A 72,089-nucleotide genomic window follows, 5' to 3' on the forward strand; every position below is an offset into this window, starting at 1 on the left:
TTTTGTAGTATGAATGGGAGATCTTATTCTCAATGTTTTGAGCTCAGCCATCTGTTTCTTTCTGGTTAATCACTGTGTCGTATTCAGAGAACCTTGGCTTATTCAGATCACATTAGGTCTCTCACCCTTCGGGATTGAGCTGATACCCACTATGTCAATGAGACTCTGAAACTCTTTTGTCATTTATTTATTTATTCATTCGTATAAAATTATTTTTCATGTTTGACTTGGTATAACATCAACTTTTATTTTTTCAGCATGACTACTGACCTCCTAGAAAATAAAGCGCAGTTTTCACCAACAACTCTGTCACGCCACTTCCTCTACACGTCAGTGTTCATATTTGCATGGGCTGCTCAACTCATCCCACTGGGTTTCCTGCTACCCCGGTATCCACACGTGTGTGTGCCTGAACTCCATTCTATCTACTGAGCATTTGCCTGTCCTCAAGTCATTTCATGATATAGTGCTAATAAATAGTAATTTCATAAAATGTAGTAAGTAAAAACTAAAACCCAGAAAATGTAAGTTTGTTATCCTATAATTATCAGTAATAACTAGGCCATATTTAAGAGTAAATATTAAAATGAGCAATTTTCTTAGCAACTTAGGAAGAATGGAAACTTTCAGTGACACTGATGGGAATAAATGATGTCTGAGGAAACAGGACATACCATGTCCATGGGAATAAGAGTCAGCATTCAACTTTACACTCAATCAATCACATTTGATCAGGTTAAAAAAATAAAACCTTGAACAAATTAATCTACATGATAGACCACCTCAAACAATAGTCCCAGGGATTTTTGAAAATGGGAATAAAGAGAAGGAATATGTCTTGCAAAAATTAAAACGTGTTTAGAAAGTATATCAAATGCCAAAGTTTTGGTATATTCATAGAAATATTAGAAAGAGGTCTAAAATTGCTGAGGACAAGAACCCTTTGAAATGTTCCTGAAAATTGTTATGAAGGAGGAATTGATTTTTTAGTAACTAGCATTGATAACGGAAACTCATCAGAATGAGGAGGAGTGTGAGGGAAGAGCTCAAATCCTGCTTGGGTGTTTAACATATTCCATCTTTCTGACAGAAATTTGTCCAGATAAGTGGATAAGAAAGAAAGATTTAGAATAAGGTAGCTGCTCGTGGAAATAAGTCAAACTAAAAAAAAAAAATATTTGACACAAAAACCCCAGCCTTGTGCCCTAGTAAATAGTATATAGGCAGGCCAGACTCACAGCAACCTGGTAAGGAAATAAAACCAACAAGGGAGATCTGGAGAGAACCTCCCTCCTGCTTGCTTGTCGCCAGCCCTCACCACTGTTACTCACAGTGCTTGCAGAAACCTCTCAGGTGTCCTAAGAGCAATTCACTTCCCTTCGCTGCTGCGTTGTTTACATTTGAGAAGTAGGAAGCAGTCTTCTCAACCTTCACCGAAAGATTATTCAAATAAATGAAAGTCCTTGTGAGGGGTCAAAGGCGGTAGATGGTGAAGAATATAAGGGACCTTGTGGCGATCAAGGTCTGAAATTGGACGTGGAGCTACAGGGTTGCAGGACCCGTGAGGCAGAATGGCGAGGGTGTATTTAGTGCTCACATTGCCAGGTGAAAGCAGACTGCTTCTCTCCTACTGAGTCAGCTTCCTCGGGAACCCATGAAACAAAAAGTGATAAAAGGTTATTTTTCCACTGATCAAGGAGGTAAATGTCTCAAATCAAGTTCCTGGCAACATTGTGAAGCCCCTGAAATCTCTAGAAAAAATTCCTCTTTGTTCTGTCCTAGCATATAGCAATTCCCAGTGATCTATGGTTGTCCTGGGTCCTCTTTACCCCATCTCTGCCCAGTCTTTACATGTATTTCTTCCTACTCGGAATTCTTCTGCATCCTGGCCTCTTCTTAAAAGGGAACCAGTCATCATTGGATTATGGTGTCCGTATGCTCTTACTACCCCATGCGAAGTCATGCAGCTGCAAAGGTCTTGTCTCTCAGGATGGCACATTCTGTTTCCAGGCAGCCATGGCTCAGTGCGTTCAGCTATGTTCTATGTGTTGAAAGGAAGTTGCCTTTTTTCACTGCTGGGTGTAGTGTTCTATCTGGGTCAAGTAAGCACAGAGGTTGTCATTCTTTGTTCAATTATAACATTTAATTGCCAGTTTTGTCTGTTTTATCAGTTATCAGAAGAACTGTGGTGAATTTTAAATTATAATTTATAGGTAAACACTTCCTTTTAAATGGAATGGTTCTGCTTCATTTTATTTTCTGTCTCTTTTATGTATGGTGTGTGTGTGTGTGTGTGTGTGTGTTTGCATGAATGTGTACATATGTATACACACTATCACTTCCCACATTCTTGCTGTGAGCCATGATCTCTCACTTTCCCTGGAGTCCATTCATTTGTCTAGGCTGGCTGTATCTCTCGGTATCCCCCTGTCTTTATCCCTCAGCCCTGAGGTCACAGATGTGCATGGCCAAACCCAAGTGCTGAGGTAAGGATCTGAACTCCTGGCCTCAGGCTAGTACAGTGCATGGTTTTTCCACTGAGCATCTCCCACCCCAACTTTACATACTTTAAAACCTTGTTTACTTTAAAATTAAAATGTAATTGTTATCTCTTGGATTAAATATATTCATATGAAATAACTATAAATTATCCTTTCAAATAATTTTTACTTAGATATTTATATTGTTCCTCCCTCTTTTCAAGTATGTTCGCAATATAGCCCACTTCAGCTTTCTTTATTATCTGTATTTTGTAACACATCCTCTTTTTAAAACATTGATTATGGATTATATCTTGGTTTTACAAACTTTGGTTTCAATAGGAACATTTTATTTCCTTTGGTGCTGACCTGAGGGGAATTCTAATGGTCAAAGATGAATGTTTCATCATGAAGAAGGATCTTAAGTTTAATAGACTGACAGATATGTTAATAGGTATGTTTGAATAGATCTTTGGAAGACGCTGATCTCCTGATTATTATACATAAATAGAGAGTGCTTATCTTGCCTTCCCTCTGTGATGAACCACTAAACAGTGGGTAATTCTTCATCCCAGCCAAGCAGGAAGTAACCATCTTCATAGTTCTGCAGCTATAAAGGCAAGAAAACATACACATCTAATTATTATGTAAAACCCAGTGCATGGGGGAAAATAGGCTGTGCTCACCAATGGCTGATAGATTCACAAAAGATAATCTGTCACCGTAGGACTCCTGAAGGAAGGAGCCAGGCCTCCCACAGTGAGACTGTTCAATGGCTACCATGGTAGTGGTGATAACAGCCAGAACCTAAGAAAGCATCCAGAACCAGCAGGTGATTAACAAGAGACAGACAGGACAGAGGAATGTAGGCACAGCGCCATGAAATAAAGTCATCAAGCCCAGATTATAAGAGATTATAATATCTAGTTAACTAAAGAATTTAACCTCAGAAATATTCCAATCAAAGAGAACGATCTAAGTGAGTCTGTGCTTAGAGGATACTGATTCCAGAGACATGTGAAGAGACATGTTTGGATCCCACATGCAGCTGCTGGATATTTGAACACTGACAGATACTTGATGATATGAGAAACTTCTATTTTTTTGAATTTTTAAAATTATTTTATTGATTATTTACATACCAATTCCAGTTCCCACTCCCCCCTCCTCCCACTGCCTCCATCTTCCCACTGTTTCACCTCTATCCACTCTGCAGAGAGGGTAAGGCTTCCCATGAGGAATCAACAAAGTCTAGCACATTACTTTGAGGCAAGACCAAGGCTCTTCCCACTATATTTAGGCTGAGCAAGGTTATTTATTTATTTATTTATTTATTTATTTATTTATTTATTTTGTACACAGTGTTCTGCCTGCATCTATCCCTGCAGGCCAGAAGAAGGCACCAGATCTCATTACAGATGGTTGTGAGCCACCATGTGGTTGCTGGGAATTGAACTCAGGACCTTTGGGAGAGCAGGCAGTGCTCTTAACCACTGGTCCATCCTCTAGCTCCCTTTACTTTAATTTTAACAGTGGTTCAGTTATTACATTATTTAATGCTCAAACCAAGGAGAGACTTCTATTTTTGCAGGTGTAAGAGCACTATAGAGACCCTATGAAAAATCCCGGTGCTTTAGAGATGCCAGATGAAATATGCACAGTAGAGTGTGTAAAGTCTATTGGTCAGTTCTGGGCTATAACAGTAACTCAAAGAAACAACTTCTATAAGGACGTATTTGTTTTGGCTTATGGTATCAGTCCATGAACTCAGCTCTGTTGGTGTTGGTCCATAATGAGTCAAACAACATGGAGGCACGCAAAAAGGAGGAACAGACTTCTAACTTTTTGATAATCAGGAAAGGGTGTGGGGACCAAGTACATAACCAAGAGAAATGTCCCAGTGATCCACTTCTCTAAATAAGACTTGACTTCATATGGATTCTAGTTCTTCTAAACAGGCCACCGTCTTGGGAAAATTGACACGTAAGTTCACGAAGGAAAGTTCTGCAGTCAAACCTTAACATTCTACCCCTCCCCCCATGGTTTATGTCCAATGCATGATGGGAAGTACATTTGGCCATCTCTAGAGACCCCAAATTTTTAACATTTCAAACATCATTCAAAAGCAAAGACCAAAGACTCCTCTGAGAATAAAAGTAAAATCTTAGCTATGGTTCCCATATAAGAATAATTTATTAGCTCCGATCGTGGCATAAATGAGAATGACCCCCATTGGCTCATATATTAGAATATTTACTCACCAGTTAGTAGACCTGTTTGGGAAAGATTAGGAGGAAGATTAGGAGGTGTGGCCTTAGAGGAGGTCTGTAAATGGGAGTGGGTTTTGTGGTTTCCAAAACCCAGGCCAGACTGCTTTCTCTCTCTCTCTTCCTGCTGCTTTTGGAACAGGACATTCAGCTACTTCTCCACCTCCATGCTTGCTTGTGTGCTGCTGTACTCCTGCCATGATGATATGGAGTAACTCTCTAAAACTGTAAGCAAGCTCTTAACTAAATGATTTCTTTTATAAGTCTTGCCTTATAGAGGGCCCTTAAGGTCCAGCCTCAATGCCCGCTCAGGGTTCAGAGAGGCTGCTTCAGCAAGCAGGGGACTTAGAATATCTGAGCGCAAACGAATACTCCACATGTGCTTTCCAAATCAGTTTCTTTATTCTACGGCCATAGTTCTAACTCTCCTGTCCTAATTCTAATTTCTTCTCGCTTTTTCTCCTAGCTTCTTCTTCTAATCTCAAAACTCTCTTTTTCCTAGGAGTCTTGAAACAATAAAGAAAACACAAGATCTGTCTCTCTTTAGTCAAAAGCACATTCTTAGAGCAAGCAATAAAGCCATTTACCATTCCAACACAAGAATCCAAGGTTACAGGACCAGAGGGTGGGGTGTACAGTGCCCAGTGAGATAAGCTTTGAGACAGGGTCTTTTGTTAACAGACTGGCAAGCAAAAAGTTGGCATGCTTTTTTTTAATAAAGTAATGGAGTAGGAAGGCCTTCTGTCTATGTGTTACTTTCATTGGTCAAATAAAGAAACTGCCTTGGCCTTTTGATAGGACAGTAATTTAGATAGGCAGAGTAGACCGAACAGAATACTGAGAGAAAGAAAGCAGAGTCAGGCAGACGTCATGGGTTCTCCTCTCCGAGACGTACGCTGGTTAGACTCATGCTGGTAAGCCACAGTCAAGTGGTGATACAGATTATTAGAAATGGGTTAGATCAATATGTGAGAGTTAGCCAATAAGGGCTGGAGATAATGGGACAGGCAGCAATTTAATTAATACAGATCTCTGTGTGATTATTTCAGGCATAAGCTAGCCAGGCGGTGGGAAGTAGCCCACCGCTCCTCAATACAACAAAGTAATCTTAGTTGGAAATCTGTGGCTTTGACCTTGTGCATAACTATAAGGTTCCAAACCTCAGAGTAGCTATTCTTAAAGAAGAAATGAAGTTCTTAGGGAAGAAATGCAGTGACCCATGAGAGAAATTACAGATAGGAGATGCTGCTTTCCACAGCCAGTAACTCCATGGCCTTTCCAGGTGGGGCTCCCTATCAGAGAACCACTCATCTGGTAGGTTGGCCTGTTCAACACTAGTTATCACCTGCTGTTACCTCTCATGGCCCTGACATTGCCTTGGTCATGGTGTCTCTCCACAGCAATAGAACCATAACGAAGACAATGCCAAAATGACAATAACATAAAGTAAACATTTCCACAAGAGATAATTGGGTCATAGAAAGGAAGGGAGGACAAAATGTAAGACTCAAATCCATCGGATGCCCCTAGCACAATGTTCATCCTCTAGGGCATGTGGTATCAAGATGTGAGTTTCACTAACCTTGAGAAATCGTACCCCTGTGACCTTGCATGTTGGAGTCTACACAGGTTTTTCCCATGTGTCTAAAGCCTTAACTAGCAGACATCCCATGTACCTCAGTGCCCTGGGGTCACTATTGCAACCTATGATTTTCATGTGTCACTGAAAAGGACTGCCCACAGGTATAGCAAGCAGACTAATTAATATACCACCTTTAAATTAAGCATCTCCCAAATTCACTGGGCATGACAAAATGTAGACACACTCTTGTTAGACTTTAATATTCCTGCCTCCAGTTCAGGGTCACATAGAGGTCACGGTGCATCTGAGGCCTCGTGGACTAGGCCTTTATTCTCCGAGTTATTTCTTCTTAGTCCCCAATTAAGTAGTCACCCATGCCTACTTAATTTTTCTCAGAGAATTCTACTTCTGCTATCCAGCTCCTTGAAATTTTTTCCAAATTATTCCCTTAAACCAATTTCAAAGACTTAAGAACTACATGGGAAGATGGTCCCACTTTTTGTGGGTTCTGGAGATTCAAACCCATATCTTTACCCTTGTACAGTGAGCGTTTTAACCACTGGGCCAACTCCACAGAAAGGACACTCAAACTTTCTCTTGCATGAGCACAAAGCATGCCCTGTTTCTTGAGAGAACCAGGAAAAGTCTATCAGGAAGGCTGGCATGATAAAGCCTGGGATGCTATTTATAGGACTTTAATGACAAGTTTTAGCAGAGGCCTAGCTGTGTCCTCACACACTCTTGAAAGGATGAGAAAGAACATATTGACCCTGAGAATTCATCAGGAGAGGTAGTAACTTTGTCATTCCACCAGCAGAAAACGGCTGTTGCCTCAAACCCAGGGAAGATCCTTAGAGCCAAATTAGAGTGTTGAGCTCTGCGATGTGAGGATGTAATGGAACCCTGAAACATTCAGACCCGTGTGTGGGAACACATCTAAGTGCTGAGTGGAAAAGGAGGTTCTTAGGCCTTTCTCTTTCCTGTCTCTCAGTTGGACCACTACTTACTGACTGGTATCCCTTCAGACAGAAAGAATCAGAAAACAGGACAAAAGGGGATGGAAGTCTTATAACCCAGCTTCTAACGACACCAAGGGATTGTAATTCAAAAAAAAAAAAGAAAAGAAAACAAGCTATCTTTTTTCATTTTATATACCAATCTAAGTTCCTATTCCCTCCACTCTTCCCATTCCTTCCAATCCACCCCTCAGAGAGGGTAAGAAATATTGTTTTGGGGAAGGTTCAAGGCCCTCCCTACTATATCTAGGCTGAATAAGGTATTCTTCCAAAGAGAATGGGTTCCCAAAATGCCAGTATAAGTAGTAGAGAAAAATTCTGGGCCCCGAAGGCTGCCCCAGCCATACAACTGTCACCCACGTTCAGGGTGTCCAATTTGGTCCTATGCTGGTTCCTTTCCTGTCCTGTTAGAGTTGATGAGCTCCCTTTAGCTCAGGTTAACTGTTTCAGTAGGTGTCCGCATCATGGCCTTGACCTCTTTGCTCATATTCTCACTCTTCCCACTCTTTAACGGGGCTTTGGGAGCTCAATCCAGTACTCCACTGAAGGTATTTATAACCTGTAAGAGTTCCCTGGTAGAGTTTTGGGAGTCATTTATGTATACTATTCTCTATATTGTTTTGTTTCTATTTTATTGATCTCATCCCTCAATTTGATTATTTCCTGCCATCTACTTCTCCTGGGTAAGTCTGCTTCTTTTTGTTCTAGAGTTTTCAGGTGTGCTGTTAAGTTGCTAGTGTGCGATTCCCACTTTCTTTATGTAGGCATTTAGTTGTATGAACTTTCCTCTTAGCACTGCTTTCATAGTGTCCCATAGGTTTGGGTACGTTGTACCTTAATTTTCATTTTCTAGGAAGTTTTAAATTTCTTTCTTTATTTCTTCCTTGACCCAGGGGTGACTCAATAGAACACTGTTCAATTTCCATGAGTTTGTAGGCTTTCTGCAATTAGTGTTTTCGTTAAATTCTAATTTTTTACCATGGTGATCCAATAAGACACAGGGATCATTACATTTTTTTTTTGTATCTGTTGAGGTTTGTTTTGTTACCGAGTATGTGATTCGGAGAGAAGGTTCCATGGGGTGCTGAGAAGAAGGTATTATTCTTTTGTGTTTGTGTGGAATATTCTTTAGATATCTGTTAACTCCATTTGAGTCAACATCTGTTAGTTCTCTTATTTCACTGTTAAGTTTCGGTCTGGTTGACCTGTCCATTGTGAAGAGTGGGATGTTGAAGTCTTCTACTATTAGTGTATGGGGATTGCTGTGAGATTTAAGCTTTAGTAATGTTTCTTTTACGTATGTGGGTGCTCTTGTATTTTGGACATAGATGTTCAGGATTGAGACTTCATCTTGATGGCTTGTTTCTGTTATGAGTATAAAGTGTCCTTCTCCATCTCTTCTGATTGATTTTAGTTTGAAATCTATTTTATTAGATATTAGGATAGCTACACCCACTTGTTTCTTAGGTACATTTGATTGGAAAATCTTTTTCCAGTTCTTTACTCTGAGGTACTATCTGTCTTTGAAGTTGAGGTGTGGTTCTTGTATACAGCAGAAGGATGGATCCTGCTTTCATATCCATTCTCTTAGCCTGTGCCTTTTTATAGGTGAACTGATTCCATTGATATTGAAAGACATTAATGACCATTGATTGTTAATTCTTGGTTTTTTTGGGTGGAAGTGTTTGTGTGTTTCCCTTCTTCGGGGTTTGCTGGTGGGAGGTTATCTGTTGCCTGTTTTTTTGTGGGTGCAGTTAGCTTCCTTGGGTTGGAGTTTTCCTTCTAGTACTTTCTGTAGGGCTGGATTTATGTATAGATATTGTTTAAATTTGATTTTATTGTGGAATATCTTGTTTTCTTCACTGGTGGTGATTGAAAGCTTTCCTGGATATAGTAGTCTTGGCTTGCATCTGTGGTCTCTTAGTGTCTCTTAGTGCAGTACATCTATCAGGACCTTATGGCTTTCATGGTTTCCATTGAAAAGTTGTGTGTAATTCTGATAGGTCTGTCTGTATATGTTATTTGACTTTTTTTCTTTGCAGCTCTTAATATTCTTCCTTTATTTTGTATGTTTTGCATTTTGATTATTATATGGTGAGGTCCAGTCTATTTGGTGTTCTGTAATCATCTAGTACCTTCAAAGGGATATCTTTCTTTAGGTTAGGAAAGTTTTCTTCTATGATTTTGTTGAATATATTTTCTGTGCCTTTGAGTTGGACTTTTTCTTCTATCTCTGTTATTCTTAGGTTTGGTCTTTTCATGGTATCCCAGATTTCCTGGATGCTTTGTGTTAAGAGTTTGCTAGATTTAGTGTTTTCTTTGATTGACGAATCTCTTTCCGCTATAGTATCTTCGATACCTGAGATTTTTCTCTTCCATCTCTTGTATTCTGTTGGTTATACTTGCCTCTGTAGTTCTCATTCATTTACCCAGATTTCCCATATCCACAATTCCCTCAGTTTGTGTTTTCTTTATTGTCTCTATTTCAGTCTTCAGGTCTTGAACTGCTTGCTTCACCTGTTTCATTGTTTGTTCTTGGGTCTCTTTGAGAAATTTATTAATTTCTTCCAATTTTTTGTTTGTCTTTTTTCTATTTCTTTAAGGGAATATTTCATTTACCCTTTAAAGGTCTCTATCTTCCTCATAAAGTTATGCTTAAAATCATTTTCTTCTGCTTCTTCTGAGATAAGATGATCAAGTCTTGCTGTCATTCTGAGTTCTAGTGTTACCGTGTTGCTTTTTGGGTTATTGAATGAATTCTTGCATTGGCACCTACCCATCTCTTCCTCCAATCGGTGCTGGCAATGTCTTTGCCCCATAGTCCAATACTTGCAGTGACTGTTTGTGTCTTTGGGAACTGCTCTTGGCTTTCTCTGTACTGTTGCTGTCTGTGTCTCAGGGAGCCACTGGAGTCTCTCTTTGTCCACTCTCTTGGTCTGCTCTCGTGGTTCGCTCTCTTGGTCTGCTCTGTGAAGTCACAACCTGTGCTTCAAGAGTTCCTCTCTTGGTCCTCTCTGTGTAGTTGCAGCCAGTGTTTCAGAGGTCCTCTGAGGTTGCGTGTGATTGGTGGGTTTGGGGGCTGAGTGTGACTTGTAGCTTACAAGGTTCCATCAATGGGATGGGGGTGTTGGAGCAGCCTACCTGCAGGAAGCTTGCCTGCTGTCTGTCTAGAGAAGCTGAGACAGGTGGGGGAGGGGCCTGGGGTTTTGCCCCAGTATGGAGGGCCTACAAGGGAAGAGTGTCCCACTAGGTGGGTGGTCACTCACCTCTTGGTCCTTTCTGTGTATTTGTAGCCTGTGTTTCTGAGTTTCTCTGAGTTTTCAGGACAAGGGATTTGAATTTTCAGAGCTAGAGGCTTAAGGAGAGCCAGTGTTCATTTAGGATGGGGTGAACTGACCAGCTGCCTTATGTAAGGACCCCAATATCATATTCTCACATCATCACGGCAAGTTGAAGGGAGTGACAATGGAATGGGCTGTGGCTAGGAGGCCACACTGCTCTAATGAGTTACACTGATACAGCCACTCCTGAGTTGTCTCTGCTGTGATTCTGATGGCACCTCCAGGGGCCCCTGAGAACTGCAGGCTTTCTGCCAATCCATGGATGATGACAAGGCAGAGATTGGACACAGCAGTATTCCACCTCCGGAGCCCAGGGAGTTAGATTCCCAGCGTCAGAGGGCCAGCACCCTCTTAATTGGCCATGGGAGGACAGAAGTCCCATGGCTAAATGCAGAGCCTCCTTTCCTGCAGAGTGACCTCCCCACGCTGTTTCCTGCTTGCAGTGTCAGCGAGTAGGCAAGGTGAGCAAGCCCAGGCTTCCTTCTCTACAAACTCAGAACTTGTCACAGCCAGAACCTGCATTTCCTGAACCCTCACAGCCACCCAAGTGCCCACCTCTCATTGTAGTCACTTTTCTCTATCTTGCAGGAATCACAGATGATGTGATTAAGGGACATAATCAACTGATGTCCATGCCACACAGCCATCACAGGCCAGACTCGGCAGCGTGGGGGGCACCAGAAGCATGCGTGTTGGCCGTGTGACCTTGGAGTAGACCTGACTCACTCATGAAAGGTAAGTTCATTGTCTCACCTGTGAGGAGTAGGAAACTATGTAGGTAGAGATCAGAAGGAAAGAGTAAACCGTGTTCCCTTGGGGCCTGCCTCAGTAAGCTGACATAGCCTATCCTGATCACCCCTGGCTTTGGTGCAGTTTAGAGTGTGCAGGATATTTTGAGGTGGAGAGGCTATAGTTTTTCAACCTTATTAAACACTCGCTCCAATTCTGCAGGCAGGTAGGCTGAAGCTCTTCATCCAAGCAGACCACAGGAGGCAAAGATGCTGTCGGCTCTGGAGGAGTGGGACTGGCGTGTGCAATGGTTGCTGCTGGCTCTGGAGGAGTGAGGTTGACGTGTGCAATGGTTGCTCCTTCACAATCACTGCCACCCAGTTCTCTCCCAGCAGAGAACTGTCTCCAACCCATGCTTTCCTCCCACCCCACCGCTGTCATTAGACAAGCAAGCTGGAGAGATCAAGTTTATTTGGGGGGTAACAGGAAGCAAAGGACCAGCTTTCCTTTCAGTATCACACTCGTTACCATGGAAATGAGTGTGTGTGTGTGTGTGTGTGTGTGTGTGTGTGTGTGTGTGTGTGTGGTGATTCCTGGTGACTGTCAAGAGTGTGAGCACAAAACAATCCTCTGCACACCTTTGAGCTCACAGTAGGAAATTTAGCTTTATAGTGCATGGTGGGTTCAGAAGGGGCCCCCCAGCTACCATATCACTCCTGTGTGAAGGTGAACCATAGAGGAGAGGGCAGAACATGGAAAATGAACCTACTCAGATGGGAGAACTTTCCTAACTCCCAGAATGATAGAGAATGGACATCACGCCAATCTACCCAAGTTCCTCAGCATAGCCACTTCCTGTCTCGGTCCTGTGTGTATTGGTACTTTAGTGACCACAGTCAGCCTCACTCAGGACACTCCTAGCCTTCCAGTGCTGTGAGCACGATAAGAAGAAGTGGCCAGGAATGGCTTGAGAGCGTTGAGAAAATCCTATTCTATTGGGCTTTCAAATGGGAAAGAATGTTATCTTTTAAATTCCCCAAACTCGAGCACGTACAGAGCAGAGCTGGCAGTGAGAGGAGTTTTGAGGGAACGAGGATGTCACAAATGAAGCAAGGACCCATCCTGCTGTTTTTGGTATGATAGAACTTGGCCGTCTCCTCTCCAGGTTCTATCCAACACCAAGACATTGACCGAAATTCCCTGGCATACACAGATGGCCACTGAGTTCCATGTTCAAAATAAAAAGACTTGATCTTGCATGGGACAGACAATGTCTCAGCCTCAACCTGGGAAGGGCTGTCCCCTGTTCTCTCTTGAACCTGTAGATGAAAAGTTCACACATCACAACTTCTGGAAGGGCAGGAGGGCCTTGTAATATTCTTGAATCAATGAATATGATGAGGGGTGGGAGATATGAGGCGGCGGTACTGACGGCACAGGCATCCATTTGAGAAAGTAGGATCCTTTCAAGCATCCTTGCTTGAAAGCCCCAAGGCTGAAGTAGAACAGGAGACAGAGCTGGCAGCAAGATCGGGGTTGATGGCATGAGCATGTCCTAAACATGCATAGGCCCCAGTGTTGGCGTTTGTCAGGGCACAGGTCTGGGCTGCTCTCTCCCCACGATCTCCAACAAGTACAGGAACTCCTCCCATCCTCAAGGGAGCAGAGTCTGTACATTGGTTGAGGCTGTTCACCTGACTTGGAGTCAGAGATGCTGAGTCAAAATCATCAATCCTGCGGGGGACAGGGACACAACCTGGAGAGAGCTCTTCCCCTACTCTGAGTCCAGCTTCAAGATGACAAGGTTACCTACCCCAGCTTCTAGGATGTCATCAGGTTCTCTTATTCATTCTATGATCAGTGAGTAAGATGGAATGGCAGGACTGGATTTGGGGGTGTCTTTAAAAGTGGTACCACTCAGGAGTGTCCCTGGAGGTGGACAACAAGCAACTCAAAGTTTAGTGTGGGGACACTGAATGCTTGTCTGTACCTGAGTTTCACTCAGCTCAGAAATCATCCTTGTATTCCTACAGCCCATCTCAGGCCTCTGCACAGACAGGGCTCCCACAACACATCCTCAGGAAGTGACTTAAGTCAGAGGCAGTGTCCCCTTTCAGGCCACACTGGTCTATCTGGAAGGAGATCCAGGCCTTTTGGTTTGTGGACAGCATGTCACTGATGAGTCTCGGTGCTCCATGGGACATATGACTATAGGGGTGAGGACTGTTTCCTTTCTGCCTCCACCATCCACTCTTCAGCTGTCCCCACTCATGGCCACAGCAGTCCACAGAAATGGAAGTCTCTCGGCAGTGTCCTTGCAGGGGTTCATGCTGGTGGGATTTGGGGGAGGTGCAGAGACCCAGGCTCTGCTCTTTGCTGTCTTCCTGGCCCTGTACGTGGTAACCGTCCTGGGCAACCTCACCATGATCGTGGTCATCACCCTGGATGCCCGCCTGCACTCCCCCATGTACTTCTTCCTCAAGAACCTGTCCTTTGTCGACCTCTGCTATTCCTCTGCCATCGGCCCCAAAGCCATGGCCAACTTCTACTCTTCCAAAGTCATAGGTGTTGCTGGGTGTGCTGCACAGCTGTTTTTCTTCTCCTTTCTGGGAACGACCGAGGCGCTCCTCCTGGCTGTGATGGCCTATGACCGCTTTGTGGCCATCTGTAGTCCTCTACACTACCCAGTGACCATGTCCCCCATGGTCTGTGCTTGCCTTGTGCTGGCTGCCTACCTTGGAGGCTGCCTCAACTCCATCGTGGAGACCAGTCTCACGTTTCAACTTCCCTTCTGCAGCTCCAATCGCATCGACCATTTCTTCTGTGATGTGCCCCCTCTGCTCCAGCTTGCCTGTGCCAACACCACTGTGAACGAGCTGGTGATGTTTTCTATCTGTGGGTTCATTCTCATGGGGGCAACACTGGTCATCCTGACTTCCTATGGCTACATCGCCATGACCATCCTGGGCATGCACTCGGGATCCAGGCACAAGGTCTTCTCCACCTGTGGCTCCCACCTGACAGCCGTATCCCTGTTTTACGGAACTGGCATTGCTATATATGGCCAGCCAGGTGGCGTGGCATCTAAAGAGCAAGGCAAGGTGGTCTCCATCTTCTATACTCTGGTCATCCCCATGCTCAACCCCCTCATCTACAGCCTGCGCAACAAGGATGTAAAGGATGCCCTGCAGAGACTGGGACAGAGACGTGCAGCCGTGTGAGGGAAGGTGACCAGTAAAGGACAGTGTCTAAGAACGAAGGGTCTGGGTGTGTGGAATGTGCATCTCATCACTAGAGCTGTTCATGTGTGTTTTAAGTCTTGCCTTCTTGCTTGTTTCTGGGTAGTTTCCTGTATACGTTCCTTCTTCCTGCATTCTTGTTTACCTTCTTCCATTACCTTGTATCTCAGGAACAGCCAAGTCTCATGGGGTAGACACTACTGCATTAGGACAATTATCCGTGAGGACGAGGTTGCTTCTCAGAGTAGAAATAATCACCCCCTGGGAACCAGCTTTCCCTCCAAACAGCAAGGGGTTTCTCAGGCCACCCTGTAGACCTAGAACAGAGAGCCCCCATGATGAGCACGACCAACCTCCCTGCCCTGCTTGTCCTCTTCTCAATCCCTGTCCCATTCAACTTAAAATTCATGCCAGTACCCCACAAATGGACTCGGGTCACTAGACCTTGCTATCCATTCTCCACCGTGTAGTTTTGTTAATCAAATGACCTCTCCTTTACTCTAGGCATCACTTGGCTCTGTGAGTGGCATATTGGGAAGGTGACCAAGCCTAGTCCATTGGAGCTGCTTGGAGCTGGGGTTTCTGCCTTAAAATGCCTGTTACGTTATGAACTAAAGAAAATTTTAGAGAATTTTATGTGAACTCTCATTTTATATAATAATTTGATATGTCAAAATCCTTTTGGGGAAGACCTTTTATGTTGTAAACACCAGATAACAAATATCCACAGAAAATATCTAGGAGTGCCTGCATTTATGGCAACCTCTGAGTTGGAACCTTGGTCACGACACCCACATAGCAAAGCAGATTTGCCCATATCTGTAGGAACATTGAGTCCAAGCTCAATGATAAAACAGAATGCATTGGAATCACTTACTTATTTGGTTCAGTTTATTTTAAAGCCTCTTGCTGTTGCTGTTATGCAATCCAAGTAAACCTTACTGATACAGTCCCAAGCCAAACCGAGACTAATTCTTGCATTTCTGTACTGTAATTAGAATGGGTTTGAGGTAGCAGTGTTGAATAACTGACTTTATTTTTTTAGAATACACAGAAAAAAAAGAGAGAAAATACCCAGATAAGGATATTTTCTATTTGAGAAGGAAAATCAAATTTCTGTGTCAGTATTACACAGAAATATATATATATATATATATATATATATATATATATATAACAAAAATAGCTATTTATGCTGGACGGTGGTGGTGCATGAGTTTAATCACAGCAATCGTGAGGCAGAGGCAGGTAGATCTTTGTCAGTTCGAGGCCAGTCTGGCTTACAAGAGCTGTTCCAGAACAGGCTTCAAAGCTACAGAGAAGCCCTGTCTCAAAAAAAAACCTTAAAAAAAAGAATAGTAAATCATAGACACATGCCAACACCAAAACTAAAATTAAGTGGCATTTAAGGATTACATGAGACTCTGCCCAAACTTCCCCTAACTACTCTACCCCTGGCACCAATAGGTAGAGCATCACTAGGTACCATCACATGGTCTAAACTTTCCCAGCCCACCCAGCTCCAAGTCTTGACAAGAGGAGAGTTTTCAGGCCCCCACTACTGGGCCCAAACGTCCCTGTCCTACACAGTATCTAGTATGAATGGGTGAGGCATCCCATGGACTTTCCCCTAACTTGTGCAATTTCCCCTAACTACCCTGCTGACCAAGAAGCAGTCCCCAGGTCCACAGTTCCACTCAATGAGCCAATTCCAGATGCTTAACTTCCAGTAAAAAAACCAGAATCAGCACCAAGATCTAAGAGAACATGTCTCCTCCAAAATGGAGTGATCCTATAATATATAATGGACCCCAGTGAGAATGGCCTCAAAGGCTTTCCAGGCAGAGAGTTCAAAAGAACAGTGATAATGACATTTGAACAACTCAGAGACAACATGGACACACTCCAAGGAAAGAAAACCAAAGTTGAGTGAAGTCAGGAAGGCAATACAAGATGTGCAAACAGAACTCAACGAAAAAGTAGAATTACCGAAGAAAAGCCAAATTGTAATGATGGTAGAAATGTTGATGGTAGTGGTGTTTTGTTTGGGGATTTTGTTTTTTTCTAAGAGAAAGAAATAACATGAGATTGGGCATGTAGGGAAGGAAGTGAGGTTCTAGAAGGAGTCAGGGGAGGAAAAATAATATGATCAAAATATATTGTATGAAATTCTCAAAAATAAATAAAACATAAAAGTATGTGTTTAAGACAACTTAAAAATAAAAATTTAATCAGATGAATATTTCAATAGCCATGGCCATGAGAACTAGTTGACTGAAATGGGTAATACATAAAGGAAACTCACCCATCGTCCCAGGAGCATTTGAGTACCACCCTGGAGTAAGATATATTGTTTTATCTGAAAAGGAAACATGATCAGGAGGACAAAACTGAGGCAAGTGGTGGCTGTGACCCTAAGCTGTTCCTCAAGGAGTCCTGGGGGAGACTGTCCAATACAGGGAACACTGTCCCAGGTAGAGGTTTCCTTCATGTTGGGCTCAGATGTTTCCATTGCTATCGTAGGAGTTGTGGTGGAACCTGGTTAGCCTAGGAACCCTCATAGAGCTGGATCCAAGGATATACCATTTCATTAGGGCAAGAGTTCTCAGAAACATAAATGCAATCATGTGAGACACAGAAACACAGGTACAACCTCACCGAGAGGAATAGATGTGTTCACTAAACACAGCTCACCTTGTCTACCAGACACGTTGTATGAGGATGATGGAGAACAACTTGCTTTGAGGGATGAGAAACCCAGGACTCCATGTGCCATGCAGAGACATACTCCATGCTTCTGAAGGGAAACAGGAAACAGGACCACTGTTGCGACTGCTACATAACTTAGGATGCTACTCATAGGACACAAATGGCAGACACAGCAGAAACACAGATGATCCATCCCTGATATATTCCAGGCCAGGACGGAATGGATCGTGTTGGTCTGGCTGTCACTAGAGGAACAAAGAGGCAGTACCCTTGTCACCCACAAAGACAAGCTTGACAGAGGCCTCAAACCCAGAAGTGACCCATGAGGAGTGTGGCTATCAGCAACGACATTCTCAGAAAGACTCCAGCTTCTCAGGAGATAAGGCCAACAGTTCATAAATAAGACGTCATTAGAGTAAAGCAAACAAATGAAGCAAAAGTCTCTACACCAAGGACACAGTGAATCAAAAATATTCTTTAATTATTAATATAGGAGGATTAGTATCTAGAATATGACAAACACTAAACGTCAAAACAGAACCTAAGCTACATGGTTCCACATGCATCTACATACAGGCAGCACTAACTGAACTCAGAGAATTAGAGAGAGAGTGCACATGAGCACATACAAAGGAGCAAGGGAAAGTGGTGGTGGGGATGGGGGACCAGATAGAGTGTAGATTTGAGCAAAACACATTATGGTTGTGAATAAAATTCTCAGTCAATAAAAAGAAGAAAATAAGTTTCAACAAAAATCAAATGACCCAATCAATAAATGAAGCAAAGAGCCATATCTCAAAAATGAAACACAAATAGCCAATAAACATACAGGAGTTGCTTAACTTCACTAGCCATCAGAGAAATGCAAATTAAGGCTACAGGGAAGAGATTAGACATGGTTCCGTGGTTAAAGTGCTTGTAACTCTTGCAGAGAAATCAGCACCCACATGGCAGCTCACAAATATCTGTAACTCCAGTTCCAGGAGATTCAGCACCCTCTTCCAGCCTCCGAGGCTCTGCACACATGGGATGCACATATGTACATGCAGGCAAATACACATAAAATAGAAAATAAATCTTAAAAGAAAAACATTAAGACTCAATCTTACCTCAGAGTATGACAATTTTGTTAAAGAAATGAAATTGTCTTACTGAGAGTCATTAAAAAAATTTAAAAAAAACAATGGATGCTAGTGAGGATGTAGGCCTAAGGAGACCCCCCTATACTGGTGGGAATATAAACTAGTCCAGTCACTATGGAAGTCAGCTTGGAGGTTTCTCAAACAACGAACAACAGTTCTTCCACATGACCCCACAGCAGCCTTCCTGGGTATTCACCTGAAGGACCCTAGGCCACATATCCCAGAGACACTTGCACATCACTGTTTACTGCAGCGCCCATCATCAAAGCCGAGCCATGCAACCCACCTGGGTGTCCCGCAGCAGAGGAACGGATAAGGAAAATGTAGTGTGCATGCACAGTGGGGGGTTTGCCAACCATAAGAAGAATCGAGCTATTTCATCTCTCAGAGAATGGACATAATCATATTAAGTAACTTAATACAAGAACCATGTTTCCTCTGTGGATCCTAGATTTTATATAGGCACATTCAACCATGTGTGCACACGCCACGAAAATGGAAGTCAAACTGTCTGGGGAAAGGCGAAGCAGCCACGAGGGTGCAGACTAAGTGAAGCATGGGTATAAGGGTGTGAGCGGTAAGCTGCTCAACATATGTACGTAGCTTGAAAATTAAATTACTAAAAAAGATGTGAGTGCTGAAGTCTTATCAGGGTGGATGTCAAGTGTAGGGCTAGTGATACTGTGATCCAGCTGTAGGAAGATGCCAACCAAAGCCACAAGTGTGCAGTCAACTGGGGGACACATGGCCAGCAGCTAGGGGAAACAATGGGGTCACTGCAGTCTGGAAGATGCACTTTCCCTTGGGGCAGATAGCTGTGACTAACTACTGGCCTGGATTTTGAGTTCTTTTAAGCAGGGATTGTATGTGCTTCAAGGGGTTGAGTTCTTTAAGCAAATGGGAGCAGCAGGGGAAGGATTGGTTGAGGGACCAAACTGTGTTTCTTTTGATGACTGTTCTAATGAGGGCATTGGCCCTTCTGAGCTGACTCTGCCTTATTCCTGATGGTTCTTCAGGTCTCTGAGGACCAAAGCTTCCTGTCAATCAACCAGGAGAGGATGTAATGAGGAAGAGATTGGCCAGAGCCAATGCTGCACCTCTGGATCCTGGGGGTGGGGGTGGAGTTCCAGCCACCACAGAGGACAGTGTCTTCCTAATTGGACACTGGAGACCAAGAATCCCAGCCCTGCCAGATGCAAAGAACCCTCCCAAGCAAAGTGAATCCTGCACACACTGCCCATCTGAGAGGGACCTGGGGGGATCCAAGGCAAAAGAGGCAGGGGCTTCTGTCTTCACTGGAAGCAGAGTCTGAGACAGCAAGAGCATGCATACCAGGTCCTCACAGGGACCCAGGGACCCACTTATGTCCACACTCAGCTCACTCCACTGTCAACAAAGTCATAAATAACTTTAAGAACAGACACAGTGACTGATGCCCATCTTCAGTGAAGACCAGGCTTGCCAGCCCGAGGACCCTGGGAGATAGGTGCTGGCTGTACAACCTTGCTGTGGACTGTATTCTCGCCTAGAAATGGTAAGTGTGTGACCTGTAAAGATTGCAAGTGTAGGAGATCTTGTAGCTACAAGGCAGGGGAGCCAGCATTCAGCAGGAAGAGATAGTTTGCCACCACAACAGACTCTCCTGTCCTGACAGCTGTGGTGTAGCCCAGTTCAGAGCTAGTAGCACTGGAGCCGCCACCATAGGCTTAGTTTCTTAAACAAAATCTCTGCCTCTGTAATCAGGTGGAAGAAAGCTCTGTGCCCAGCCGGTTCACAAGAGGCTGTGATGGTGCTGGCTCAGGAGGGGCAGGGTTGAGGGGAGCACAGGCTGTCCCTTCACATCACCGTCAACCAGTTGTTTTTTTCCACTGATTCTGTGGGGACCCTGCACCCTTGGCAAACAGAGATCAGACTTGTTTTTGCTCCAGAAGGAAGCAGATGTCCAGATGTGGTATAGGCATTTCCATCACATTTACCACAGAGAAAACCCGTGTGGTCAGTACCAAGATACTTGGTGGGTGTGTCGAAGAGTAAGCACAATGCCCCATGTACACATTTGAGCTTGCACTGGGAAAGTTGACTGATGGTAGGCTCAAAGGGGGCACTCCAAGATCCATGTCCCCGCTGTCTGTAGTACATGGAGGATGGCAGAGATGGGTTTTGCAAAAACCAAAGCCACCCCATTTAGAGACTTTCTTGAGGCTCAAGAGTGATAGAAATTAGACACTCACCTAGCCCTAACTAGCCAGGCTCCTAGCACCAGCAGCCTTCTGCATTAATCTCAGGGACTTTCAAAGGAATAACCCATGGTGAGTGCCAAACAGGATGCTCAAGTCCTACTGTGGTGGTCCCTTGGATGATAAGAAAGTAACCATGAGTGGGCATAAGGCACTAGGCAGGGACTAGTCTTGTCTGATTTTCAACTTAGAATGAAAAACATACTTTATACTCTAAAGTTGAAGTGAAGCAGGTAGCAGGGTTGGCAGTAGGATCACATTGGAAGCCATGAACAGGTTGCAAATATACATGAGTCCCAGTCCCGCTGTTTCTCAGAACAGGGACCAACACTACCCACTGCCCACGTATTGATTGATTGGCAGGAACCCTTTACATCCTCAAGCAAGCAGAGGCTCTGCAGGGTGATTACAACTGTGAACCAGGCTTGGGGTCAGAGCTGTCTAGGTGAGGTCAGGGTCCTGTAGGGGACACAGGCACAGTCTCAGGGTGAGAGCCATTTTCCTACCCCGAGTCGTGCCTGGAGATGACAAGATCACCCAACCCAGTTGCTGTAAGGTCAGCAGATCACCACATCCATTTTATGGTCCATGAGTAAGACGGAGGGTTATAGTGGGGTTCAGAGTTGGCTTGTCAAATGGTGCTACTCAGGAATATCCCTGGGGGTGGAGAGCACACAACCCAGAGGCAGTGTTAGGGATGATGAAGGCTGTCTGTACCTGAGAATCATCCAGTTGAAGAAGCCTCTTTGCCCCCTCAGACCCATAGTTCAGCTTCCTGCCCAGAACTGAACCATGAGGTTCAGCACATCCTCATGAATTTCAAAGTCAGAGAAAATATCCCTTTTCAGGTCATCCTAGCTCAACTGGAAGGAGATCAGAGCATTTAGTGGGCTGTCGCATGGTGAACAGCATGACACCAACAGGCTCCTGCAGCCTGCGGAACATCCGACGGCACTGCTGAGATCTGCTCCCTCTCCCTGCCTTCATCTGCCTCTGCCTCTGTCCCCACCCATGGCCACAGCAGTCCTCAGAAATGGGAGTCTCTCAGCAGTGTCCTTGCAGGGGTTCGTGCTGGTCGGATTTGGGGGAGGTGCAGAGACCCAGGCTCTGCTCTTTGCTGTCTTCCTGGCCCTGTACGTGGTAACCATCCTGGGCAACTTCACCATGATCGTGGTCATCACCCTGGATGCCCGCCTGCACTCCCCCATGTACTTCTTCCTCAAGAACCTTTCCTTTGTTGACCTCTGCTACTCCTCTGTTATTGCCCCAAATGCCCTGGCCAACTTCCTTTCCTCCTCGAAGGTCATCAGCTCTGAGGGATGTGCCACTCAGCTCTTCTTTTTCTCTTTGTTGGCTACAACTGAGGCTTTCCTCTTAGCTGTGATGGCCTATGACCGCTTCATGGCCATCTGCAGTCCCCTGAGGTACCCTGTGACCATGTGCCCTGCAACCTGTGCCCGTCTGGTGCTGGGTACCTACTGTGGAGGCTGCCTGAACTCCATTGTGCAGACCAGTCTCACGTTCCAGCTGCCCTTCTGCAGCTCCAACCATATTGACCACTTCTACTGTGATGTGCCCCCGTTGCTCCAGCTGGCCTGCGGAAGCACAGCTCTCAATGAGCTCCTGCTCTTCGGCCTCTGTGGGTTCATCATTGTGAGCACTACCTTAGCTGTGCTGGTCTCCTATGGCTACATCACCGTGACCATCCTCAGGATGCACTCAGGATCTGGGAGGCACAAGGTCTTCTCCACCTGTGGCTCTCATATGATGGCTGTGTCCTTGTTCTACGGAACTGTGTTTGTCATGTATGCACAGCCAGGAGCAGTGGCATCCATGGCACAGGGCAAAGTGATCTCTGTCTTCTACACCCTGGTCATCCCCATGCTCAACCCCCTCATCTACAGTCTGCGCAACAAGGATGTGAAGGATGCCCTGCAGAGGCTGGGACAGCAATACCGTCTTGTGAACAAAGGAGGCAAGTAGGAATCATGCCAGCATAATAGAAGGAAACTACCCTCCTTGAAAGACACTAGGCGTCTTTATTTTACTTTTTTTCTTTATTATCTTATTTCTCTTCTTTTCTGAGTTATCATATTCCTGCTTTATTCCTTGCTTCCATCCTTTAATCGGTTTACCCATTCATCCATGAACATAACCATCTGTCCAGTCTGTATCCCATCTTACATAATTGCATATTATTTTCCAAGCATTTAAAAATGTGAATGAAGCATTTATTGACATAATAAAACAAATGGTTCTTAGTTGGAAGCAGCCTGAGTCACTTTCACTTTGGTTTGACAAAAGGCAGGGTTAAGACAAGAGTCCTTGAGGCAACCATGAGGACCATTGTCAACACCTCCCAGTGACATGCACGACAACAGATTTCTCCATGGCCCTTTCCTTTTCAGTCATCTCTGAATCTAATGTCAGTGTGATAAGATGCTCCCTCTGAGCATCTAAGACCTTGACTCTTAGAAGCTGTGTGTTGATCCATCACTACGATGATCTAGTACACAGATGAACTAAAGAGATAGCATACTTCCTCTGCAGTTTGACTACAGTCCTGCCTGCACCACCTTTCTCTACTCATGGTGCCGCCCTTTGTGTATCACAGTGCATGGCTGGATACACGAGAATCCCATGTTGCACTGACTTTAATGTATTCCTTCAACTTCCAGCAGTATGAAGTCACACTTAGAGTCACAATTCAGGGAACTTTTAAAATCTGGTCTCGTAGGTTTGTTACTGTCAAAGGGTCCTTGATCACCACAGATGACTCCAAGTAGGGATGAAGTCTCAGTGGCTATAACAATATGAGAAGTGGAGAGTTGGACATTGGTGTAGGAGGTCCTTCTGTTCATGCGTTGTTTTCATTGGTTAATGAATAAAGAAACTGCCTTGGCCTAGTTGATAGGGCAGAACTTAGGTAGGTGGGGAAAACTGGACTGGATGCTGATAGGAAGAAAGGCAAAGCAAAGTCAAAGAGACACCATGGAACTGCCAGAATCAGACATGCCGAATCTTTCTTGGTATGCCACTGCCAAGTGGTGATACACTGATGATTAGAAATGGGTTAAATTAAGATTTAAAAATTAGCCAATAAGAAACTAGAACTAATGGGCCAAGCAGTGATTTAATTAATACAGTTCCTGTGTGATTATTTCAGGGCTAAACTAGCCGAGCAGCCGGGATGAACAAGAGGGCCCACTTCTTGCAACAGAACAAAATTTTCTTGTTGCACATTCTGGAGTTCTATTGAGTTAAGGTTCTCTCTGGCATTGGCCAAGAGCCTGAGCCTGAGTCCTCAATGGACCTCATCCTTTTCCCCAACATCATCCCTCCAGTCCTTGCCCTCTGGCTGTATGCCTTCTGGAATATAGCTCCCTTCCTCGCACCCATCCTGTGTCTCACCAGCCAGCTGCCCTCCAGACATGGGCTTGTTTGTGTTTCTACCCTGTGTGTCTGATTCCAATCTTCAGTCTCCTGATGCTCCTGCTCAGGAAACCTGCAGAGACAGACCTCCAAGCAGGGCTGAAGGCTTCTTCCCATTTCCCTTCCCAGAAAACCTTACAGGCTTCCATCTACGTCTTGTGGCCATCTAGTCTCTGCCTCCAGACTTGATTCTTATTCCCTGATTTTATGTTCACCTGGCTTCAAATTCTTCCTTTCTTTGGACAGTCCTGGAACATTCTGTTCAGTGAGTGGCATACATCTTGTGTTTAATGACATTTCCTCCATTCTATCTTCTCTTCATACATTCCCATTTTCTCGTGTGTCTCCCACTCCCTGACACACGCTGAACCCATTGTTTCAGCTGAGGGTAAGAAGTGACCCACAATGTCCACCCTTTTGGCCCTCTCTGGTCTTCACCAGTTCTGATGAACACACATTATTTCCAACACTGGCCTGTCTTCTTCTTTTTGGAAGTCTCTTTCTCTAGTGGCCTGACCCTTCTCATTTGCTATGTCGCATGACAGCAGCGTCTAACCTCTTCTTTATCCCAAAGGAGATGTATACTTTCAGATGCTTTGTGCTGCTTCTTAGTAATCTTTTTACCTGGGGAGCCTCTTCCAGCTCTTCCTGTAAGCTAGGTCAAGCATGAAAAACTCCCTTCATATCTGTTTACAGGAATAACTTTTTCCTAGACTTCATTATTATATCTAGATTGGAGAGTAAATGGTAAGAAATTACCAATGGTCTTGTGTCTATTTCCTTGTATGTAATGTTGCTTTTTAGTTTCTGCCTTAAAATTTCCCCTTTAGAAAATTTTGTGTAAATATATCTTTAAATAAGTTTTATTTCCTTTCTCTTTCTTGTCTCCTACCTTGACTTCTCCACTGTGTGTTTGGCTTGTCTGCTGTTTAATAGCAGGGCTCACTTCTCTATACTTTACGCTAGAGTTGCAGAATACTATCAAATACCTAAGATAGAAAACAGCACTGAAATCTCCTGTGAACTTATTGGAATTCTAGATGATCTATGCTATGTATTTAACACATCCATTGAAATGGGGATGGATGGCTGAACAGGGACTTGTCTGGTGTTGTCACTAAGTGTCACTTTTGGGAAATCTGGCCAGTTCAGTGAGTGGAGGCAAAAGAGTTACTATGAAATCAGCAGGAACTTTCTGCATTTGAGGTTGTTTCCAGAAAGTTCCTTTACCTTTATGTTCATACAGAAATTGTGAAAGGCAGGGAAGACTCAGAGAGATATAGTGATGAATCAAAAGCAGAAGAACCGAGTGTCAGGAGAGATAACCAGGCATCCCCACAGTTGGCCACCATGAGGGTCACTCGCTTCTTTTGAAGAAGTTCTTTTGGTAAACGAACATGGAAGGTGATCTATAAGTGCACTGGTCAGGTTTATGACGTCAATAGGAGGAGAATACAGGTAAGAACCGGTAGACGTGTTCACCAGCAGCTTTATCACTCTTGTTTGAACCTCTCAGGAAAGAGAACAGACTCTGTGCTTGGTCTGTGCCATGCTCTGCTCAGTTACATCAGCAGTGTTGCCTCTCAGCCAGTGTCAGTGGGAGCCAGGTCCTGGGGCAATGAAACCTTTTTATTCCACATGAATGCTCCCTAGTTCTCCCTGGTATTCCATCCTGCTTCACCCACCCTAGATTTTACCTTCTTACCATAATTGTTTGTGGGGGTTAAGGTGTCATTTCCTGACCCGTCTTTCAAGATAAACAGGAAGTAAAGGAGACAGCCATTAGAGAAACCTTTTACCTCTACTGAAACCTCAGATCAAAGGGGTAAAATCGTATTTCTAAGAATCCTTAGACTGGGGGCTGGAAAGGTGACTCAGTGGTTAAGAGCACTGGCTGCTCTTCCAGAGGTCCTGAGTTCAATTCCCAGCACTCACATGGTGGCTACAACCATCTATAATAGGATCTGATGCCCTCTCTGGAATTCAGGACTCACATACATAAAACATAAATAAATGTTTAAAAAATTCAAGAAAAAAAATCTTAGACTGAAGCCAGAGTTTTGTCTGCCTCTTCCTCTTGAGTGCTGGGATTAAAGGTGTGTGTAACCTCTACCTGGCCTCTCTGGCTAGTTAGTGGCTTAGCTCTGCATTATGATCTTCAGGCAAGCTTCATTTGTTGGACCACAAATAAAATCTGGCTCTCTTTGCCTCTTGGGTTCTGGAATGAAAGGTCTGCACTACCTCCGACCACTAATAAAAATCTCTTAGCAGCTGTTGCTCCTTCCTCAGCAGTCAATCAATTCAAAGACAACACAATAACATACAGTATCAGATTCTGTGTATTTTCCATCTTTATGTGGCTTTTTTTATATTACTTTACTCTCTTTTCAATAACTATCATTTTAAAACTTTTTATTTCTTTTTTATTGATTTTTATTGAGCTCTACATTTTTCTCGGCTCAATTCTCTGCCTCTCCCCTCCCCTCCAACCCTCTCCCAAGGTCCCCATGCTCTAAATTTACTCAGGAGATTATGTCTTTTTCTACATCCCATGTAGATTAGATCTATGTATGTCTCTCTTAGGGTCCTCATTGTTGTTTAGGTTATCTGGGATAGTGATTTGTGAGATGGTTTTCTTTGTTTTATGTTTTAAAAACATTTATGAGTGAGTACATGTGATAATTGTCTTTTGGTGTCTGGGTTATCTCACTCAAAATGATCTTTTCTAGCTCCATCCATTTGCCTGAAAATTCAAGATGTTCTTATTTTTTTCTGCTGTGTAGTACTCCATTGTGTAAATATACCACATTTTCCTTATCCATTTTTCAGTAGAGGGGCATTTAGGTTGTTACCAGGTTCTGGCTATGACAAACAATACTGCTATGAACATAGTTGAGCACATGTCCTTGTGGCACAATTGAGCATGCTTTGGATATATACCCAGAAGTGGTATTACTGGGTTTGAGGAAGGTTGTTTCCCAATTCTCTGAGAAATCGCCACAATGACAACCAGAGGGGATGTATCAGCTTGCACTCCCACCAGCAATTCAGGAGTGTTTCCTTTACCCCACCACCTCTCCAGCATAGGTTGTCATCAGTGGTTCTGATCTTGGCCATTCTTACAGGTGCAAGAGGGAATCTCAGAATTCTTTTGACTTGCATTTCTCTGAAGACTAAGAATGTTGAACATTTTCTTAAGTGTCTTTCAGCCATTTTAGCTTCTTCTTGAGAGTTCTCTGTTTAGGGTTCTCTGTTCAGGTCTGTACTCCATTTTTTTATTGTATTATTTGTTCTCTTGATGACCAATTTTTTGAGTTCTTTGTATATTTTGGAGGTCAGACCTCTTTCTGATGTGGGGTTAGTGAAGATCTTTTCCCATTTTGTAGACTGTCATTTTGTCCTGTTAACCATGTCCTTTGCTTTACAGAAGCCTTTCAGTTTCAGGAGGTTCCATTTATTAATTGTTTCTCTCAGTGTCTGTGCTACTGGGGTTATATTTGGGAGATGGTCTTCTGTGCCAATGCGTTCAAGTGTACCTCCTACTTTCTCTTTTATGAGGTTCAGTGTGGCTGGCTTTATATTGAGTTTTGGACTTTATCTGTTTGGACTTGAGTTTTGTGCATGATGAAAGATATGGATCTATTTTCATTCTTCTACATGTTGATATCCAGCTATGGCAGCATCATTTGTTAAATATGCTTTCTTTCTTCCATTTAATATTTTTTTCTTCTTTGTCAAAAATCAGGTGTTCAAAGGTGTGTGGATAAATATCCGGGTCTTTGATTCTGTTCCATTGGTCCTCTTGTCTGTTTTTTATGCCAATACCAGACTGTTTTCACTACTGTAGCTCTGTAGTAGAGTTTGAAGTCAGGGATTTTGATGCCTCCAGAAGTTCTTTTATTGTACAGGGTTGTTTTGGCTTCCTTGGTTTTTTTTTTTTTTTTTTTTTTTTTTTTTTTTTGCTTTTCCGTATGAAGTTGAGTACCATTCTTTCAAGGTCTGTGAAGAATTTTTCTGGGACTTTGATGAGGATTGGATTGAATCTGTAGATTGCTTTTGGTAAGATTGCCATTTTTATTATGTTAATTCTACCTACCCAAGAGCATGGGAGATCTTTCCACTTTCTGGTGTCTTCTTCAATTTCTTTCTTCAAAGATTTAAAGTTCTTGTCCTACAAGTCTTCCACTTGTGTGGTTAGAGTTACTCTGAGATATTTTATGCTATTTGTGGCTATTATGAAGGGTGAAGTTTCTCTGATTTCTTTCTCAGCCCATATGTCATTTGTGTACAGGAGGGCTACTGATTTTTTTTGAGTTAATCTTGTATCCTGCTTCATTACTGAAAGTGTTTATGAATTGTAGAAGTTCCTTGGTATAATTTTTGGGGTTGCTTATGTAAACTATCATATCATCAGCAAATAGTGAGAATTTGACTTCTTTTCTGGTTTGTATTCCCTTGATTTCTTTTTGGTGTCTTATTGCTCTAGCTAGGATCTCAAGAACTATATTGATTAGATATGGAGAGAGTGTACAACCTTGTGTTGTTGATTTCAGTGGGAGCGCTTGGAGTTTTTTTTTCCATTTAGTTTGATGTTGGCTATTTGCTTGCTGTATATTGCCTTTATTATATTTAGGTACGTTCCTTGTATCCCTGATCTCTCCAAGACCTTTATCATGAAGGGATGTTGTATTTTGTTGAAAGCTTTTTCAGCATCTAATGAGGTGAGCATGTAGTTTTTATTTTTCAGTTTATTTATATGGTAGTTGACAGATTTTCATATGTTGAACCATGCCTGCATCTTGGGGATGAAGTTGACATGGTCATGGTGGATGATGGTTCTGATGTGTTCTTGGATTTGATTTGATTTGATTTGCTGATATTTTATTTAGAATTTTTGCATCAATGTTCACGAGTGAGATTGGTCTGTAATTCTCTTTCTTAGTAATGTCTTTCTGTGGCTTGGGTATCAGGGTAATTGTAGTCTCATAAAAAGAGTTTGGCAATTTTCCTTCTGTTTCTATTGTGTGGAAAAATTAAGGAGTATTGGTATTATTACTTCTTTAAAAATATTGTAGTATTCTGTGCTGGAACCATCTGGTCCTGGGCTATTTTTGTTTGGGAGACTTTTGATGTCTACTTCTATTTCTTCAGAAGTTAAAAGTCTGTTTAACTTGCTTATCTGGTCTAGATTTAATTTTGGTAAGTGATATTTATCCAGAAAGTTGTCCATTTCCTTTAAGTTTTTTAATTTTGTGGAGTACAGATTTTTGAAATGTGACCTGCTGATTCTCTGCATTTTCTCAGTGTCTGTTATTATGTCCCCCTTTTCATTTCTGATTTTGTTAATTTGGATATAATCTCTCTGGCTTTTGGTTAATTTGGATAAAACTTTGTCTATTTTGTTGATTTTCTTGAAGAACCAACTCTTTGTCTCATTGATTCTTTGTATTGTTTTCTTTGTTTCTATTCTTTTAATTTCAGCTCTCAATTTAATTATTTCCTGCCGTCTAGTTCTCTTGGTTGAGTTTGCTTCTTTTTGTTCTAAAGTTTTCAAGTGTTCTGTTAATTCACTAGTGTGGGATTTTTCCTGCTTTTTAATGTAGGCATTTAGTGCTATAAACTTTCCTCTTAACACTGCTTTCATTGTGTCCCATAAATTTGGATATGTTTGTGGTCATTTTCATTGAATTTTAGGAAGTCTTTACTTTCTCCCTTTATTTCTTCCTTGACCCATTGATGATTCAGGTGAGCATTGTTTAATTTCCATGTGTTAGTGGGCTTTGTGGAATTAGTATTGCTGTTGAATTCTAGGTTTAAGCCATAGTGATCTCATAAGATACATGGTGTTATTCCCAAATTTTTGTGTTTGTTGAGGCTTGTTTTGTTACCGAGTATGTGGTCAATTTTTGAGAAGGTTCCATGAGGTGCTGAGAAGAAGGTATATTCTTTTCTGTTTGGATGGAATATTCTATAGATGTCTGTTAAGTCCATTTGAGTTATAACATTTGATAGCTCCCTTATATCTCTGTTCATTTCCTCTTTAAGAGTTTCAAACATTCTCCTGAAGTTATTTTTAGGTCACTTTCTTCGGCTTCATCTATATTTGATTGTTCAAGTCTTGCTATTGTAGGGTCTTTAGCTTTTACTGATATCATGTTGCTCTTTGTGGTATTGTATATGTTCTTACCTTTTCTACTCATCTTTTTCTCTAATAGTTGTGGTTAGAGCTGTCTGTGATTCTGTTGATTAGTCTTCTAGGTACCAGTGAATCCAAGGCTCAGATGGTTTTTCCTCATGTTATTGTTAGTGCCACAGTTCTAGTTGCCCCGTTGATCACTCCGTGTTCCTGGAGGTAGCTCCTGGGCTTTGCTCTGCTCCCATGGAGCTTACTTTCTCACACTTACTTTGACAAGTAGCTAGTTTAGTCTGCTCCTGTGGAGCTCACCACCTCAGACCTGCTCCGGCCCAAGTTACTGGCCCAGTCCTGCTTCCACAAATGACCCTGGTCTGGATCCACTCCTGTTCCCATGGAGTTCACTGATTAAGGCCTGCTTTTCTCTTTACTCACCTAAGCCTATATGTATTTTGAAACACACTGTAAACCAGTTACAGATTTTTTTTATCTGAATCTGTTTTTACTGCATAGCTCCATCTTTTTCTGACCACATGAGTCTTTAAACTGCTAAGAGGCATGGCTCCACCTCTGCCCTGGTGACTGACTCTACACTGCCCAGTTCTCTAAGAGTCCAGCTTCATGACAGAGGCATTGGTGTGAGCCATGTTCACCTCCCTAACTCTAGGGAGCTCCTGGGTCCATGATGCCATTGAGCAGCACCCCACCTGCTGCTCACAAACCCTACTTAAGTGTTTGGCAGCAAGGCCTCTTGAAAGAGCCATGTGGTGTTTGCTGCTAGCACTGAACCAGGAAGTCATCTCTTAAAGGAGCCATGCCTCTGCTTTCTGCTAACAAACAGAGCCTACCAAAGAAAAGAAGTTACCAAGAAACTGAATTTTGACTTTGGTTTTGTGTGTTTACAATCCTTTTTAAAGCCTTTTCAGGCTTTATGTAAAAATTCTTGCTGAATTTTTGGGTGCCAGATGTAATGTGAATCCTGATTGGTCTTAATAATGAAAACCTGAAGTCAGATATCGGGGTAAGTGCTGAGAGATGAGAGCTGTAAAGGAGCCAGCCACTAGAGAGCCCTATTACCTCTACCAAATCCCCAGACCAGAGGTGTCAAAATCCTATCTCTGCAAATTCACAAACTGAATACTGTCTCTCTGAAATCTCATATTGAACCCTGAGCTCCTGTCTCCTCTCACCTTATGTTCCTCTCTCCATCCGGCCATATCACTTCCCATCTCCACCTCCCTAGTGCTGGGATTAAAAGTGTGAACCTCCACCACTTGCTCTGTTTTGCTTTAAGACTAATTCGGTCTCTTGCACTCCAGGGTGGCTTTAATCACAGATCACAGAGACCTGTCTGCCTCTGTCTCCTGAATACTGGGTTAAAAGTGTGGGCCACTACTGCTGGCCTCTGATCTTGAGGCAAGCTTTATTTGTTAGATCACAAACAAAATGTCACCACAATGCTTCCCAAGTAGCTACAGCATATTAACTACATAGTGAAAAGCCTATGGAAAGGCTCACACAAAACAATAAAGAAGTAAAACTATTCAGAGGATAAAAACCAGAGTGTATGGATGAGCTGTGAAGTGATGTCTTCTCAATTTCACACGGTTGCTGTACTCTTGAGCTAATAAAATGATGGAGCTATCTGCAAAAGCTTGGGCCAATTAACATTGACCATGGATGGGGAGGAACTTATGAGGCCCCATCCCTTTCATAGGAGCTACTAATTGCTAATATTGCTGGGAAAGGAGGTCTTAATAATCAGCGTTGTCATGGTAAACTGTCCTTGATCAAATAAATAACCCAAATCCCCGTGCTCATGCAAGCAAGCCTAATGCAAGTCAGTGAAACACACTCAGACACTCACTCATTCACACACACACATACTCACTCACATACACACACACACACACACACACACACACACACACACACAGACATGAAAATAAAGGGAGAGGAGGACTTGTTGGTAGAAAGGACGCAGAGCAGTGGTAGTGACTGTTGAGAGATGGTAATATAGGAACTCAGGGAAAGTGTTAATCCCTGGCACTAACCAAGTTGTCTCCTATGATGAGTCATCAAGGCCAATGTTGCAGAAGGAGTGAGTGTTGTGGTCCATCATAACAGCAGCAGATGGACACTGAAGGAATGAAGGCATCAGTAGGAGACATAGCTAACCACCAGGGGAGCAAAAGGTCACCCACCAAAGAGTTATCCATTTGGGTTGGATTATTAGATACAGGCTTAAATTTTTAAGGATTTAAATCCTTAAAAAAGGATTTGTGTTAAATTAAAATAACCACAAAGGCATAGCTACCCAAGCTCCTGATGGTACTGAAGGGTCAATGACCTGAGAAGGCTGACTCTTGATTGTGGAAGGAGGAAGATAAACAGCCCCATTCAGGACTCCCTACTTCCTTTCTTCATATCAGTATAGCCAGGGACTTGGAGGAGGAAATGATGTGGCCAGGAAGATATGATGGCCCACTCAGGTAACAGCTTTAAAGAGGGACACTGGAATAGGATCCCTCTGAGTCATCTACCATACCTTGACACAGTCTCCCCTGATCCATGGGGACCTCAGCTTCCTGCTTGCTCATCAGGAGAGGGTGACTATGAGGAAGAGATTGTCCAGAGCCAATGGTATACCTCTGGAGGCTAGGAAGTATGAGTCCCAGATGCCACAGAGGACAACAGGACTCCTTAATTGGCCACTGGAGACTGCAAGTCCCAGCTCTGCCATGCAGAGTATCCTCCCCAACAGCGTGAACCAAAATATAGACGCCCACACACTGCCCTAAAAACAGACATGGAAGAGAAAGAAAGGCCAGGAAACCCAAACCTCACACTTCACACGACACAGAACTTGCTGCAACCAGGACTTGCACACACAGACTCTCAGTCCAGGTCTTCACCTCTGCCCATACCCGCTTCATTCTGTTGTCCAGAAAGCCACAGCTGACCTCAAGAAGAAAAAGAAACTCTTAATATCTATCTTCAGCACTGTTCAGCTTCAATATCAGGGGGACCTGAGGAGCATGAATGATGGTATCTGTCTTTGTGTGAGTCTTGAGTCTCAACCTGGATAAGGTAACAACAACGTGTTACCTGTGAAGGATGCTGCAAGTAGGAGACACGATACATTAGGGACAGTAGGGATGGGTGCTCAGGAATAATTGTGGACAAGCTCTGTAGGCAAAGGTCTTCTAATGTGGTCAAGCCTCACATTAGTCCAGGTCCCGAAGTGCTGGGAGGCTCAACACAGGGTCACTATCTTGAACACCAGCTCCAAATCTGCATCCCAGGAGGCTGAAGCTCAGCATCTATCAAAGGACATAATGATGCTGCTGGCTTAGAAGGGGCAAGACTGAGACGAGCATAGGCTGTTCCTTCAGCTTCACTGTAACCGTGATCTCCAATAGCAGAGCTGTCTATGAGCACCTGATCCTTCTACATATGTCTTTAGACGTATTACATCCTTGGCAAGCTGGAGAGATTCTGCTTGTCCTTGCTCCAACAGGAAATATAGGACCAGCTCTGGTGTAGACATATCTATACACATCACACTGGTCACAAGTGAAACCCATATGGTAAGGTCTTAGATCCCTGTCAGGGTCAACTGTGAGCACAAAGTTTCCTACATGCCTTTAATCTTGTATGGGAAAGTCAGCTCTGTAGTATATGGCAGGCTCATATAGAGTCCTGTAGATTCCATGACCTCACTGTATGCAGTGTATGGTAGACAGTGCAACAGCTGAATCCCTACAGCTAAGAGATGCCCTGAGCTTAGAGGACAACATAGAACAAACATTCTGTTACTCTCTAGCCAGGCTCCTAACTCTGGCAGTCTCCCATACTCCTCCTGGGGACAAACTGTAGCAGTCATAGCTAGCCTGACATTTGTATGTATTCCAGACTAGACATAATGAGAAAAAACAGTGACTGTGAGTTGCCTAAAGACACTGGGTAGAGGCCAGCCTCATCTGGCTTTAAACGACAAAGAGTAAGACCCTGTGAACCCCAACTCTGAGGGTGGAACAGGGAACAGAGCTGGCAATGGGGTCAAGTTAGAGGCCATGAGTGTGTCCTATATACGTGTGCTCCCCAGTCCTGCTTTTTCTCAGGACATGGTGCGGCCACCTTACTATAGTTTCCAACATCTAGACACTGGGGGGAACTGCTCACATCAACAAGCAGAGTCTGCATATTGATTGTCACTATGTGCCAGCATTTGAGCCACAGCTGCTAAGGTGAGGTCAGTGTCCTGTGAGGGACAGACACAGTCTGAGTCTGAGAAGGGCAGTTTCATGCTCTGATACCACTCTGCAAATGAAGGCATCACCTAAACCAATTTGTTGGAGGACAGAGGATCTTTGCGAACATTTTTGAATCGCTAAGATGAATAATTTGGGGGGAGGAGTGTTTTGTGAGACTCAGGAGACAGCTGCTTCAATGGCACTGCTCAGGGGTGTCCCTCGGTAGAGTGAGCACAGGAACCAGAGGCAGGTATAGGGCACTGAAGGCTGCCTGTATTCTGAGAGTCACTGAGTGTGGAAGTTTTTTTGTATCGTCATGGCGCAACTCAGGCTTATACACAGGGAGGGCTCAGTACCTCGAGAATTAAGTAAATCAGAGGAAATGTCCCCTTTCAGATCACACCAGCTCATCTTGGAGAACAGAGTGACTAATGAATTTCACACAGTGGACAGCATATCACCAACAGAGACCTGCAGCCTGTGGAACATCTGAATGCACCAGTTAGATCTGTTCTCTCTCTCGGCCTCCGTCTATCTCTCAGACTCTGTCCCCACTCATGGCCACACCAGCCAATGGAAATGGAAGTCTCTTGGCAGTGTCCTTCCAGGGGTTCGTACTGGTGGGATTTGGGGGAGGTGCAGAGACCCAGGCCCTGCTTTTTGGTGTCATCCTTGCTCTGTACATGGTGACCATCCTGGGCAACTTCACCATGATAATGCTCATCACCCTGGATGCACGCCTGCACACCCCCATGTACTTCTTCCTCAAGAACCTGTCCTTTGTTGACCTCTGCTACTCCTCTGTCATTGCCCCGAATGCCCTGGCCAACTTCCTTTCCTCCTCGAAGGTCATCAGCTCTGAGGGATGTGCCGCTCAGCTATTCTTTTTCTCTTTGTTGGCTACAACTGAGGCTTTCCTCTTAGCTGTGATGGCCTATGACCGCTTCATGGCCATCTGCAGTCCCCTGAGGTACCCTGTGACCATGTGCCCTGCAACCTGTGCCCTTCTGGTGCTGGGTACCTACTGTGGAGGTTGCCTGAACTCCATTGTGCAGACCAGTCTCACGTTCCAGCTGCCCTTCTGCAGCTCCAACCGTATTGACTACTTCTACTGTGATGTTCCCCCATTGCTTGAGTTAGCCTGCGGCAACACAGCTCTCAATGAGCTCCTGCTCTTCAGCTTCTGTGGGTTCATAATTTTTAGTACCACCTCGGTTATCCTCATCTCCTATGGCTACATCACTGTGACCATCCTCAGGATGCACTCAGGATCTGGGAGGCACAAGGTCTTCTCCACCTGTGGCTCTCATATGATGGCTGTGTTGTTGTTTTACGGAACTGCATTTGTCATCTATGCACAGCCAGGAGCAGTGGCATCCATGGCACAGGGCAAGGTGATTTCTGTCTTCTACACCCTGGTCATCCCCATGCTCAACCCCCTCATCTACAGTCTGCGCAACAAGGATGTGAAGGACGCCCTGCAGAGGCTGGGACAGCGATACTGCGTCTTGTGAAGAAAGGAGGCAAGTAGGAATCATGTCAGCATAATAGAAGAAAACTACTCTCCTTGGAAGACACTAGGTGTCTTTATTTTATTGTTTTTCTTTATTATCTTATTTCTCTTCTTTTCTGAGTTATCATATTCCTGCTTTATTCCTTTCTTCTATCCTTTAATCATTTTACCCACTAATCCATGAACATAAACATATGTCTACTCTGTATCCCATGTCTCATGAGTGCTCCATTATTTTCCAAGCATTTAAAAATGTGAATGAGGCATTTATTGACATGATAAAGCAAATGATTCTTACTTGGATAAAGCTTGAATCCCTTTCACTTTGGTTTGACAAAAGTGTCCTTGAGCAAGCATGTGAATCATTGTCAGCACCTCCCAGTGAACTACATGACAGCAGATTTCTCCATGGCCCCTTCCTTCACAGTCATCACTGAATCTAACATCAGTCTGGTAGGGAGTTCTCTCTGAGCATCTAAGACCACAACCCTTAGAAACTGTGTGTTGACTCATCCTTGCATTATTCTAGTGCAAAGATGGGCAAAAGGGATAGCTCTGCAGACTTCCTCCTTGGGTTTACAATGGTGCTGTGTCCTCCACCTCCTCTGCTCATGAAGTTGCTCCTCTTGTATCACGATGCATGGCAGGACACATGAGGAGCCCATATTGCACTGACTCTAATGTATTTCTTAAATCTCCAGCACTATGAAGCCACTGTTAGAATCAAAATTCAGAGAACCTTTCGACCCTAGCCTGGCAGATCATGACTGTGTCAAGGGTCCTTGATCACCACAGATGTCTCCAAGCAGGGATGAAGTCTCAGTGGCTACAACAATGTGAAAAGTGGAGAAGAGAACATCATTTTCTTGTTGCACATTCTGGAGTTCTGTTGAGTTAAGGTTCTCTCTGGCACTGGCCAACAGCTTGAATCTTGAGCTTGAGTCCTCAATGGGCCTCCTTGTCCTTTTCCCCAACCTCATCCCTCCAGTCCTTGCTCTCTGGCTGTATGCCTTCTGGGACATGGCTCCCTTCCTCACACCCATCCTGTGTCTCACCAGCCAGCTGCCCTCCAGACATGGGCTTGTTTGTGTCTCTGCCCTGTGTGTCTGATCCCAGTCTTCAGTCCCCTGATGCTCCTGCTCAGGAAACCTGCAGAGACAGACCTCCAAGCAGGGCTGAAGGCTTCTTCTCATTTCCCTTCCCAGAACACCTTGCAGGCTTCCATCTCCTTCTTGTGGCCATCTAGTCTCTGCCTCCAGACTTGACTCTTATTCCCTGATTTTATGTTCACCTGGTTTCAAATTCTTCCTTTCTTTGGACAGTTCTGGAACATTCTGCCCTGTGAGTGGCATTCATTTTGTGTTTAATGACATTCCCTTCATTCTATCTTCTCTCCATACATTCCCATTTTCTCATGTGTCTCCCACTCCTTGAACCACGCTGAACCCATTGTTTCAGCTGAGAGGAAGAAGTGACCCATACCATCCACCCTTTTGATTCTCTCTGGTCTTCACCAGTTCTAATGAACACACATACTTTCCAACACTGGCCTGTCTTCCTCTTTTTGGAAGTCTCTTTCTCTAGTGGCCTGACCCTTCTCATTTGCTCTGTCACATGGCAATACCATCTAACCTCTCCTTTACTCAATGGAGGTGTATATTTTCAGATGTTTTGTGCTGCTTCTTAGCAGTCTTTCCACCTGGGGAGCCTCTTACAGCTCTTCCTTAAGCTAGGTCAAGCATGAGAAACTCCCTTTGTATCTGTTTCTCAGGAATAACTTTTTCCTTGACTTCATTATTATATCTAGATTGGAGAGTAAATGGAAAGAAATTACCAATGGTCTTGTGTCTATTTCTTTGCATGTAATGCCTCTTTTCATTTGTTGCATTAAAACCCCCTTTTATATTTTAATTTTGATATTTTATACACACATAGTTTGTTCTAGTCCCTAGTCTACGTGATCTTTGTGGCTACTTGAAATGGGGTGTCATTCTCTGATCCCCATATCGGAAGCTTTGTGTCAATGTTTCTTTCAATAAGTTTTCTTCACTTTGTATATCTGGCCTCCTTCCATGACTTCCCTACCATATGCTCAGCTCACCTGCTGTTTAGTAACATAGGGTAACTCACTTCCTCTCTACACTTTTTGGCACTACAGTCACCAAAATGCAGAAAAATATCAAATACCTACAATAGGAAGCTGCATGTCAAATCAAAGCAGACTGAAATCTCCTGTAAGTGTACTCTAATACTAGATGATCTAAGTCATATCCTTAACACACCCATTGAACTGGAGACAGATGGATACACAGGGAATTGTCTGGAGCTTGTCACTAAGTGTCACTTTGGAGAAATTTAATCACTTCAGTGAGTGGAGGCAAAAGAGTTACTATGAAGTCAGCAGGAACTTTCTGCATTTGAGGTTGTTCCCCGAAAGTTCCTTTACCTTCTTGTTCTTACAGAAATTGGGATAGGCAGGACAAACTCAGAGAGATATAGTGATGAATCAAAAACAGAAGAGCCAAGTGTCAGGAGAAATGACCAGGCATCCCCACAGTTGGCCACCATGAGGGTCACTTGCTTCTTTTGAAGAAGATCTTTTGGTAAACGAGCATGGAAGGTGATCTGTAAGGTGCACTGGTCAGGTTTATGATGTCGATAGGAGGAGAATACAGGTAAGAACCAGTAGACGTGTTCACCAGCAGCTTTATCACTCTTGTTTGAATCTCTCAGGAAAAAGAACAGACACAGTGCTTGGTCTGTGTCATGCTCTGGCCAGTTACATCAGCAGTGTTGCCTCTCAGCCAGTGTCAGTGGGAACCAGGTCCTGGGGCAATTAAACCTTTTTATTCCATATGAATGCTCCCTAGTTCTCCCTGGTTTTCCATCCTGCTTCACCCCACCCTAGATTTTACTCTCTTATCATAATTGTTTGTGGGGATTAAGTGGTCATTTGATGACACTTCCTTCATGATGAACAGGAGTGTAGACATTGTCTACCCATGGAGCAAAAGTCTCGACCCACCTATGTAGGAGGGAGATGGGCAGTAACAAGTGCTTAAGTACTAGAGGAACATTGTCCAATTAGAACCTAGAGGGAAACATCTCTGTCTGCTGTGTGCTTTTCTATTTGTGTGGTCAGACGGATTCCCAAATGGGACATTTTCCCACCACATAGTCCCTGAGAGCTAAGGGGATATTGAGCTCTGATGTTAGATGCTGAGGATGTGGGAAGACACAAACGAATAGCCTAGGAAGTAGGAGGGAAATAGTTTGAAGTCACAGTCTTTGGTCACACATGCCCACGTGTGTAGGCTGGTGGATGATATGGTGGTCCTCCTGTCCTCCTGTGTGGATTGGTATATAACATGCTATATAGAAGAAGTCATATTATCCCCAGGGGAAATGTCAGATATTTTATTAAACCCTCTATTTCACACTGATGTGTTAAATACACATTTATGTATTGTTGCACAATTTTAGAGCCTTTGGTACTTTAATTTTCTTTTTATATGATCTTTCTGCCTACTTTCCATTTTGTATGCTGAGTGTGTCCTAACCTGCTCTGCCCTTTGTCTATCCAGGAAAGACCATCACGACTGCCTCTTGCCTTTCTATACTCAACCTTCTTACTGCATTTCTACCTCAGTGACCTCTCCACGACCTCTCATACCTCCAAACCACATACGTGTCTACTCATTCACACTTCACCTTCATTATTCTCATCTTAATCACTTTTGTTTTACTACTTAAATACTGATAATTTAAGAAATATCTATGAATTACACCATCCCCAGGCACCACTGTGTTGCCACTGTTTCTGAACCTTGAGTGGAAGCCAACAGTAAGGCAAGTGTCCTAAAACTAGGGAGTCAGGACTCTGATATGTGAATAGGGCCACATATCTGTGCCTCCCAAATAACTTCAGAAAATTTATTAATAGCAAAAAATTCCCAGAAGGGTTCACACAGTACACTGAGAAGTAAGACTATTAAAAGGATGAAAACCAGAGGATGGGGAGGAGATGTGAAGGATGTCTGTTGGACTTGACATGACTGCTGCTCTCATGAATTAATAAAAAGGTATGGCTCCCTGCACAGACTTGGGACAATCAACATTGAACATAGGTGGGGAGGAATTTATGAGGCCCCAACCCTCCCAGAGAAGCAATGGACTATTAATATTGCAGGTTAAATGAGCTCATTTTAATTAGTTATAGCCATGGGTAAGTAGTTCTTGATCAAGTAGATAACCACAATCCAACCATGCACATGTAAGCAAGCCAAATAAGCCCTTGGAACACACACACATACACACTCACACATACATATATACACTCACACATACATGAAAATAAAGGGAGAAGTGGATTTATTTGTAGAAAGGAATCAAGCATGTGACCGGGAATGGTGAGATAAGATAATGGAGGAACTCAGTGGAGGCATCAAATCCAGGCGTTGACCAAGTTGTCACCACAGTGAGCTGTCAAGGACATTATCAGTGCAGAAGGAGTGAGTGTTGTGGGCCATCCTCATAAAGACAGCAGATGGAGACTGCATAGTGGAGGCATGGGTGGGAGTCAGACCTCACCACCCAGAGAAGAAAGGGTCTCCCACCAAAGGGAAAAGCTATTCCTTTCACTGGGATCATTACATACTGGCTTGAATTTTTAATCCTTTAAGTAGGATTTGTGTTAAAATAATCATAAAGTTGCAGAAAGAGAACCGAGACCATCTACCCAGACATCTGATGGGACGGAAGGGTCAATGGACTGAAAAGGCTGACTCTTGGTTGTGGGAGGAGGGAGGAAGAGGTTAAACAGCCGCCTACAGGACTCTACCTCCTTTCCTCGTATTAGTCTAGCCAGGGAGTTGGAGGAGGAAATGCTGTGGCCAGGAGGCCATGATGGCCCACTCAGGGCACAGCTTTAATGAGAAACACTGGGCTAGGGTCCCTCTGAGTCATCTACCATACTCTGACAGAGTCTCCTCGGATACCTGAGGTCCCCAGGCTTCCTGCCAACTCAGCAGGAGAGGGTGGCTATGAGGCAAAAATTGTCCAGTGTCTCTGGTATATCTCTGGAGGCCATTCAGTTTTGTCCCAGATGCCACAGAGGATCATGACTCCCTAATTGGCCACTGGAGACTGCAAGTCCCAGCTCTACCATGCAGAGTATCCTCCCCAACAGAGTGAACCCAACTATAGACACCCACACACTGCCCTGATAACAGATATGGAAGAGAAGGAAAGGCCAGCAAACCCAGACCTCACACTTCAGAAGACACAGAATCTGCTGCAGCCAGGACTTGCACACACAGATTCCCAGTCCAGGTCTACACCTCTGATCATACCCACCTCATTCTACTGTCCAGAAAGCCATAGCTGACCTCAAGAAGGAAAGGGAACCCATGGTGTCCATCTTCAACACAGACCAGCCTCAACAGCATGGGGACCTGAGGAGCATGGGTGGTGGTATCTGACTTTGTGTGAGTCCTGAGTCTCACCTAGATAAGGTAAGGTCAGCATGTTATCTGTCAAGGATGTTAAAAGTCGGAGATGCCATACAGGTCGGACACCAGGGGTGGGTGCTCAGGAATAATTGTAGACTAGCAATGTAGACAAAGGTGTTCTATTGTAGTCAAACCTCACATTAGTCCAGGTCATAGTTAGCAGTGTGTGATGTTCCAGACAGGATCACCATCTTGAACACCAGCTCCAATTCTGCAGTCATGTGGGATGAAGCTCTGCATCTATCACAGGACACACGGATGCTGCTGGCTTAGGAGAGGCAAGGCTAAGACGAGCACAGCCTGTGTCTTTACTGTCACTGGACCACTCTTCTCCCACATCAAACCTTCCACGGCTACCTTCTCCTTCCACGTATGTCTCTAGATGTATTTGATCCTTACAAGCTGAAGAGATTCTGCTTGTCCTTGCTCCAACCAGAAATATAGGACCAGCTGTGGCATAGACATAGCTATACATATCACACTGGTCACAAGGGAAACCCATGTGGTAAGGTCTTGGATCCCTGTCATGTGTGTCAAGTGTGAGCACAAATCTTCATGCATACCTTTGAGCTTTCATTGGAAAAGTCAGCTCTGTAGTATATGGTGGGCTCACATAGAGCCCTTCCTATTCCATGACATCACTATATGCAGTGTATGGTAGACAGTGCAACAGCCAGATCCATACACCTGAGGGAAGTCCCTGAGCTTTCAGCATGTTGTAGAGCAGACATTCCTTCCTCTCTAGCCAGGTTCCTAACTCTGGCAACCTCCCTTATTTCTCCTGGGAAAAACAGTAGCAATCGTAGCTAGCTCGACAGGACATTTGTATTCATTCTAGACTGGACAGAATGAGATGAAAAAGTTACCATGAATAGCCTAAAGACACTGGATTGAAGAAAGCTTCATCTGATTTTAAATGGCAAAGAGTAAGACCTTGTGAGCTCTGATGCTGAGATTGAAGCAGAGAACAGAGCTGTCAATGAAGCAGATTAGAGGTCAAGAGTGTATCCCATATATGTGTGCTCCCCAGTCCTGCTTTTTCTCAGGATATGGTGCTTCCCCTTCATTATAATCTCAAACATCTAGAAATTGGCAGGAACCAGTCACATCAACAAGCAGAGTCTGCATATTGATTGTCACTGTGTGCCAGCATTTGAGCCACAACTGCTAAGTTGAGATGAGAGTCTTGTCAGGGACATAATACAGTCTGAGTCTGGGAAAGGCATTTTATTGTTCTGATACCAATCTATAAAGGAAGGAATCACCCAATCAAATTTTTTGGAGGACTAATGGCCCTTGGAAACATTTTTAAATCAGAAAAGTGAATAACTGGAATATTTAATGGGACTCGGGAGACAGCTGCTTCAATGGCTCTGTTCAGAAGTGTCCCCTGGTAGTTGAGCACAGCAACAAGAGGCAGGCATAGGGATATTGAGAGGTCTGTACTCTGGGAGTCACTAAGTCTGGAAGTCTCTTTATATCCTCAGGGTACGAGCTCAGGCTTCCACAAGGAGGGCTCAGCACAACCTCGTGAATTAAATAACTCTGAGAAAATTCCCTTTTCAGGCCACACCAGCTCATCTGGAAAGATATCAGAGCAGCTACTGAACTATTGCACAAGGGACAGCGTGTGACCAACAAGTTCCTGCAGCCTGTGGCACATCTGGCTCACTCTTCAGTTGTCCCCACACATGGCCACATCAGTCCACAGAAATGAAAGTCCGCCAGCAGTGTCCTTTCATGGGTTCGTGCTGTTTGGATTTGGGGGAGGTGCAGAGACCCAAAACCTGCTCTTTGCTGTCTTCCTGGCCCTGTACGTGGTAACCATTCTGGGAAACCTCACCATGATCATGGTCATCACCCTGGATGCCGGCCTGCACTCCCCCATGTACTTCTTCCTCAAGAACCTGTCCTTTGTCGATCTCTGCCTCTCCTCTGTGATTGTGCCCAATGCTCTGGCCAACATTTTCTCCTCTTCCAAGGTCATCAGCTTTGAGGGATGTGCCACTCAGCTCTTCCTTTTTTCCTTCTTGGGTGCCATTGAAGCTTTCCTCTTAGCCGTGATGGCCTATGACCGTTTCATGGCCATCTGTAGTCCTTTAAGATACTCTGTGAACATGAGCCCTGCAACCTGTGCCCATCTGGTTCTGGGTACCTTCTTTGTTGGCTTCCTGAATGCCATTGTCCAGACCAGCCTCACATTCCAGTTGCCCTTCTGCAGCTCCAACCACATCAATTCCTTTTTCTGTGATATACCCCCACTGATCAAGCTTGCCTGTGCAGACACAACTCTCAATGAACTTGTCATCCTTGGTATCTCTGGGTTCATCATTCTGTGTGCTGTTCTTGTGATCATCATATCTTATGGCTACATCACAGTGACCATCCTCAGGATGCAGTCAGGGTCAGGGCGGCACAAGGTCTTCTCTACCTGTGGCTCCCACATGACAGCTATATCCTTGTTTTATGGAACTGGTTTTGTAATATATGGACAGCCAGGAGGTTTACAATCTATGGAGCAGGGCAACTTGGTTTCCATCATCTACACCCTGGTGATCCCCATGTTCAACCCCCTCATCTACAGTCTGCGCAACAAGGATGTAAAGGATGCCCTGAGGAGGCTGGGTCAGAGACACAGTCTGGTGAAGAAGAGTGGCTGGTGTCATCATCAGCGACTATGCTAGGGTCATGGAAGAATCCATGGAAGACAGACTGTCTTATGGTATTTATATCCAACTATCCTGTTTTCTTTCTCCTCTTGTATTTTACTTTTTTATTGATGCATTCATCCACCCATATATTATCCAACACACACATTTGTTTGCCATCTAACCTGTCTTTCATGAATATGTATTATTTGTCAGACATTTACAGAATGTGAATAAGGCACATTCTTTGTCACCAAATTGTCCATAGTTTGAAGAATCCTGAATCCCTTTAGTTTGATAGAGTGCAGAGCACTATGACTGGAACCAGTTTTGGGAACCATTGTCAACATCTCCCAGTGAAGCTACATAACTGCACATTTCTCTCCAACTCTTATCTTTTGTTTCATGACTGAATCCAATCTAATGTCACCATGGTGGGAACTTCACTCTCTGCATCTAAGAATGTGACTTTTAGAATCTATGTGTCTACTCATCCTTATATTATTCTTGTTAGATGATGGACTAAGAGAAAACTCTGCAGACTTCCTCCTCTGTTTTGTAATAATGCTGCTTTTTCTACCTTCCTCTGCTCGTGAAGTTGCCCTTCTTATCACAGTCTACTGCTGGAGTCTAGAGGAACCCAAATGCGACTGACCCCCAAGATATCCTTTACACCTACAACCATAGCTTATAGATGAAGCTGTAGGTATATTCACAGTTCAGAGAACCATTACCACCTGGTCCGACAGCTTGTGACAATATCAAGGTATTAATTTATCCTCAGAGTAAGACTTAAGCTTTGGTTAAATACACTCAATAGCCTGCTGACCTCTTCACATATGGCTTGCTTGTGTCCCTCCAAGCCCTGTGGTTGGTTCTTATGCTGTTCCTTCCCAGAATACCTGCAAGGGGGATCTGCCCTCTAAGCAGGGCTTGCTCTTCCTCCTAGTTTTGCTTTCTGAGCATCCTGCAGTTCTCCTGTTTTGTCCATTTCTGAAATTATGTTGTGTAACATTGACTGTGACGTGCAGGTGCTTTTCTTTTCTTAATCATAAGCTTTGTTGATATATAATGTTCCTTTTCTCGTATGTATCTTATTGGAGCTCATGAACATGTACTAGTTATACATCCTTATGTGTGCATATATCATATTTTGATCATGATCACTCCATTGCCATTTCTTCTTCCACCTATTCTTGTTGATCTCTTTCCCTGTCCTATTCCCAACTCTATCTACTCTTATATCCATTTTAAGTGAGCAAACAAATGAGTTTAATTAGAGTTCCTATAGACAAATGAGTAGGGGATATTTACAGGAGTGAGAACTTGCTATAAGGTGTACCACTTAACACCATCTCTTGTCATTCCCTTCAGCAGTCATCATATAATTTATGAACTTAAATATTTAGAAGGCAATTTGAGAGACACATTGTGGACAGTGGACAGTGATTATTGGAGAGACTTCATAGCTGGTCAACATTCCAAGAATAAGCAACTGTTGAATGCTCAACCCCAAATTGAAATCTCTATTATGCCCTCTAAGGCTCAAGGAACATGGTAGAAAAAGGGAAGGATTAATGTAAACTTCAGAAATAGGGGTTGGTATGTGGGATGTTGTCATCCATGCACAGCATGGCCAGTGCACTGTCAAATCTCAGCAGCTGTAATCACATTTATAGGACTTGTACAAGGGTGGGTTTGGCTTGTACAACCACTCTGGAAATCAGTATGGTGGTTTCTCAGACAACTGGGAATCAAGCTACCTCTGGACCCAGCAATACCACTCTTGGGCATTTGCCCAAAGGATGTTCAATCACACTGCAAGGGACATTTGTTCAATTATGTTCATATGCTCTAGGAATTCCTACGACCAGTAGCCTTTAAGTTACCTGCCCACTTGGGCATGACTACTTATACTATATATGCCAATGAAAAGTGCACATCTGGCATCTTTCTGTGCTGCTGAATTTGGTTGCTGTTCTCCATTCGAGGAGAGGATTGTGATTTGTGAGTCTATCCCTAAATAAATAACCCTCAAGTATACTCAATTCCTAGCTAGGATTTCTATTAAATGTCCTTCTTCGTCTGGCACCCATGTGGATCCAGATTCCACATCTACCTGGTGGACCAACATAAAGGCCTAGGTCCACATCCCAGAAAGACTCCCACCTCCACCTGCTTGACTTACGTTTACTGAAGTGGTATTTTATTGAACCCTGCCACAGTGGCGCTAACTTCATGCAGACACTTGGAAACTTCCCAAACACAAGCACCCCCTACTACCACGTTCCCTGCTGAGGTTCCCTGCCACATGCTGACTAGCACAGCTTCCAGTTTGTGCTCCCTGCCCATTGGTTCTGGGCTTTTTGCTTTGTGTACAGAAATGATTTAATTCAAACAAAGAATAATTCTCAGTTTTGTCAACATCAAGACAAGAATGCCAAAGCAGGTCAAGCCTATTCATGGCACCACTTGTGCTGCTAGTCATGACTCTGCAACCATGACAACTGCTGGACAATAATGATTATTATACCTAAAACATTTTACCAGATCTCGTACTAGTAAATTTTTTTATTAATTAATAAATCAATAAATTCAAAATGTATAAAATGGCAGACAACATTACCATTGAAATTTTAATAACTTTTTTGCTAATACTATGGATTTATTCTGCAAGGATCATATGTTTATTGTGATACATCCATTTATTGAATATTGGGACTCAATATTTTCTTCATATTATATCCTTAAGAAAATTGTTTGATAACAGAGCCAGGAATAAGGAACTTTTAGAAATGATACAGTCTTTACAGACTAATAAGGAACAGCTAGGTGACAGGATTAGTAGTGTCGAAAATCAATACCATTGAAAAGGGTAACATTCATCTGGCAGACAAAATTGAGTCCATGTCAAAGGATACTGAGAAATTAACTGAAAGAATTCATACTGTTGAATTTGACAACTAAATCTGTTAAAAAGTTATGATAGATTAGGAGATAGAGTATCCCTCCAGGAAGGAAATCTGCACAATATCCAAATTATGTAAAAGGATGAGATGTTATCTTTAAAGGAAAAACTTCAGACATTGGAATCACATGTGCAGAATGAGTATCAGAGGCTAGGCACCTCAATGAAATAGATACAGGACAGGAGACTCAGGCTTTACAAAGACAGTAGTAAAATGGTTTGAAACGATTGAGGAAATTATTGGAGCTGATGAGCAGAGAAATAAGATACAATGACAGGATTCACTATCACCAGTAGCTGTCAGAGATGACTTACCCAAAATTTTAGCTTCCTACCCAGTAATCTCCTCTGAAAAAGCATCATGTTCTAAAGGCCAAAAAGGATCCAAAAAAGGTAGATGGATACATATAGGAAAATGAAATTAAGCAAGCTGTCACAACTTATGGCTTGCATTGCTAATTTGTTAGAGAGATGATAAAGACATGGACTTCTAGCATTAAGGCAATGCCACAAGACTGACTTCAGTTAGTTTCAGCAGTCCTGGATGATGGGCCTCAACAGATGTTTAAATGTTATTTCGGGGAAGATGCTAAAATTTTAGAACAGCAGGGAAAAACAAAAGGACTTGAAACTTCCTGAGATCAAATTCTTGGTGAGAGCACTTATGCTGACCCACAGGCTCAAATTCTTTACGATGAACAAATCTTGACCCTATGCCACTAAGCAGCCTTAACTGCTTGGGACAGGATTCAAGAACTAGGAAAATGAATTAAATCATATATCATGGGGTCAGAGAAAATTCTTTAGTGATTTTTCACAAAGATTAACTAAGGCAGTACAAATAAAAGTAACAGACCCAGATGCTAGACGAGTACTTATAGAATCTCTGGATTTTAAAAATGCCTACTTAGAATGCAGAAAGACACTTTGGCCTTTAAAGTTTAGATCAGCACCAATAGATGAATGGATCCCGCATACAATGAACATTGAGACATTTGACTATAATACTGAATCTTGGGTAGGAGAAGTAATTTCAAAAAGAATGAGGAGTCATCAAAATTCCAAATGTTTCAATGTGATAGGACATATGAGAAGGGATTGTTGACAAAGAATGCCAAGGAATAATGCCTCCTCTAGGAATGGCAAGAATAGGGTGACTCAACTTTCAGGTTTATGTAGGAGATGTGGCAAAGCCAGACACTGGACCAATGAATGCAGATCAAAACAAACAAACAAAAAGACAGACAATGCAACCCGATACCATTGGGGTATTCTTTGGGGGGGGGGAATCACAGGCACCCAAGTCAACAGCAATCCAGTCATTCCCAGTCACTGTGGAGAACATGTCTCAACAGGAAAAACTTAAAAATCTAAGGCCTTTTGTAAAAATCCATACTGTTCTATATGATAGGATAAACATGAATGATATATCAAATATTGCAACAGTAGAAAACATATACTCTGGCAGACTTCTATAATGATCAAAGACCAAAGCTAAGAGTGTGTATAAATAGTATTACAATTGTGGGTTTGACTGGCATGGGTGTAGACGTATCATTACTCCAGAATCTTGGCATCCAAATTGGACTCTTCAAGAAGCAGATGTTCAATTATTAGGAATTGGAACCCTATCTCAAGTGAACCAAAGCACAAGATGTATTGACTCTATAGGGTCAGAAGGACAGAGAGGGAAACTGAGGCCATATGTGACTAATATTACAGTAAATTTATGGGGACAAGATCTGAAGAAGCAATGAAATACCCAGATTAACATTCCTGCAATCCCAGAAACTCATAATTCTGGGAAGGCTATTATTAGGTACTGTACACAAAGGTCACCAGCCATTCACTTTGTAAAAGAACACAAAGCAACTATCAAACCTTTAGAAGTACCAACAGTTCAAACTTTAAAATGGTTAACTGAGAAACCAATATAGGTTAAACAGTGGCCATTAACACAAGATAAACTGCAGACTTTACAACATCTGGTACAGGAGCAACTAGATGCTAATAATATTAAAAAATCAACCAGCCCTTGGAACTTTCTAGTGATTTGTTAAAAAGAAATCCGGTAAATGGAGAATCGTGACAGATCTAAGATCTATCAATAAAGTAATTCAACCTATGCCCTCTCTACAATCTGAAATTTCTTTGTCTTCTCTATTACCAAATATTGACCTCTTATAGTTATTTATTTGAAAGATTGTTTCTTCACTTTAAAAGAAAATGACAGGGAAAAATTTGCCTTCACAGTGTCTACTTAAAATAATTCTCAACCTACAAAAAGATACAGGTGGACCATCCTTCCACAGGGAATGCTCAATATCCCCACCTTATGACAATACTTTGTAAGTCAGCCATTGAAAATAATACATAAAAAAATTTAGTAAATCTATAACTTACCATTACATGGATGACATTTTGCTATCTGACTCAAACATAGAAACTTTAAAAAGAATGTTTGAAGAAGTAAAGAAAGTTTTGCCAAAATAGGGATTACAATTTGCTCCTGAAAAAAATACAGAAGAGACTCTGTCAATTACCTAAGTTATAAAATAGGTTTATCTAAAGTTAGGACACAAAAAGCACAAATTAGGAGAGATCAATTGAGACTCTAAATGACTTTCAAAATTGTTAGGAGACATTTCCACTCTACAACAAGGTTTTGGGACAGCACTTGATCTAAAAGTTCATTTAAACAAAACATTAGATGGTGATATGGCTTAAATAGTCACAGAGAATTTAACCACTGAAGCAGAAAAGGAATGGATTGTTGTGGAAGAAAAATTACAGGAGGCACATAAGGATAGGGTGAATCCAAATCTTAATTGCATTCTAGTCATATTGCCTTCCAGAATTTCCCTCATAGGAATTTTGTTGCAAAGGGAGGATATTATCTTAGATGGGATATTTTTAACACAAAAACCAAGTAAAAAATTAAAAATTTATGTGGAAAAAGTCTCTGGATTAATTATAAAATGAAAATTGAGACTTTGTCAACTAGCAGGAATAGACTCAGCAGATATCATGGGTCCTTTTACTTCTAATGAAATTAAAAAATTATGGGAAGACAATGAATCTTAGCAAAGACATTGTGCTAAATTTTTACAAGAGATTAATGGCATTTGTCCCAAAAGTGATAGAATTAACCTTATATAAAGAACTACTTGGATCCTTCCCCACATTGTACAGGACATACCAATCACTGGAGACCATACATTTTATACTGATGCAAATAAATTAGGAAAGACTGGTTACAAATCAGAACAACTAATAAAAATGGAACAAAGCCCTTATGATTCTGTTCAAGGGCAGGGTTATATGCTATTCTTATGGTACTAAGGAATTTTTAAAAAACTTTCAATATATTTACTGATTCACAATATACAGAAAGAGTTGTTTTGCATATTGAAACTGGTGAATTTATACCAGATGATAAAGAATTGACTTCATTATTCATACAGCTTCAAGATATACATATGAATAGGCTTTGTACAATATACATAATACATATTTGATTCCATATGAGTCTCCCAGGTCCTCTTGCACAAGGTAAGACATTAATTGATTGATTACTGATTGAAAGTATGTTGAAAGCCTCAGAATTCCATAACATCATGTCAATAGCAAAGGTTTAAAGAAAGAGTTTTCTATTACATGTCAACAAACTAAGTATATTATAAGGAAACGTCCTGCTTGATCTTTCTATGACCAAACACTACTACCTGCAGGGACTAACTGAAAGGATACTCATAGGAATTAAACCTGGCAGATGAATGCATTCCACTTTACAGAATTTGGAAAATTAAGATATGTACACCACACCCTTGACACTTATTTAGGTTTTCAGTGTGCTACTGCTTTAAGCTCAGAAAAGTTTGATTCAGTAATCACACATTTATTAAGAGTTATGGCCATCATGGGAACACCTGCACAAATAAAGACAGATAATGGTCTAGTATATGTCTCTAAGATATTGAGTTTTTTGCTTATTATAATATAAAGCATATTACAGGCATACCACACAGTCCTACAAGTCAGGCAATTGTAGAAATATCAAATCAAACTATAAAGGATATGTTAAACAAGCAGAAAGGGATAGAAAATAACTCCAGAAAGAGATTACATAATGCTTTATTAACCTTAGATTTTCTCAATCCTAATGAGAAAGGGTCAACAACAGCAGAGAGACATTGGATAGTAGAAAAGTCTTCTGAATTAAACCAGCTGGTGTCTTTCAAAGATGTGTTGACCTCACAATGGAAGCCAGGAGATGTGCTATGTTGGGAAAGGGGTTTTGCTCTTGTTTCCACAGGAGAAGAAAAACAATAGATACTATCAAAATTAATAAAGATCCACTTTGAAAACGATAAATATCTTGAGAAAGAGAAATGACAACTCATTCATAATAGTGACAACCATACAGATGATAAGGAAACCATATCGGGTTGGGGCAGGGTTCTTCTCTTGTCTTTACAGGAAAATACACATCTTCAAAAATTTAAGAGATCCTGCATGTTTGGATGCTGACAGAAGGCAAAATAACTATTCAATAAGGATCATCAAGAAAAAGGAATATGACTTGTAAGGACAGGTGAAATAAACATATACATTTAAATATATATTTAAGAATACATAAATCTGGCTTTGGAGATAGGTAATGGCTCTGTCCTTCTCTAAATCCAAGCATGTTGCTAAAAGAGTTTCTGTCTCATGTCAAGAGTTGTCTGGTATGGGACAGAAAGAAGAAAGAATTTAGAAAAAAATTGGTTTTCTTCACCCTATTTTTGGTTATATCATACCTATCATTGAATATATACTTCTGTATATGTCTATATAAATAATGTTTAAGTTTTCCACAATGAAGAATGAATTTTCCTGCAGTAATATTTGAAGTTTCCAGGAAGAAGATGGGGCCCCATAAAACCAGTCCACTGGGTTGATATGATTTCATGATGCTTATAGCGCTACTATAAGACCTGTTTGGGGTACCAGCTGCTCAAGATGCCTCCAACTTGATTAGCTGAAATGGTGCAATTTCTTATAATGTTCTAAGTAGAACTCCAAATAAGAACTTCAGAAAACCCTATCAAATACTCAGAGATTATTTGCAATTATACCAGACAGTAATCTATTGTGGGAGGTCCTTCTGTCTATGTGTTGCTTTTATTGGTTAATGAATCAAGACATTGTCTTGGCCTGTGATAGGGTAAAATAACAGAGCTAGGTAAGGAAATCTAAAGTGAATGCTGGGAGAAGGAAGCAGGGTCAGAGAGATGCCATGTAGCTACCACCAGAGTAAGACATGCCAAAACTTTGCCAGTAAGCCACTGCCACGTGGTGATACACAGATTAATAGAAATGGGTTGAATTGATATGTAAGAGTTAGCCAATAAGAAGCTGGAGTTACTAGACCAAACAGTGTTGTAATTAATACAGTTTCTGTGTAATTATTTCAGGTATAAGCTAGCCAGGCAGGAACCAACAAGAAGCTCCTTTTTTACTGTAATCATGGAACTTAACTATCATTTTACTTTCACAGGATCCCATAGAAAGAACCTTGCTCTCATGACAGCTGGAAGTAATTCTAGAAGCCAATGCCCCCTCTCCCAGCAAAGTTTGTCCTCAGGGTTAGGGACATCATTTTGTGGTTGATTATAATTGGTTATAGGGTTTGGGGTTGGGAGGAAAATTATGTAGCATTAGGAATATCTGAAAAAAGCGAAAAAATTGGATGGAATTATAGATCAGTATGAGCTTATTTGCATTAATAATAATAGTGAGTAATAGAGTGAATACTTGTAAGCTTATTTATAGGTAATTTACATTGGTATAGATTCTTAGATATTGATACAAACTTAATTGAATATGTTCCTGTTTTCATCTGCAATATTTGTATATCTAGGCAAAGTTAATTTGTCATATTTTATGCATGCAAGCTTCTACCTCTGCTTAAGACATTTTGTATATTGATACAGTTTTAGGATATATTTATCATATTGCAATATACATTTCTACATCTGATGTAGGTGGGTCTTCTGTATTTCTGTTGCTTTCATTGGTAAATTAATAAAGAAACTGCTTGGTCTGATAGGTCAGAATATAGGTAGGTGGGGTAGACAGAACAGAATGCTGGGAAGAAGGCAATGAGGCAGATGCCATGTTTCTCCTGCCCAAGATGGACGTGGGTTAGAATTCTCCCGGTGGGCCACGACCTTGTGGTGGTATACAGATTATTAGATATGGGTTAGTCAAGATGTGAGAGTTAGCCAGTAAGAGGTTAGAGACAATGGGCCAGGCATGTTTAAATGAATACAGTTTCCATGTAATTATTTTAGGTAAAGCTAGCCCGCTGGGCGGCAGGAAGCAGTCCGCCATTCCTTTAACAGAGTGGCTGCCCAACGTGGTAACTAACTCCATGTAAAACCTAAGAGGGCTTAAAAAGGAATTCTAGACACAAATATAGAGTTTAACACAGCTCTTTTGCTGCTTTCTAGGATGTACCATACAGAGATTTCCTGTTTCAGCAATAGCGGTAGAAAAAAAGCTGCACCATTTTAAAACACATCTTCCTGGGCCCTGCTGCTGGTGCAAACTCCAGCTATGGATTATTTTGGGGCTTGGATGTTTGTGTGCCCGCTCAGGATAGGGAAGAAAGTACTCTGACACCATGTCAATGGCTCAGCACTCCCCGCTTGCACCTAGGCAGATGGTGAAATCAGGCTTAGGCAGGGTGGGAGAGCATGGCAGATTTCTGCCACCATGCAGAGAGATGTTTCCAAGCTGTGCAGTGCTCTGAGTGTAATATTTGGCTGTAACTTGGAAGAAAAGAGTTTCTGTGCTACACGCTCAGTCTCAGAGTTAAACTGCTGAGTGCGGCTCCTACCTGGTGGCCCCAGAGCTAGCAGAAAATGGTACGCCCACCATTTTGAAATTGGAGAGAAGCAGAGCCAACATCCAGAGCAGCCGCAACCAAGCTGCTCAATATTTTAAAAGCTCTTCAAGACAGTAAAGAATTACAGATTCATAATAGGACAGATTCAGACATAAAAGACCTCTAAATGGGTCACAGTATTGGATTACTATATGTAGGCTTGGGAGAAAGAAGAAAAAGAATATAGAGAATAAAGTTAATGCCTTAAAAAAAAGGGTAGTCTTTAAAGAGACAGAGTACAGATAGCTATGGAGTAAAAGAAATAAATAAAAATAAGCCACGTAAAAATGGAAAATTCACAGAGAGTCTGGATTATGTACATTGTGTTTTCTTTAAAATTTTTGGCTGTGAAGGAGCTAAGTACAGAAAAACATTTCATTGTATGGGCTGCAAAACTAAACCAACATATGTGTTCTAAAGGTATAATGACTTCAGAATTTGGGTCTAAGAATATGATACTTTGGAAAGGAGGTTCTTCTTTTATTTTCACAGAAGATGAGACCCTGTTGATTGCTTCTATTCCAGTATGGTGTGATAGACCATGCCTACCTGAAAGGTTGTTGTAAACACCCTTGAAAAATTACTTCACTCAACTGCCGATTGAGATGAACCTTGCACACAGGTTATACCTACCATGAAAGACCTAATTAACAGGGTCCCCATACAGCAGGAAGAAGCTTGGAGAGAAATAACTATGCCCATATTCCCTAATATTGTTTATAAATGTTATTTTACATTTAAAGGGGGATATGATAAAGATATGAATAATTTACATTGGTATAAATTTTGCCTTATTGATAGGAATTTAAGGTCAATTTTGTTATATGTATATGTTTTTCTAATATTGATTAAGGTTTTATGATTGTGTAGTTCATTCAAAAATGTAATGTATAATTAGGAAATATAGGTTGTTAATGGATAATCATCAATAATAGTCAAGCTTGTAGTCATGTTAGATTTTCTAGATATATAGAGATATATTTCAATTATATAGGCATTCTTCATGCCTTTCAAAGACTACAGAATATGGCATTTAATATTTTAATAACTTAGGGATTTTTATGACAATGAGACACGTCTGCTTCTGGCAGCACCAGCTACTTCAAGAGGAAGGTGGGCATTGAAGAGTCTCCTTATGGAGTTTGACAGCCATTTGGGCAAGAAACTGCTCTTGCCTGGAATGTTGTATAAACTGGACATGAAGAACCCACAGAGAGAGGACTGCTGAACTTGCCTAAAGATGAGATGGTCTTTCAGGGTTCCTGATTTATGAAAGAGCCTATGAGACATTCTGTAGGACACAGCAAAAAGTGACTGAACTGTCTTTAAAATTTCATGCTTCATGGAAATGTCTGCTGGATACTATGGGCCTGAAGGCTGAAGATGGATGCCCCAACGGTACAGAGGAACTTTGGGTGACTGTCCAGGCAGTGCGATGTCTCTGTCATTTCTAGAGTTTGGAAGTTGCTAATTTCTTGTTTGCTTAGGTAATATATCCTTCTGGAGTCTTTGATGGAGTTGAAGAATGGTTAGTTATAGTTATAGTTTTCCTTAATTTTGATAAAAGATAAAATAGATATAGATATTGTAACTATAATTCTTGCTTTATAACTGCTTCACTATATGTAATTTCACTATGTTAAAATGAAAGCCTTTCTTTTTTGTTTAAACAGAAAAAGGGGAAATGATGTGGGTGGATCTTCTGTATTTCTGCTGTTTTCATTGGTTATTTAATAAAGAAACTTCTTGGTCTGATAGGTCAGAATATAGGTAGGTGGGGTAGACAGAACAGAATGCTGGGAAGAAGGCAATGAGGCAGATGCCATGTTTCTCCTGCCCAAGATGGACGTGGGTTAGAATCCTCCCGGTGAGCCATGACCTCATGGTGGTATACAGATTATTAGATATGGGTTAGTCAAGATGTGAGAGTTAGCCAGTAAGAGGTTAGAGACAATGGGCCAGGCAGTGTTTAAATGAATGCAGCTTCTGTGTAATTATTTCGGGTAAAGCTAGCCAGCCGACCAGGAACTGGGTGGGACGAAAAGCAGCCCGCCGCTCCTTCTACATACATCTGATCAAAGTTCATATACATTTTTTACATTTTGAGGCCATTGTCCTCATTTGTTGCACAGTCGTTTATAGGTATATAGGTATTAAGATTCATAGGTCAATAGTAAATCTTGTTTTTCATACTTATAATTAGATTTACCAGGTTATTTAGACACAGAGAGATTGTATTCTGCATAGATAGGTAACCTTCATTCACTTCAAATAGCTGTAGAACATGGCATTTAAATGACTTAGGGCTCTGTTGAAGTGAGACACGATTGCTCCTAGTAGGGCTGATCTAGTCCCAAGAGAATGTTGAGCACCAAAGACACTCTACTTGGAGCTTGTTTTCTTCTTGGCAAAATTGGCCTTTGGTCATGTAGCTGCCTAAGTATCGACCACTGACAAAATGCACAATGTTTGGATAGGACAAGGAGGATACAAGAAAAAGGACTGTCAAATCTTGCCAAGACAAGTTAAGACAGTTTTGAAAATTTTGCTAACTCTGAAAATGCTCTGTCAGTTACTCTAGGCCTTAGCCAAAGTTGATTGGTCCAATATTGCAAATGAGACTTTGGGTGATTGCCCAGGTAGCCAGTTATCTCTGTCATTTGCTGCACATTTTGGAAGTTGCTTGATTGCACTTCTTGCTTACTCAAGTAAGATTTTTTTTCCCTTCTCATATATTTGATGGGGTTGATGACTAGATAGTTGTGGTTACTTTCCTCTCATGACTTGGCCAATTTATTTATATACAAAACTTAAACTCATTAGGATAGGATAGCTATTGAAACATTTATCAAATGCTTCTTACTTAATATTGTTTATGCTAGTTGTAATTCTAATTTTTATACCTTATATTTGTTCTTATTGTATATAACTTTGTATTAGACTTAGAACTTTCTTATTTAAACAAAAGGAGGAGGTGCTGTAGATATTCCTATTGCCAGTAGCCTTTAAGTTACCCACACATTTGGGTGTGGCCTCTTATACTATATATGCATAGGCAAAGTACACATCCTGTCTTTTATTTTTTAGCTGTTCAAAGTTCCAGCAGAGGACTGTGATCTGTGAGTCTTTCCCTAAATAAATAACCTTTTATTATACTCAGTTCTGAGCTAATGTGGGATTTTTTAAGCATCCTTCTTCACCCAAAAGAAGCTCAGTCATACTACAAAAACATTTGTTCAACTGTATTTAAAGCGGCATTATTTATAAAAGACAGAACCTGGAAACAACCTACATGCCCCTCAACCGAAGAATGGATACAGAAAATGTGACACATTTACACATTAGAGTACTACTCAGCAGTAGAAAAACAATGACATCTTGAATTTTGCATGCAAATGAATGGAATTAGAAAATACTATCCTAAGAGAGGTAACCCAGACCCAAAAAGATGAATATGGTATGTACTCACTCATAAATGGATACTAGCTATAAACAGAGGACATTGAGCCTATAGTTCCAGAGCTGAGAGAAGCTAAGTAATAAGGTGAACGCAAAGAAAAACATATATAGATCTTCCTGGAAAGTGGAAATAGACAAGATCGCCTGACATATTGGGGAGCATGGAGGTGGGGGGAGAAGAGATGGTGGAAAATGAAGAGGAGGGAAGAAGGGGAGGGTTGTGGAGAACTTGAGGAAATGGGATAGTCAAAATGGAGGAAGGACAGAGATGAACAAGGAAAGAGATTTGATTGAGGAAGCCATTATAGGGTTAGCAGAAACCTGGCTCTAGAGACATTCCCAGGAATCCACAAGGATGACCCCAGCTAAGATCCGAAGCAATAGAAGAGAGGGTACCCAAACTGGTCTTGCCCTGTTTGATTGACTCATCAAATTGATTGATGAGTCAGATTGATGAATATCTAAAATATCTCCATAGAACTTTAACCCAGCATCAGATGGAAACAGAGGCAGAGACCCACATTGGAGCACTAGACTGAGCTCCCAAAGTCCAGTTGAGAATGGAAGGAATAAGAATATAAGCCAAGATGTCAAGACCATGATGGGCTCAACCACTAAAACAGTTAGCCTGAGCTAATGGGAGCTCACCAACTCAAGATGGACTGGGAAGAAGCAAGCATAGAACCAAACTAGTCTCTCTGAATGTGGTTGACAGTTTCATGGCTAGGGCAGACAGAGGGGCCACTGACAGTGGCATCAGGATTTATACCTACTGCATGTACTGGCTTTTGGGATTCTGTTTTCTTTGGATGTGTACCTTTTCAGCCTCAACATAGTAGGGAGGACCTTGGACCTTTCACAAAGCAATGTGACTTATCTTCTCAGAGGATTTGATGGGAGGGGGTGGGAGAGTGTGTGGAAGGAATGGGAAGAGAGGAGGGTATGGGAACTTGGATTGGTATATTTTTTAAATCTAATAAATTTTATAAAACTAAAAATTAAAAAAGAAATGGAGACAGATGAAGTTTCTGCAAAGAAACTTCTCTGAAGTTGTCGTTAAGCATCACTTTGGAGAAATCTGGACATTTCAGCAAGTCAAGACAAAAAGAGTTACTATGATATCACCAGGAGCTTTCTGGATTTGAGATTATTTCCATAAAGTTTATTTACCTTTCAGTTATTACAGAAATTGGGATGGGCAGGACCGTCTCAGAGAGACATACTGATGAATCAAAAACAGAAGAACAGAGTGTCAGGAGAGATGGCCAGATATCCCCACAGTTGGCCAACATGCCACCATGAGGGTCACTTGCTTCTTTTGAAGAAGTTTTTTTGGTAATGAACATGGAAGGTAATCTATAAGGTGCACTGGTCAGGTTTATGATGTCGATAGGAGGAGAATACAGGTAAGAACCGGTAGACGTGTTCACTAGCAGCTTTATCACTCTTGTTTGAATCTCTCAGGAAAGAGAACAGACTCTGTGCTTGGTCTGTGCAGTGCTCTGCTCAGTTACATCAGCAGTGTTGCCTCTCAGCCAGTGTCAGTGGGAGCCAGGTCCTGGGGCAGTGAAACCTTTTTATTCCTTATGAATGCTCCCTAGTTCTTCCTGTTCATCCATCCTGCTTCTCACCACCATAGACTTTTACTCTCTTATCATAATTGTTTGTGGGGATTAAGTGGTCATTTGATGACACTTCCTTCATGATGAACAGGAGTGTAGACATTGTCTACCCACGGAGCAAAAGTCTCGACCCACGTACATAGGAGGGACATGAGAAATAACATGGACTTAAGGATTAGAAGAACATTGTCCAATGAGAACCTAGAAGGAAACCTGTAATTACTAGAAAAATGATCATAAAACAGTCTGCTGTGTGTGTTACTATTTATGTGGTTTGATGGATTTTCAAAAGGAACATTTTACCACCACACAGTCCCTGAGAACTAAGAGGCTATTGAGCCCTGATGCTAGATGCTGAGGATGTGGGAAGACACAAAAGAATAGCCTAGGAAGTAGGAGGGAAATAGTAAGAGGCAAAAACCCTTCAGAAAGTCTCACATGGTACAACAGTAACTAAAACTATTAAGAACATAAAACCCATAAGATGGGAGGAGCTGTGAAAAGATATCTGTTGGACTTGACACGTTTAGTAGTCATAAACTAATAAAAAGTGTGACTGCCTTCCCAGGCGTGGGCCAGTCAACATTGCACATAGGTAGGGAGGACCTTATGAGGCCTCATCCCTCCCGTAGAAGCAATAGACTGTTAATATTGCTGGGAAAAGGAACTCATACTAATCAGTCTCAGCCAAGGGTAAGTTGTCTTTGATCAAGTAGATAAACACAACCCACCCGTGCGTGTACAAGCAAGCCTCATAAAAGTCCTTGGAACACACACACACACACACACACACACACACACACACACACACATGCATGCGCGCGTGAGATTGAAGGAAGAGAAGGACTTGCTTATAGAAAAGAAGCAATTTGCAGGGAGTGGTGAGAAAGATAATGGAACTCAGTGGAGGCATCATCAAACCCAGGCACTGACCAAGTTGTCGCCACGATGAGCTGTTAAGGACATTATCAGTGCAGAAGGAGTGAGTGTTGTGGGCCATCCTCATAAAGACAGCAGATGGAGGCTGCAAAGTGAAGGGATTGGTGGGAGTCAGACCTCACCACCCAGAGAAGAAAGGGTCACCCACCAAAGAGAAAAGCTATCTAGTTGGGATCATTACATATTAACTTGAAGTTTTTAATCCTTTAAGTATGATTTGTGTTAAATTAAAATATCCACAAAGACACAGAAAGAGAACAGAGACCATCTACTCAGGCTCCTAATGCTACTGAAGGGTCAATGGACTGAGAAAGCTGACTCTTGGTTGTGGTAGGAGGAGGCTAAACAGCCCCATACAGGACTCCCTACCTCCTTTCTTCATATCAGTAAAGCCAGGGAGTTTGAGGAGGAAATGCGTGGCCAGCAGGCTTTGCTGGTTCACTCAGGTAATGGCTTTAATTATGGACACTAGGCTAGGATCCCTCTGAGTCATCTTCCATTCCCTGATGGAGTCTCCCTAGATACCTGGGGAACCCAGGCTTCCTGCCAACTCACCAGGAAAAGGAGGCTGTGAAGCAGAAATTTTCCAGTGTCTCTGGTATATCTCTGGAGGCCATTCAGTTTGAGTCCCAGATGCCACAGAGGATCATGACTCCGTAATTGGTCACTGGAGACTGCAAGTCCCAGCTCAACCATGCAGAGCATCCTCCCCAACAGAGTGAACCCAACTATAGACACCCATACACTGCCCTGATAACAAATATGGAGGAGAAGGAAAGGCCAGCAAACCCAGACCTCACACTTCACAAGAAACAGAACTTGCTGCAGCCAAGACTTGCACACAAAGACTCTCAGTCAAGGTCTACACCTCTGCCCATACCCACCTCATTCTACTGTCCAGAAAGCCATAGCTGACCTCAAGAAGGAAAAGGAACCCATGGTGTCCATCTTCAGCACAGACCAGCCTCAACAGCATGGGGGCCTGAGGAGCATGAGTGGTGGTATCTGACTTTGTGTGAGTCCTGAGTCTCACCTAGATAAGGTAAGGTCAGCATGTTATCTGTCAAGGATACTAAAAGTAGAAGATGCCATACATAGCAAACATCAGGGGTGGGTGCTCAGGAATAATTGTGGACTCCACTATAGACAAAGGCGTTCTATTGTGGTCAAGCTTCACATTAGTCCAGGTCATAGTTAGCAGTTTGCGAGGTACCACACAGGATCACCATCTTGAACAGCAGATCCAATTCTGCATTCATGCAGGATGAAGCTCTGCATCCATCACAGAACACAGGGATGCTGCTGACTTAGGAGGTGCAAGGCTAAGATGAGCACAGCCTGTGTCTTTACTGTCACTATAACATTCTTCTCCCACAGCAGATCTTCCACGGCTACCTTCTCCTTCCACATACGTCTCTAGATGTATTTGATCCTTGGCAAGCTGGAGAGATTCTGCTTGTCCTTGCTTCAACAGGAAATATAGGACCAGCTCTGGTGTAGACATATCTATACATATCACACTGGTCACAAGTGAAACCCATATGGTAAGGTCTTAGATCCCTGTCAGGGTCAACTGTGAGCACAAAGTTTCCTACTCACCTTTGATTTTACATGGGAAAGTGAACTCTGTATCATATTGTGTGATCATAGAGACTCCGACAGGTTCCATTACCTCATTGTGTGCAGTATATGATAGGGCAGCAACTAAGTTCATACACTGAGGGATTTCAGTGAATTTTGAAGCTAATGTAGAGCAGATATTTTGTTCCTCTCTAGGCAGCCTCCCTTGTTACTCCTGGGACAAACAGTAGCAATCATAGCTACCTGACAGGAAATTTGTCTGCATTCCAGACTGGACATAAAGAGAAGAGAAAGTAACCATGAATGGCCCATAGACACTGAGTAGATGCCAGCCTCATCTGGATTCAAATGGCAAAGAGTAAGACCTTATGAAACCCAAATCTGAGCTGGAGCAGGAAACAGAGTTGGCAATGAGATCAGGTTAGACACCATGATTGTGCCTGGTTTTTCTCAGGATATGGTGCGCCACCTCACCCTAATTTCCAACAACTAGACATTGGCGGGAACTGCTCACATCAACAAGCAGAGTCTGATTGTCACTGTGTGCCAGCATTTGAGAGTCACAGCTTCTGAGATTAGATCAGAGTCCTGTGAGGAACATAGACACAGTCTGAGTCTGGGAAGGGCAATTTCTTTCTCTGATACCCCCCTACAAAGAAATAATCACTGTCCCCCCACGCAATTTATTGGCAGACACGTGGTCTGCATGAACAGTTTTTAGTAAGTAAAGTGAATATCTGTGGAATATTTAATGGGACTTGGGAGACAGCTGCTTCAATGGCTCTGCTCGGGGGTGTCCCTTGGTAGTGTGAGCACAGGAATCAGAGGCAGGCATAGGGATACTGAGAGGTCTGTACTCTGGGAATCACTAAGTCTTGAAGTCTCTTTATATCCTCAGCTTATGAGCTCAGGCTTCCACACAAGGGTCTCAGCACAACTTCATGAGGAAATTCTCTTTTCAGGCCACACCAGCTCATCTGGAAAGATATCAGAGCAGCTACTGAACTATTGCACAAGGGACAGGAGGTCACAAACAAGTTCCTGCAGCCTGTGGAACATCTGGCTGTACTGGTGAGATCTGCTCCCTCTCTCTGCTTTGCCCAATCCCGCTCCCACTCACTCCTCAGCTGTCAGCAATCATGACCAAACCAGTCCACAGAAATGGAAGTCTCCTGGCAGTGTCCTTGCAGGGGTTCATGCTGGTCGGATTTGGGGGAAGTGCAGAGACCCAGGCCCTGCTCTTTGCTGTCTTCCTGCCTCTGTACATGCTGACTGTCCTGGGCAACCTCACTATGATTGTGGTCATCACCCTGGATGCCGGCCTGCACTCCCCCATGTACTTCTTCCTCAAGAACCTGTCCTTCGTTGACCTCTGCCTCTCTTCTGTGATTGTGCCCAATGCTCTGGCCAACATTTTCTCCTCTTCCAAGGTCATCAGCTTTGAGGGATGTGCCACTCAGCTCTTCCTTTTAGCCTTGTTGGCTACCACTGAAGCTGTCCTCTTAGCCGTGATGGCCTATGATCGTTTCATGGCCATCTGTAGTCCTTTAAGATACTCTGTGACCATGAGCCCTAGAACTTGTGCCCGTCTGGTTCTGGGTACCTTCTGTGTTGGCTTGCTGAATGCCATTGTCCAGACCAGCCTCACATTCCAGCTGCCCTTCTGCAGCTCCAACCACATCAATTCCTTCTTCTGTGATATACCCCCACTGATCAAGCTTGCCTGTGCAGACACAACTCTCAATGAACTTGTCATCCTTGGTAACTCTGAGTTCATCATTCTGTGTGCTGTTCTTGTGATCGTCATCTCTTATGGCTACATCACAGTGACCATCCTCAGGATTCAGTCAGGTTCAGGGTGGCACAAGGTCTTCTCTACCTGTGGCTCCCACATGACAGCTGTATCCTTGTTTTATGGAACTGGTTTTGCTATCTATGGCCTGCCAGGAGGTATGGAATCCACAGAGCAGGGCAAGCTGGTCTCCATATTCTACACCCTGGTGATCCCCATGTTCAACCCCCTCATCTACAGTCTGCGCAACAAGGATGTAAAGGATGCCCTGAGGAGGCTGGGTCAGAGACACAGTCTGGTGAAGAAGAGTGGCTGGTGTCATCATCAGCGACTATGCTAGAGTCATAGAAGAAAAGAATTCTTGGGAGACAGATTATCTTATGGTATTTATATCCAACTATCCTGTTTTCTTTCTCTTCTTGTTTCTTACTTCTTTTTGTTCATTGATGTATTCATCTACTCATATATCCACCAACATACACATTTGTTTGCCATCTAACATGTCTTTCTTGAATGTATATTATAAGCCAGACTTTTATAGATTTTGAATAAGGCACATATTTGCCATCAGATTGTCCATAGATGGAAGAATCCTGAATCCCTTTGATTTGAATGAGGGCAGAGCACTATGACTGGAACCAGGTTGGAAACCATTGCCAACATCTCCCAGTGAAGCTACATAACTACAGATTTCTCTACAACTCTTTCCTTTTAGTTCATCCTGAATCTAATGTCTCCATGGTGGGAACTTCTCTCTCTGCATCTAAGAATGTGACTTTTAGAAGCTGTGTGTTGACCCATCCTTATATTGATCTACTGTGAGGATGGGCTAAAAGAGAGTCTCTGCAGACTTCTTCCTCTGTTTTACAATAGCATTGATGTCTCTACATTCCTTTGCTCATGAAACTGTCCTCTTCATGAGGTATCACAGTTTACTGCTGGAGTCCTGAGGAACTTAAATATAATTAATTCCCAGCATTGTCCCATCAACCTCCAACCAGGGGTTATAGATGAAGCTATAGGTAGATTCACTGTCAGAGAACCTTTATAATCTGGACCGGCTGCTTGTGACAATATCAAGGTGTTAATTTATCCTTCGAGTAAGATTCAAGCCTTGGTGAACTCCACTACAGCAGCCTGCTGACCTCTGCACATGTGACTTGACTGTGTCACTCACTGTCCTGTGTGTCTGATCTCATGCTGTTCCTTCCTAGGAGTCCTGCAAGGGGGATCTGACCTCTATGCAGGGCTTGCTCTTCCTCCCTGTTTCCCTTTCTGAGCATCCTGCAGTTCTCCTGTTTTGTTCATTTCTGAGATTATGTGGTGTAACATTAGCTGTGATCTGCAGGTGTTTTCTTCTATAATCATAAGCTTTGTTGATATATAATGTTCATGTTCTCTTATGTATCTTATTGGAGCTCATGAACATGTACTAGTTATACATCCTTATTTGTGCATATATCACATTTTGATCATAATCACCCCATTACCCTTTCTTCTTCCTCAGATTCTTATTGATCTCATTCTCCTTTCTATCCCCGCCTCTAATTTTCTGTCCCTTTTAAGGGGGCAATCAGATAAGTTTCATTAGAGTTTCTATAGACAAATGAGTAGGGAATATTTACAGCAGTGTGATAACTTGCTAGAGGTTGTACCACTTGAGAGCATCACTTGCCCTTCCCTTCAGCAGTCATTAACTGCCTTTAATCTATGAACATAAATGTTTAGAAAGCAATTTGAAAAAATGTCAATGTATACAGTGGACAGTGATTATTCAGAGACTTCATCCCTGGTCAGCATACCAAGAATAAGCAACTGTTGAGTGCTCAGCCCTAAATGGGAATCTCTATTGTAACATGAGGGCCAGCTTGTTGGGGTACTGGGTGGGACAGAAACCCCAACAAGCCAGCCCTCAAACTACACTCTTTCTCTAACATTCAGGGAACATTGTAGAAAACGGGGAAGGATTAATCTAAACTTCAGAAATAGAGGTGGGTATGTGGGATGTTGTAGTCCATGCACAGCATGGTCAGTGCACTGTCAAATCTCAGCAGCTGTCATCACCTTCATAGGACTTGTACAGGGTGAATTTGACTTGTACAACCACTCTGGAAGTCAGTATAGTAGTTTCTCAGAAAACTGGGAATCAATCTATCTCTGGACCCAGCAATACCACTCTTGGGCAAATACCCAAAGGATGCTCAATAATACTACAAGAACACTTATTCAACTATGTTCATATGCTGTAGGAATTCCTACCACTGGTAGCCTTTAAGTTACCTGCCCACTTGAGCGTGGCTTTTTAAACTATATATGCCAATGAAACGCACATCTGCTGGATTTGGTTGTTGTTCCCCATTTTAGCAGAGGACTGTGATCTGTGAGTCTACCCTAAATAAATAACCATCTATTATATTCAATTCTGAGCTAGTGTGGGATTTCTTTTAAGTGTCCCTCTTCGTTTGGCGTCCAGGTGAATCCAGACTCCTCACCTACTGGATAGACCGACTTAAAGGCCTAGATCCCAGAAAGACTCTCACCCCTCCCCAACTTGCTTGCCTTTACCTAAGTGGTTTTTATAGAACCCATACCACAGCAGAGCTAACTTCATGCAGAGACTTGGAAATTTCCTAAGCACACGAAATTTCCTCCCCCCTTTCACGTTCCCTGCCATGGTTCCCTGCCATGTGCGGACTCACACAGTTTCCAGTTTGTGCTCCCTGCTCGTGAGTTCTGGACATTTTACTCCATGTACAGAATTAATTTAATTGTTTTTAATTTGTCAATCAAGCATATTTCTCAGTATCTAACCAGCACCAAGGTGAGAAAGCCAAAGCAGCTCAGGACTATTCATGACACCAGATTGTACCACTAGTTATGACTCTGCAACCACGACACCTGTGGGACAATGAAGATTATTAAACCTAAAGCAGTTTACCGAACCTCATACCAGGAAAGTATTTTATTAATAATTAAATCAATAAACTCAAAAGTTATATAATGGCAAACAACATTACCATTGAAACTTTTATTAACTTTTTTTGCTAATACTATGGATTGTATTCTGCAAGGTTTATATGGTTATTGTGATAAATCTATTTATTGGATATTGGGACTCAGGTGTTTTCTTTATATTATATCCTTAAGAAAATGGTTTGAAAACACAGCCAAGAATGAGGAACTTTTAGAAGTGATACAGTCTTTACAGACTAATAATGAACAGCTAGCTGACAAGAATTAATACCATCAAAAATCAAAAGGTGCCTGAAAACAAATTAATACTATTGAAAAGGGTAACTTTCATTTGACAGACAAAATTGAGTCCATGTCAAAGTATACTGAGAAATTAACCGAAAGAATCCACACTATTGAATTTGACCATCAAAATCTGTTAAAAGTTGTGATAGGTTACAAGACAGAGTATCTCTCCAGGAAGGCAAACTTCATGCTATCCAAATAACAACCAAGAATTAGATATTATCTTTAAAGGAAAAACTTCAGACCTTGGAATCACATGTGCAGAATGAGGACCAGAGGCTAGGTGCCTCAATGAAGTCACTAGAAATACATATAGGCCAGGGGATTTGGGCTTTTCAAAAAACACTAGTAAAAAGATTAGAAATGATTGAAAAATTATTGGAGCTGATGAACATGGAAAGAAGGTAAAAGAACAGGACTCAACATCACTAGTAGCTGTCAGAGATGACTTACTCAGGGTTTTAGCTTCCCTATCCTGTAATCTACTCTGACAAAGCATCAAGTTCTAAAGGCCCAAAAGGATCCAAAGAACGTAGATAGATATCTATAAAAATCAATGTATCTATAATAAGTTAAGCAAGCTGTTACAACTTATGGCTTGCATTCTGCATTTGTTAGGGAGATGATAAAGACATGGGATTCTAGCATTAAAGCAATGTCACATGAGTGGCTTCAGTTTAGTTTCAGCAGTCTTGGATGACAGGCCTCAATTAAGGTTTAAATATTATTTAAGGGAAGAGGATAAAATTTTAGAACAACAGAGGAAAGGCAAAAAGGACTTGAAACTCTCCAAGATCAAATTCTTGGTGAGGGCACTTATGCTGACCCACAGGCTCAAGCTTTTTATGATGATCAAATCTTGTCTCTATGCTACAAAGCAGCCTTAAATGCTTGAGACAGGATTCAAGAAATAGGAAGACTAATTAAATTATATACATGGATTAAAAAGAGTCAGAGACAACCCTTAAGTGACTTTTTACAAAGATTAACTAAGGCTGTACAAATAGGAGTAACAGACCCAGAAGCTAGACAAATATTTACTGAATTTCTGGATTTTGAAAATGCAAACAAAGAATGCAAAAAGATTATTGGACCTTTAAAGGTTCAAGATAAGCACCAATGGATGAATGGATCCTTCATACAATGATCATTGAGACATTTGACTATAATACTGAATCTTTGGTAGGAGAAGCAATTTCCAAAGGAATGAGGAGACAACAAAATGCCAAATGTTTCAATTGTAGTAGAATAGGACATCTGAGAAGGGATTGTAGACAAGGAATTCCTTGGAGTAATATCTTCTCTGGGAGTGGCAAGAACAGGTGGACTCACTATTCTGGTATATGTAGAAGGTCTGACAATGCCCAACATTGAACCAATGAATGAAGATCAAAAAAAGACAGACAAAACAACCCAATACCATTAGTATACTTCTTGGGGAGCCTCTTGTGAGCCCCAGAGACAAAAGCAGTCCAATCATTCCAAGAAACTGTGGAGAACATGTCTCTCCAGTAGAAGTTTAAAAAATCTAGAGCCTTTGAAAAAAAGCATACTGTTCTACATGATGAAATAAACATGGAGGAAAACTCAAAAATTCCAAAACGAAATAGGAAACGTATATTCTGGCAGACTTCTAGAAATGATCAAAGACCAAAGCTAAGAGTACTTATAAATTGTATTGTAATTGTGGGTTTGACTGACACGGGTAAGGACGTGAGTATTGTTATTCTAGAATCTTGGCATCCAAATTGGCCTCTTCAAGAGGCAGATGTTCAATTACTAGGAATTGGAACCCTATCTTAAATGAAACAAAGCTCAAGATGGGTTGACAGCATAGGGCCAGAAGGACAGAGAGGAAAACTGAGGCCATATGAGGCTAATATTACAGTAATTTTAGGGGGACAAGATCTGAAGCAGCAATGGAATACCCAGATTAGCATTCCTGCAAACCCAGAATCTCATAATTCTGGGAAGGCTATTATTAGGAACTATACAGAAAGGTCACCAGCCATTCAGGCTGTACAAAAACACAAAGCAACTATCAAACCTTTAGGGGTACCAACAGTCCAAACTCTAGAATTGTTAACTGAGAAACTAATATAGATTAAACAGTGGCCATTAACACAAGATAAACTGCAGACTTTACAACATCTGGTACAGGAGCAACTAGAAGCTAATAATATTAAAAAATGAACCAGCTCTTGGAATTCTCTGGTGTTTTTGTTAAAAAGAAATCAGGTAAATGGAGAATTGTGACAGATCTAAGAGCTGTCAATAAGGTAATTCAAACTACGAGTTCTCTACAATCTGCAATTCCTGTCTTCTCTATTACCAAAAGGTTGACCTCTTATAGTTATTTCTTTGAAAGAGTGTTTCTTCACGTTACAAGAAGAGGACAGGGAAATATTTGCCTTCACGGTGCCAACTTATAATAATTCTCAACCTACTAAAAGATATTGGTGGACTATCCTTCCACAGGGATGCTCAAAAGCCCCACCCTATGACAATACTTTGTAAGTCAGTCATGGGAAATAATCCCTAAAAAAATTCCTAAATCTATAACTTACCATTACATGGATGATATTTTGCTATCTGACTCAAACATAGATACTTTAAAAAGAATGTTTGAAAAAGTAAAGAGAACTTTGCCAAAATACCTATTACAATTTAAGTTTTGCCAAAATAGCGATTACAATTTGCTCCTGAAAAAATACAGAGAGGAGATTCTGTCAATTACCTAAGTTATAAAATAGGCTTACAGAAAGTTAGGACACAAAAGGCACAAATTAGGAGAGACAAATTAGGACTCTAAATGACTTTCAAATATTGCTGGGAGACATTTCAAGCCTAGGACAAGGTTTTGGGATAACACTTGATCTAAAAGTTCATTTAAACAAACATCAGATGGTTACATGACTTAAATAGTTGCAGAGAATTTAACCACTGAAGCAGGAAAGGAATGGATTGTTGTCAGATGTCAGAGAATTACAGATCAATCTCATTCATGAACATCGATAAAAAATCTCAATAAAATACTGGCAAACCGAATCCAATAATTATACAATGAAAGAAAGAAAGCATCTTTAACAAATGGTGCTGGCATAACTGGATGTCAACCTGTAGAAGAATGAAAATAGATCCATATCTATCACCATGCACAAAACTCAAGTCCAAATGGATTAAAGACCTCAATATTAATCTGACCACACTGAACCTGATAGAAGAGAACGTGGGAAGTAGTATGCAACAAACGGGTACAGGAGACCACTTCCTAGGTAGAACCCCAGTAGTACAGACAACAAGAGAATCAATGAATAAATAGGACCTCCTGAAACTAAGAAGCTTCTGTAAAGCAAAGGACACTGTCAGTAAGACAAAAAGGCAACCTACTGAATGGGAGAAGATCTTCACCAACCCCACTTCAGACAAAGGTTTGATCTTCAAAATATATAAAGAACTCAAGAAACTAGACACTAAAACTCTAATTAACCCATTTAAAAAACAGGGTACTGAACTGAACAGAGAATTCTCAACCTAAGAAATTCAAATGGCCAAAAGACACTTAAGGTCATGTTCAACCTCCTTAGCGATCAGAGAAATGCAAATCAAAACAACTTTGAGATACCATCTTACACCGGTCAGAATAGCTAAAATCAAAAACACCAATGATAGCCTATGCTGGAGAGGATGTAGAGTAAGGGGAACACTCATCCATTGTTGATGGGAATGCAAACTTGTACAACCACTTTGGAAATCAGTGTGGCAGTTTCTCAGGAAACTGGGAGTCAACCTACCTCAGGACCCAGCAATTCCACTCTTGGGAATATACCCAAGAGATGCCCTATCATACTACATAAGCATTTGTTCAACTATGTTCATAGCAGCACTATTTGTAATAGCCAGAACCTGGAAACAACCTAGGTGCCCCTCAATAGAAGAATGGTTAATAAAGGTGTGGAACATATACACATTAGAGTTCTACTCAGCAGTAAAAAACAATGACATCTTGAATTTTGCATGCAAATGGATGGAAATAGAAAACGCTTTACTGAGTGAGGTAAGCCAGACCCAAAAAGAGGAATATGGTATGTATTCACTCATATGTAGATTCTAATCATAATTAAAGGTCTTTGAGCCTATTATTCGTGATCCTAGAGAAGGTAAATAAGAAGGTGAACCTGATGAAAATCATGTAGCTATCTGCCTGGAGAATGGAAATAGACAAGAGTCCCAGGTAACCTCGGGTGCATGGGGGAGGTGGGAGGGTCATTGGAAGGGGAGAGGGTTAGAGAGAAGGGAGTAGGGGAGAAATGGGGAAAGCTAGGTGGACTGGGATGGGGGGGAGGGAGGAAGGATGGATATGAGATCAGGGAAGAATATATTTCAACTAAGGGAGTCATTTTAGGGTTTACAGGAGACTTGCTTATAAATGGGATCCTAGGTCCAAGGAGAGATCCCCAGATTGTTCTCTGGACAGAGGAGAGGGTGCCTGAAACGGCCTAGGCCCATAACCATACTGATGAATATTTTGCTTATCACCATAGAACCTTCATCTGGCGATGGATGGAGATAGAGACAGAGACCCACATCGGAACACTGGACTTAACTCCCTAGGTCCAAACGAGAAGCAGAAGGAAAGAGAACGTGAGCAAAGAAGGCAAGATCAGAGAGAACCTTCATCAGACGATGGATGGCGATACAGACGGAGACCCACATTGGAGCACCGGACTGAGCCCCCCAAGGTCCAAATGAGGAGCAGAAGGAGGAAGAAAATGAAAAAGGAAATAAGGACTGCGAGGGATGCGATCACCCACTGATACAAGGGGACGGATCTAATGAGAGTTTACCAAGGCCAGTTGGACTGGGACTGAACGAGGATGCAATCTAACCAGATTCTCTGAATGTGGCCGGATTCTCTGAATGTGGTTGGCCCGGAGTCTTTCTGAAAAGCCATTGACAATGGCACTGGGACTTGTTTCCTCTGCATATACTGGAATTTGCGGATCCAGTACGTCTGGACACTCACCTTCCTGGACCTGGAGGGAGGCGGGAGGAACTTGAACTTCCCACTGGGCAGGAAACCCTGACTGCTCTTAGGGATGGAGAGGGAGGAAGAGAGGGAGTGGAGGGAGTGGGAGGGTGTTGGGAGGAGGGGCGGAAATGGAAACTTTTATAATTTAATAAAATTACTTAAAAAAAAGAAAATCATATAGTTATCCTCCTGGATATTGGAAGTAGACAAGATTGCCAGGCAAAAGTTGGGAGCACAGGGGCGGGGATGGGGTGGGTGTAAGGTGAGTGG

General features: G+C 42.2%; 4 protein-coding genes and 1 pseudogene across 4 annotated transcripts; all 5 read left to right on the plus strand.

Moving 5' to 3' along the window:
• The first annotated feature begins 13,685 nt into the window (after nucleotides 1-13,685).
• Nucleotides 13,686-14,636, plus strand: LOC125405313 (olfactory receptor 9S13-like). Its single transcript, XM_048441745.3, has one exon. It carries the CDS (start codon nucleotides 13,686-13,688, stop codon nucleotides 14,634-14,636), a length of 951 nt encoding a protein of 316 aa, XP_048297702.1.
• Nucleotides 14,637-21,753: 7,117 nt separating this feature from the next.
• On the plus strand, nucleotides 21,754-22,725 carry LOC148123293 (olfactory receptor 9S13-like). Its single transcript, XM_087904747.1, has one exon. It carries the CDS (start codon nucleotides 21,754-21,756, stop codon nucleotides 22,723-22,725), a length of 972 nt encoding a protein of 323 aa, XP_087760873.1.
• A 12,395-nt stretch (nucleotides 22,726-35,120) lies between these two features.
• On the plus strand, nucleotides 35,121-36,094 carry LOC125405315 (olfactory receptor 9S13-like; annotated as a pseudogene).
• Nucleotides 36,095-43,277: 7,183 nt separating this feature from the next.
• LOC125405333 (olfactory receptor 9S13-like) lies at nucleotides 43,278-44,270 on the plus strand. The gene has a single exon (XM_048441759.3). It carries the CDS (start codon nucleotides 43,278-43,280, stop codon nucleotides 44,268-44,270), a length of 993 nt encoding a protein of 330 aa, XP_048297716.2.
• Nucleotides 44,271-62,876: 18,606 nt separating this feature from the next.
• Nucleotides 62,877-63,869, plus strand: LOC125405334 (olfactory receptor 9S13-like). The gene has a single exon (XM_048441760.3). It carries the CDS (start codon nucleotides 62,877-62,879, stop codon nucleotides 63,867-63,869), a length of 993 nt encoding a protein of 330 aa, XP_048297717.3.
• Nucleotides 63,870-72,089: the final 8,220 nt, after the last annotated feature.

Source organism: Myodes glareolus, chromosome 1 (assembly GCF_982192425.1).
Source record: "Myodes glareolus chromosome 1, mMyoGla1.1, whole genome shotgun sequence".
NCBI lineage: Eukaryota > Metazoa > Chordata > Mammalia > Rodentia > Cricetidae > Myodes > Myodes glareolus.

What these genes read in the sequence shown, in the direction of transcription:
- LOC125405313 (XM_048441745.3), top strand. Translation starts at nt 13,686, where the DNA reads ATGGCCACAGCAGTCCACAGAAATGGAAGTCTCTCGGCAGTGTCCTTG.
- LOC148123293 (XM_087904747.1), top strand. Translation starts at nt 21,754, where the DNA reads ATGGCCACAGCAGTCCTCAGAAATGGGAGTCTCTCAGCAGTGTCCTTG.
- LOC125405333 (XM_048441759.3), top strand. Translation starts at nt 43,278, where the DNA reads ATGGCCACATCAGTCCACAGAAATGAAAGTCCGCCAGCAGTGTCCTTT.
- LOC125405334 (XM_048441760.3), top strand. Translation starts at nt 62,877, where the DNA reads ATGACCAAACCAGTCCACAGAAATGGAAGTCTCCTGGCAGTGTCCTTG.